We start from the raw sequence: 72,089 nt of genomic DNA, 5'->3' as shown, positions 1-72,089 counted from the left end.
TTTCTTCCTTGTGGGGAAATAGGGTCCTGTGGGATGGATGGAGGTGAAAATATTAAGTTATCCGAGCAGTGTGGTTTATTGGCTGGAGCATGGGCCTGGAAATCAGAAGATCTGGGCTTTAATCCCGGTTCTTCCATGTGTCTGCTGTGTGAATTTGGGCAAGCCACTTCACTTATCAGGTCCCCAGTTACCTCAACTGTGCAATGAAGATTAAATCCTACTCTTTCCTCCTTTGGAGAAGCAGCGTGGCTCAGTGGAAGGAGAACGGGCTTTGGAGGCAGAGGTCATGGGTTCAAATCCCAGCTCCCTCACTTGTCAGCTGTGTGACTTTGAGCAAGTCACTTAACTTCTCTGCGCCTCAGTTACCTCATCGGTAAGACGGGGATTAAGACTGTTAGCCCCCCGTGGGACAACCTGATCACCTTGTAACGTCTCCAGCGCTTATAACAGTGCTTTGCATATAGTAAGTGCTTAATAAATGCTATTATTATTACTATTTGTATTTTCTCCTCTGCTCCCCTCTACCCAGGGCGTGGCATCTACAAATGAAAGACATTCTGTGAATTCTATTGATTGATTGATTGATTGACTATGCTGTCCTGGCAGGGACATATTTGAGAAAAATCCCAGCAACTTTAATTTTTCTCCAAAACGAGGAAAGCTGCAACTACAGCTGAATCCAAGCGCCTCCATTTTCAATACCACCACATACAATAACTATAATAATAATGATGGTATTTGTTAAGGGTTTACTACATGCCAAGCACTGTCCTAAGTATGGCTTAGTGGATAGAGGCCGGGCTTGGGAGCCAAAGGTCATGGGTTCTAATCCCGGTTCTGCCACATGTCAACTGTGTGACTTTGGGCAAGTCACTTCACTTCTCTGTACCTCAGTTCCCTCACTTGTAAAATGGAGATGAAGACTGTGAGCCCAACATGGGACAACCTGATTACCTTGTATCTACCCAAGGGCCTAGAATAGTGCTGGGCACATAGCAAGAGCTTAACAAATACCATCATCATCATTAAAAAAGCCTCTCCATTCTCGGTCCTTGCTTCAGACCAGAACATCTCTCCCCAGACTCGTCATCCCCTGTCCTGTAAACAGTACCCTGATCTTGGTCTAATAGAAAGAGCATAATCCTTTCTCTGCCACTTGCCCTGACCTTGGGCAAGCCACTTTGATTCTCTGCATCTCAATTTCCTTAGCTGTAATACCCCAATTATTAAAATCAGGAAAATCAAGCTCACCTTCCTCACTGGTCTTAGAATTAGGTCTGGAATGAAATGAGCGACCTTACCTTGCTTTGTCTAGACAGTCAGCTCGTTGTGGACAGGGAATGTGTCTACCGACTCTGTTATGGAGTACTCTTCCAGTTGCTTAATTCAGTGTTCTTCACACAAGTGTTCAATAAATACCACTTATTGATTGACTAACTTCTGCCTCCCCATGTACAGTGTAAGCTCACTAGGGCAGGGATCATGCCCACCAACTCTGTTATATTCTATTCTTCCAATTGCTCATTCAGTGCTCTGCACACAGTGAGCACTGGATAATACCACTGATTGTTTGACTAACGTCTGCCTCTAATTCTAGACTGTAGGCTCATTCATTCATTCATTCAATCATATTTATTGAGCACTTACAGTGTCTAGAGCACTGTACTAAGTGCTTGGAAAGTACAATTCGGCAATTGGACAATCCATATCCAACAATGGGCTCACAGTCTAGAAGGGGGAGACAGACAACAAAATAAAACAAGTAGACAGGCAAAAACAAAACATGTAGACAGGCAGTGTGCAGTGAACTTGTCTACCCACTCTGTGATAGTGTACTCTCCCAAGTACTTAGTGCAATGCTCTGCATCCAGTAAGCACACATGGATTGATGGATTCTCTCCTTAACTCTCACAATTACCCGGGTCTCAGCCACTGCGCTCATGATCGCCTGAAAGTGCTCTAGACCGCTGATGGTCTTTCATTCAATCGTCTTCATTGAGCGCTTACTGTGTGCAGAGCACGGTACTAAGCGCTTAGTCTTCCCATCGGAGCCCAGAACTGGTCACGAATACTCTCAAAACAATCTACCGCAAAAACAGAGGAGCCGGTTTTATGAAGTCCTGAAAAATGTACGACTCTCAACTTCTCCCATCCCCTGGTGATCCTACCTGCTCAAAGAGGTTAGGATTCCCAGTGGGACGTTATGTTTAACCTCTAGAAGCAGAAAAATCGCAAAACCCATGGGAGGGATTGGTTCACCTAGATTTACAATAATTGTTAATTTTATCATCATTGCTGATGCATTTGTTAAGCACTCACTATACTATTATGGCATTTGTTAAGCAACTCACTATATTGTTATTATGTCATTTATTATGCATTCACTAAATTATTATTATGGCATTTGTTAAGCACTCATTATATTATTATTATGGCATTTGTTAAGTACAGTGCTCTGCACATAGTAAGCGCTCAATAAATACGATTGATTGATTGATTTGTTAAGCACTCACTACATCATTATTATCATATTTGTTAAGCACTTACTATATTCTTATTATGGTATGTGTTAAGCAATAACTTTAATATTTTTATGGCATTTGTTAGCATTTACAAAATTCTTATTATGGTATTTGTTAGGTACTCACTATATCATTACTACAACATTTGTTAAGCACTTACTATATTATTATGGTATTTGTTAAGCACTCACTATATCATTATTATGGCATTTGTTAAGGAGTTATTATATTATTATTATTGTGGTATTTGTTTTAAGTACTATCTTCTTATTATGGGATTTAATATAACAATGATAATAGTAGTATATGTTAAGTGCTTACTATGTGTCACTAGGCACTGTTCTAAGTGCTGGGGCACTGTTCATTCACTACATTATTATTATAGCACTTGTTAAGCACTCACTATGTTAATATTATAGGATTTGTTAGGTACTTACTCCGTTATTATTATGGAATTTGTTACACACTCACTATATTATTATTATGGTATTTGTTAAGCACTCACAATATTATTATGCCGTTTGTTAAGCAGTGACTATACTATTGTTATGGTAGTTGTTAAGCACTCACTATGTTATTATTATGGCATTTGTTAAGCACTCACTATATTATTAAGGCATTTGTTAAGCAATTATTATATTATTATTATTATTATTATATTTGTTAAGCACTCACTAAATCATTATTATGACATTTGTTAAGCACTTACTATACTCTTATTATTGATGAGGAATCTTCTTCGGGGATGAAGGACAACTATCAATCAATCAATGATATCTACTAAGGAACTAAGTGCTTAGTACTGTGCTCTGCACATTGTAGGCACTTAATAAATACCATTGATGATGATGACGATGCAGAGCACTGTACTAAGTACTTGGGAGCATTCGATACAACAGAGTTGGTAGATGTGATTCCTGCCGACTTTCAGATTGTAATATGCATGAGGGACCGGGACTGTGTTTAATCCTCCACCCGCATATACTTTCTCCTATCATTTGTTATTCATTCAGTCGTATTAATTGAGCTCTTACTATGTGCAGAGCACTGCACCAAGGGCTTAGTTCAGTGCTGTGCACACGAGTAAGCATTTAATGAATACAATTACAATACAAACTCCACCTTCTAGACTGTGATCCCATTTTTGGGTAGGGCCCGTCTCTATATTTTGCCAACTTGTACTTCCCAAGCGCTTAGTACAGTGCTCTGCACACGGTAAGCGCTCAATAAATACGATTGAATGAATGAATTACGACTTCTACTATGTACCTGAACCACTGAATTCCTGGACCACTGGTTAAGTGGATTGTCCAAACAGTGCTTAGAATAGCGTTTGATACATAGTAAGTACATAATAAATGTCATAAACACAAACAAACGAAAAAACTCGAGGTGGGCCAGGAGATTAGCAAGGGCCTGGCAGGAAGTGCAATGTCTCAGGTGGTTTCACTCTGTCTCTGAGCTCCTTGGCTCTCCCTGGACTAGTATCCCAACTAGGAAAAGTGGTGGTGGTGGGGACGCAGTGATACAATGATGCTCCACAACACCTCCCAACCGGAGAGGGATAAAACAACTCACCCTCTCAATGGCTAAGCTTGTTCCAGCCTCTCGTCATACACAGAGGAGGTGAAAATCAGAGATTTGTTCTTGGGGTTCCAAAGTTTGGAGAAGAGGAGGTGGGCGAGATTAGCCGACTCAATCCCTACCATCTCAGTTGGTGACCGGTATGTGAGAACGCTATGTACTATTTTATCAGTTGTCAGGTTGTCAGGAAAAGTGTTGGATGGGGGGTTTAGTGGCCACAGTCGAGAAGCAGTGTGGCTTAGTGGAAAGAGCCCGGGCCTGGGAGTCAGAAGGACCTGGGTTCTAATCTCGGCTCTAATGCTTGTCTTCTGTGTGCCTTGGACAGGTCAATTGGCTTCTCTGTGCCTCAACTGTAAAATGGAAATTAAGATTAAGCCCCAGGTGGGACAGGGACTGTGTCCAACTTGATTAGCTTGAATCTACACCAGTGCTTAGTATAGTGCCTGGCACATATACCATAAACCGCGTACCATAAAAAAATATATTTTTCCTGAAAAGATCCTGACAGTCTCCATGCATCTCTAGACTGCATGTTCGTCAATTCATTTTTATGTGTTAATTATTTATTAAGCGCTCCCCATGTGTCAAACACTGTTCTAAGCACTAGGGTAGATAAACGTTAATCTGTTTGGACACAGTACCGGTCCCACATAGTATTCACAGTGTAAGTAGGAGGGTAGACAAGCTCGGTGTGGTCAGGAAATGTGCCTATCACCTCTGTTGTATGCTCCCAAGTGCTTAATATAGCACACAGTAAGCGCTTAATTAATACCAGTGGTGGATCGGTCAATAAATACCACTGGTTGATCGATATTGATGTGGGGGTAAAGGGTGTATACTAGTGGAAAGAGTGGAGGGCTGGAAGTCAGAGGGCTGGGAGTCTCTTGTCTGCAGTGTGATCTTGGACAAATCACTTAAATTCTCTATGACTCAGTTTCCTCATCTGTAAAATGGGCATTAAAATATCTGTTTTCTTTCCTCTTAGACTATGGGCCCCGTGTCGTACAGGAATTATGTCTGATCTGATTGGACTTTATCCATTCCAGTGCTTGGAACATAGTATGTGCTCAACGAATATACCACATGACATTCAAATCTGGTGAATCTAACATATTATTATTATTATGGTATTTACAGTCTAATAAAAAATGCGTAACTGCAAACTGGCTGTGTGTCATCAATCAATCAATCAATCAATGGTATTTATTGAGTGTTATCAATATTAATCAATATTATATTTATTGATTCCTTACTACGTGCAGAGCACTATACTAAGCACTAGGGAGAATATAGTACAACACAGTTGGTTGACATGTTCTTTGTCCACAAGGAGTTTATAGTCTAGAAGGGGAAGCAACCATTGATTAATCAAGCCATCAATCAACGGCATGTATTAAGCACTGACCATGTGCAGAGAACTGTACTAAGCACTTGGGCGAGTCAAATATGTGTCACCATGATCTTGCCCATTAGAAGAAAGTACGAATAGTAGTAAAAGTATTTACAGAGAGCTTGCTGTTTGATGATTTGACACATTTGTAATGGTTAAAAATGGTTTTCTCCTACAGAGCTAGGACATCTTATCTTGGAAGGAAATGGCCAATCTCAAGGCTGTGATAGGATTTCTCCTGCTGGGATTCTCGGAGATCTGGGAGCTGCAGGTGGTCTAAGCTGCACTATTCCTCCTGGTCTACCTAGTGCCCTTGAACGGTGCCTCCACACCCCCATGTACTTTTTCCTCAGGAACCTGTCCGTCCTCGACCTCTGCTACATCTCCATCACCGTCCCCAAATCCATCCACAACTCCCTGACCAACCGTGGAGAAATCTCCTTCCTGGGCTGCGTCTTTCAATTGTTTTTCCTCCTGCTGTTTGCCTTTTCTGAGCTGTACTTCCTGACGGCCATGTCCTATGACTGCTACTCCGCCATCTGTCATCCCCTGCGCTACGAAGTCATCATGGACCAAGGGGCCTGAGGGAAGATGGCCGCCATCTCCTGGCTGGGTGGTACAGTGAGCGCCGCCATGCACATGGCCGCCACCTTCTCCGTCAGCTTTGGCGGGTCCAACGTGATCCTCCATTTCTTCTGTGACAATCCCCAAATTATGGAACTTTCAGGCCCCAGTGGGAACCTCCAGGAAATTGGAGTCACAGTCTTCTCCGCCATTCTGAACATTTCATGTCTCCTCTTCATTGTCGTCTCATACGTGCACACCTTCAAGGCCATGCTGAGGATGCCAGTCTCTGAGGGTCGGGCCAAAGCCTTCTCCACCTGCCTGCCACACCTCGTCCTGGTGATTCTATTCATCTCTACAGAAACTGTCGCCCACCGCAAGCCGCCCTCCTTGATGCTGAACCTGCTGGTGTCAGTGTTCTACTCTGTGATGCCCCCCTCCCGAACCCCCTCATCTACAGCCTGAGGAACTGGGATATAAAGGCAGCTCTGAGGAGAGTGCTGGGAGTGAGAGGATGGCACTGAGAAACAGGGACACATGAAGGTCCTCCTGGAGACAGGTATCTTTGGGGGGAAAATCCTGTAAGAATCACGTCACCTTCTTCTAGGGAAGGTTCAGGCAATCAATCACCCAATTAAGCTATCAAATTTTTAACAGTAGTTGTTTAGCCCTTACTCTGTGCCAGGTACTGAAATGGTGCTGGGGTAGAAACAAACTAATCAGGTTGGACACAGTCCCTGTCCCACAAGGCAATCACTCCCAATTCAGTTCAGTAAACTCCAAAGCAAACTCCGTTTAACGGTATCAATGGAATTTAGTAAGCACATACTCTGCAGAGAACTGTAGTAAGCACTAGGGACAATACAACACTGTTGGAAGAAACGTTCCCTGCCCACATCGAGCTCACAAACTATGTAAGCAGGAAACCCTGAACTAAATCACCCAGACCTGTAATTCTAGAGCAAAACATACAAGCCTGAGTAGCAGTGTGAAGAGTGGAAAGTGCACAGGGCATGGTGTCAGAAGGCTCTGCGTTCTAATCCCGGCTCCACCACTTGCCTGCTGTGTGACCTTGGGCAAGTCACTTCACTTCCCTGTGCCTCAGTTACCTCATCTGAAAAATGGGTATTAAGACTGTGAACCCAATGTGGGATAGGGGCTATGTCCAACCTGATTATTTTGCAATGGCCCCAGCCCTTAGTACAGTGTCTGGCCCATAGGAAGTACTTGATAACAATAATAACAAGCAGGAGAAAGAATCAGAAGCAGTCAAGTGTTTTTCTGTAAATGGACTGGCCTTAGTCTCAGCAGAAACTAAAGTTATGAATGAAAATGAGAGACTGAACTCTTTGCATTTCACCTAGAGCAACAACAACAAGCAGGAGAAAGAATCAGAAACACTCAAGAGTGTGTCTGTAAACAGACTGACCTTTGTTTCAACAAATATTAATGTCATAAATGGAAAATGAGAGACTTGAACGCTACACATCCAGCACAGTTCTTCCAATTCCAGGTGAGACAAGAGCAAAGGAAGGAAAGGGAGCCTGCAACCATAAGAATTGGGATCAGGTGGGAGCAAGGGGTGGGGACAATTCAGAAAGATGGTGGTCCAGCTGTTCTCTGGATCTTGCAAGAAGATCCAAGTGAAGAATCTCCATGCTTCCCCCCTCCTCGCCTTCAGCACTTGTGTATATGGCACTGAGAAGTTCAGTGAGTTGCCTAAGGTCACACTACCTGTAAGTGGCAGAGCCAGGATTAGAACCCAGGTCATCTGACTCACAGGCCCATGCTCTGTCCACTAGGCCAAGCTGCTTCTCTAAAATATCCCCGGGGGCACACATCCAAGGAATCCTAAGCTTTGTACCCTGAATTACACTCAGAGATGTGTGTATCCATTGATGAGAGACTCTATGCTACAGAATGTGTGTTAATCAACTTTCCCACCTTCACTAGGATTAATGCCTGATTCCCCATCTAGACTGAAAGTTCCCTGTGGGCAGGAAATGTGTCCGTTATATTGTATTCTCCCAAGTGCTTAGTACATTGCTTTGCATGCAGTAATCATTCAATAAATAACATTGATGGATAAATTAATGTCTGTCTCCCCCTTTGGACTGTGAACTCGTTGCAGGCAGCGACACAGTTCTGCCAGTTCTGTTTCACTGTACTCTCTCAAGTGTTTAGTACAGTTATCTGCAGGCAGAAAAAGCTCAATAAATACAATTATGTGACTGATTGATACTGATCCCAGCCCCTCAGTACTTACTGTAAATATTCTTAATTCTCTACTATTTCCCCTTTCCACAGTCTATTTTTACGTCTGTCTTCCTCTGAAGATTCTTAGCTCGCTGTGGGCAAGGAACGTGTCTACCATCTCTGTTGTACTTTCCTAAATGCTTAGTACAGTGCTCGCCTCACAATAAGTGCTCAATAAATATAATTGATCATGGATTGATTACAGTAAGTAAGCCCGGATATGCCATAATTTGGTTAAAATGTAGCTATTGAGGTGAATATCCTGGAAATACCCACTAGGGCCCTCAATGAAAGGGGTAGAAAAAACCAAAACAGAGAATAGTAGGAATTCTGTTCCACTGGACTTTCCCAAGTAATTATTACAGTGCTTTGCACACAGAAAGTGCTCAATAAATACCATTGATTGATTGTTTGGTTGATGCTGTTGCCTAATGGCCATGAGATTCAGGAGACCCTTGTTCAAGTCTCTGGTCTACTGTGTGACCTTGGGCAAGTCAATTTACTTTATTGGGCCACAGTTTCCTCATCTGCAAAATGGGGTTAAGACAGATTTTGTGAATCCTTTGTGAGCTAGGGACTGTGTCCAATCTCATAACCTTGTATCTACCCCAGAGCTTAGCATATATTAAGTGCCAGATAATATTTTTAATGGTGCTTGTTAAGCACTTACTATGTGTCAACCACTGCCCTAAGCACTGGTAAGCAGTAAATATTACTATTCTTATTATTAATGATGATGATAATAATAATATCGTTCATAAGGCCAACCTGTTTCGTTGTTTTATGTGCATTATTTACAGGTGATTTGATTAATAGGATTTACATTTCAATGACAGAGAGATAGCAGTTCATTTGCACATTTATTCATTCATTCAATCGTATTTATTGAGCACTTACTGTGTCCAGAGCACTGTACTAAGCGTTTGGGAAGTCCAAGTTGGCAACATATAGAGACGGTCCCTACCCAACAGCGGGCTCACAGTCTAGAAGGGGGAGACAGACAACAAAACAAAACATAAACCAAATAAAATAAATAGAATAAATATGGACAAGTAAAATAAATCACAGCTAGACTCAGCTTGGTGTACTGTCTAGAGCCCGGGCCTGGGAGCCAGAAGGACCTGGGTTCTAATCCTGCCTTCTCCACTTGTCTGCTGGGTGACTTTGGGCAAGTCACTTCCCTTCTCCATGCCTCAGTTCCCTCATCTGTAAAACGGAGGTTGAGACTGATAGTCCCTTGTGGTACAAGGACTGTGTCCAACCCGACTGGCTTGGATCCACCCCAGCGCTTAGTACAGTGCTCAGCATATAGTAAGTGCTTAACAAGCACCATTATTATTATTATTTTCTGTCTCAGTTCTTTCATCTGCAAAACGGGGGTTGAGACCGTGAGCCCCACGTGGGACAGGGACTATGTCCAGCCCGATTGGCTTGTATCTGCCCTAGCGCTTAGCACAGTGCCTGGCACATAGTAAGCGCTTAACAAGCGCAGTCATTAACATCATCATCATCATTATTATTCCCTGGCCCTCATTTCCCTCATCTGTCAAATGGGTATGAAGACTGTGAGCCCCACGTGGGACAACCTCATCACCCTGTATCCCCCCAGCACTTAGAACAGTGAGCGCTTAGTAAGTGCTTAGTACAGTGCTCTGCACACAGTAAGCATTCAATAAATACGATTGAATGAATGGACTGTTCTCGGCACATAGTAAGCGCTTAACAGACACAATCAATATCATTATTATTATTCTCTGGGCCTCAGCTCCCTTATCTGTAAAATGGGTGTTTAGACTGTGAGTCCCACGTAGGTTAGGGACTGGGTCCAACCCGATTGGCTTGGATACACCCAGCGCTCAGCACAGTGCCTGGCACATAGTAATCACTCAACAAACACCATCATTATCATCATTTTTATTATTATTCTTGTTTAACAAACACAATCATTATCATTATTATTCCCTGGGCCAAGTGGGTCCAACCCGATTGGCTTGGATTCCCCACCAGCGCTTAGCACAGTGCCTGACACATAGTAATCGCTTAACAAACACCAACATTATGATCATCATTATTATTATTCCCGTTTAACACAATCATTATCATTATTATTCCCTGGGCCTCAGTTCCCTCATCCGCAAAATGGGGATGAAGAGTGTGAGCCCCACATGGGTCCAACCCGATTGGCTTGGATTCCCCCTCAGCGCTTAGCACAGTGCCTGGCACATAGTAAGCGCCTAACAAACACCATTATTATTATCATCATTATTCCCTGGGCCTCGGTTCCCTCATCTGCAAAATGGGGATGAAAAGTGTGAGCCCCACGTGAGGTCAGGGACTGGGTCCAACCAGACTGGCTTGGATTTCCCCTCAGCGTTTAGCACAGTGCCTGACACATAGTAAGCGCTTAACAAACACCATTATTATTATCATTATCATGATGATGATTGTTCCCTGGGCCTCAGTTCCCTCATGGGTAAAAGGCAGGTTGAGGGGGGGGTCCCGTGGTGGGGTCGGGCCCCGCGCCATGATGTGTCCCCTCAGTCAGTCAGCCAGTCAGTCAGTCATTCAATCGTATAATAAATAATAATAAGCGCTCAATAAGAGCACTTACTGTGTGCAGAGCAGTGTACTAAGCACTTGGGAAGTCCAAGCCAGCAACATCTAGAGACGGCCCCTACCCAACAGCGGGCTCACAGTCTAAAAGAGGGAGACAGACCACAAAACAAAACATATTAACAAAATGAAATAAATAGAATAAATATGTACAGTCAGTCAGTCCGTCAATCGTATTTATTGAGCGCTTACTGTGTGCAGAGCACTGCACTAAGCGCTTGGGAAGTCAAAGTTGGCAACATATAGAGACGGTCCCTACCCAACAGCGGGCTCACAGTCTAGAAGGGGGAGACAGAGAACAAAACAAAACATATTAACAAAATAAAATAAATAGAATAAATCTGTACAGTCAGTCAGTCATTCAATCATATATATTGAGTGCTTACTGTGTGCAGAGCACTGTACTAAGCGCTTGGGAAGTCCAAGTTGGCAACAGCTAGAGACGGTCCCTACCCAACAGCGGGCTCACAGTCTAGAATCTGCTATCTGCTCAATATATTCTCAATCTACTCAATCTGCTCACAATCCTGAAACCTGAAAACAATTGAAATTTAACTCAGTGCGTTTTTTTGAAATAAATCTGTGAGTGGCTAGAAATGTTTCCTAATAGGTGCACCCAAATGACTCGTGTCAATGGGGATTTGATAGTCATTGAGTTTCATGAGGTTTTTCCATGAGAAGTAGTGTGGCCTAGTGGAACAAGTCCGGTCCTGGGAGACAGAAGACCTGGGTTCTCATCCCAGCTCTGCCACTTGTCTGCTGTGTGATCCTGGGCAAGTAACTTCACTTCCCTGTTCTTCATTTCTCCCATTATCCCGCATATGTAGACTGTGAGCCCCATGTGGGATAGAGGTTGTGTCCAACCTAACTGACTCTTATCTATCCAAGCTCTAAAAAGAGTGTTTTACACACAGCAAGCCCTTAATAGATAATATTTTAAAAATCCCAGACCCTTTCCCCCAACAACCCGTGACCCAGGGGTGGAATGTGAGAGGAGAACAAAAGGTTAATGAGTATGGGTCATAATAATAATAATTATGGCATTTGTTTAGCGCTTACTATGTGTCAAGCACTGTACTAAATGCTGGGCTGGATACAAACAAATTGGGTTAGACACAGTCCCTATCCCGTGTGGGGCTCAGGATCTTAATCCTCACTTTACCAATGAAGTGACAGAGATACAGAGAAGTGAAGTGACTTGCCAAAGGTAACACAACAGACAGGTGGCAGAGCAGGAATTAGAACCCATGACCATCTGACTCCTAGGCGTGGGCTCTATCCACTATGCCATGCTGCTACTGGGTCATGAAGATAGGTAAGCAACAGATTAAGGGAACAAGGGTTTTGGTTTCAGGAAAGACAATAAATGTGTTTGTTGTTTGTAAGTGCTTAACAACACTTACTCTGAGCCAGGCACTGTGCTGAGCATTGGGGTAGATACCCGGTAATCAGGTCACACACCATCCCTCTCCCCCTACAGGAAGCTCACAGTATAAGGGGAAGGGAGGAGAGGTATTGAATCCCTGGCCACAAGTGAGGAAATAGAGACACAGTGAAGTTAAGTGACTTCCCCAAGACCACTCAGCAGACAAGTGGTGGAGCCAGAATTAGGACCCAGGTCTGGCAGGGAATGTGTCTGTTTGCTGTTATGTTGTACTCTCCCAAGCACTTAGTACAGTGCTCTGCACACAGTAAGCACTCAATAAATCCGACTGTCTGATTCAGACTCCCAGGCCTATGTTCTTTCCACTAGGCTCTTGTTTGTGGAAAGGAAACTTTTCTATCAACTCTGTCATGCTGTACTCTTCCAAGTGCTTAGTTAAATGCAGTAAGTGCTCAATAAACATATTGATTAATAGATTGCTGCTTTTCCAGCCGATGAAAAAATCATCTCCCTTCCTGGTTCCCTCTGAAGCCTGCAGACATGCAAGACTGCACTTCTTCCCACAGTATTGGAATTTCCACCTCTCGTCGGAACTCACAAAGCCACCAGAAAACAGAGAAGACATTTCAGCGTCTGTTCCCTAATTATTTAGAGTGCAAAAAGGACTTTTAACGTGCAATAGATTTTTTAAGGGTATCTGTAAGCTCTTACTATGTGCCAGGCAAGGTACTAAGTGCTGTGATAAATATAAGACGGTTTGTTTTGGACACAGTCCATGTCCCATGTGGGGCTTACTGTTTTTATTCACATTTTGCAGATGGGGTAACTGAGACATGGAGAAGTGCAGTGACGTATCCAAGGTTCATCAAGTTTCCCTAGCAATCTACTGGTGTGAGCCCGTTGTTGGGTAGGGATTGTCTCTCTATATTGCTGAATTGTACTTTCGAAGCACTTGGTGCAGTGTTCTGCATAGTACAGTGTTCTGCGCACAGTAAATGCTCAATGAATACGATTGAATGAATGAATTTCATGAGAAACAGAGAGGCTTAGTGGAAAGAATACGGGCTTGGGAGTCAGAGGACGTGGGTTCTAATCCTTATTCCACCACTTGTCTACTGTGTGACCTTGAGCAAGTCATGTAACTTCTCTGTGCCTTAGGTACCTCATCTGTAAAATGAGGATTAAGGCTGTGAGCCCCTCGAGGGACAACCTGATTACATTGTATCTACCCCAGCGCTTAGGACAGTGCTTGGCACTCAGTAAGCACTTAATAAGTATCATAATTATTAATTATTATTATTTTTATTTCAGGGCATCCGCCGTTGACAGCACGCCTGCTCCCTAGGAGCTGACAATCTAAAGGAAAGCTCCCTGGGGCAGCTTCTGCCCTAAAAGATTTTCCATCGAGGCCTTCACATCCCGGTTCCTCAGGCTGTAGATGAGGGGGTTCAGGGTCGGGGGCACCACAGAGTAGAACACGGACAGCGTCAGCTCTAGCACCGAGGGGGAGTCGGATATCGGCTTCAAGTAGGCAGAGGAGCCAGAAGTGATGAAAAGGGTGACGACAGAAAGGTGAGGCAGGCAGGTGGAGAAGGCTTTGGCCCGGGTTTCGGCTTCCGGCATCCTCAGCACAGCCCGAAAGATGCGCACGTATGACATGACGATGAGGACAAAGCAGAAGAAGGGTGAACCGACAGTCGTGGCTAAACTCAGATTTTCGGCGCCTTGGTTAGAGGAGCAGGCGAGCCTCAGCAACTGGGGGCCGTCGCAGAAGAACTGGTGGACGACGTTGGGGCCACAGAAGGACAGGGAGAAGATGCTGGTTGTGTAGAGGGAGGCGTTCAGACCACTGCTGAGCCAAGAGGTGGCTAGCATGGAGACACAGGCCCTCTGGTGCATGATGGTGTCATAGCGCAGGGGCCGGCAGATGGCCACGAAGTGGTCGTGGGACATGATGGTCAGCAGGGCCATCTCCGAACCCGCCAAGAAAATCACGAGAAAGACCTGGGCAACACAAGCAGGCAGGGAGATGGAGCTGACGTTCGAGAGGGAGTTGAGGATGGATTTCGGGATGGAGACGGAGATGCAGCAGAGGTCGATAAGGGCCAGGTGTCTGAGGAAGAAGTACATGGGGATGTGGAGGCGCAGGTCAAGGATGGTGACAGCGACGATTAGGAGATTCCCCGTCAGAGCCGCCAGTTAGATCGGGAGGAACAGCGTGGCCTGGACCAGCTGCAGCTCTCGGACCTCTGAGAATCCCAGCAGCAGCAATCCCATCACCACCGTGTGGTTGGCTATGTCGTCTGACATCTGCTAGGAATCCCATGCTGAGAACATTACCCCAAGGACGGCACTGTCAGAAAGATGAAATTTTTGGGTTGGATGGAACACTTCAGATTCCTTCTCTCTCTACCTCCGGGCCTGTATGGGATTCGGTCACCATGAAGACATGGACTATGGCTGGGAGAGTCAGGGAGATTCCTGTGGACAGATGGAGACTCGTCAGTACAAAGAGTGCACAGCCCAAGCTAAGCTCCTTGAGGAAAGGGAGCCCATCTTCCGACTCTGTTACACTGAACTCTCCCAAGCACTCAGTTCATTACTTTGCATCCAGTAAGCGCTCAATAAAAAAAGTTGATTGACCCATCATTTCTATGTGCCTACTATTAATAATAGTGTAATAATGATAGCATTTTTTAAGCGCTTACTATGTGCCAAACACTGTTCTAAGCACTGGATTTGTTAAATACTTAATAATAATAATAATAATAATAATAATAATAATAATAATAATAATAATAATAATAGTATTTATTAAGCGCTTACCATGTGGAAAGCACTGTTAATATGCTTACTTGAAGAGCAGAGTGGCTTAATTCTCTCTCTAGACTGTAAGCACTCTGTGGGCAGGGACTATGTCTGTTATACTGTTGTAATCATAATAATGATGGTATTTGTTAAAAGCTCACTATGTGATAAGCACTGTTCTAAGCACTGCCTTAGATCCAAGGCAATCAGGTTGTCCTACGTGGGGCTCATAGTCTTAATCACCATTTTACAGATGAGGTAGCTGAGGTGCAAAGAAGTTAAGTGACTTGCCCAAAGTCACACAGCTGTTAAGTGGCAGAGCTGGGAATAGAAAGAACCCGGGCTTTGGAGTCAGAGGTCATGGGTTCAATCAATCAATCAATCAATCAATCAATCGTATTTATTGAGCACTTACTGTGTACAGAACACTGTACTAAACGCTTGGGAAGTGCAAGTGGGCAACAGGTTCAAATCTCTGCTCCGCCAATTGTCGCTGTGTGACTTTGGGCAAGTCCCTTCACTTCTCTGGGCCTCAGTTACCTCATCTGTAAAATGGGGATTAAGACTGTGAGCCCCACACGGGGCAACCTGATTACCTTGTAACATCCCAAGCGCTTAGAACAGAGCTTTGCACGTAGTAAGCGCTTAATAAATGCCATTATTATTATTATTATTAGAACCCACGACCTGTGACTCGTTAGCCCAGGCTCTTTCCACTAAGCCATGCTGCTCCCGTATAGAGTATTATACTCTCACTGGCATCTAGTACAGTGCTCTGCACACAGTAAGCACTCAATAAATATGACTGACAGGTGGAAAGAGCCCAGGCCTGGGTGTCAGAGGACTTGGGTTTTAATCCAGGCTCCCCCGCTTGTCTGCTGTGTGACCTTGGGCAAGTCACTTAAATTCTCTTTGCCTCAGTTCCCTCATCTGTAAAATGAGGATTAAGTCTGTGAGCCCCATGTCGACAGGGACTGTGTCCAACATGTGTCTACCTCAGCGCTTAGTACAGTTTCTGGAACATAGTAAGCGCTTAACAATTGCAATTATGTGTCACACAGTGTTGTAAGCGCTGGGGTAGATACAGGTTTTACAGATTGGATGCATTCCCTGTCCCACTTTGGGCTCACAGTAGAATTCCTCATCTACCACCCCAATCCCACCTCTCTTGGCTCCAAACTCCTCGACTTGGATATCCAGCAACCTTCGACATGACTTTTTTAGAGGTATTTGTTAAACGTTTACTATGTGTCAGATGCTGTTCTAAACGCTGGGATAGACACAAATTAATTAGGTTGAACACAGTCTTTGTCCCACAAGGGGCCCAAAGTCTAAATAGGAGGGACAACAGGAGAAATAATAATAACAATAATAATAATAATAATAGCATTTGTTAAGTGCTTTCTATGTGCAAAGCACTGTTCTAAGCGCTGGGGAGGTTGCAAGTTAATCAGCTTGTCCCACGGGGGCGCACAGTCTTCATCTCCATTTTACAAATGAGGCAACTGAGGCAGAGAAATTAAGTGACTTGCCCAAAGTCACACAGCTGAAAATTGGCAGAGCCAAGATTTGAACCCATGATCTTTGACTCCAAAGCCCATGCTCTTTCCACTGAGCCACGCTTCTTCTCTAAGGCACAGAGAAGTGAACTGACTTGTCCAAGGCCACAAAGTCAGCAATTGGAAGATTCGGGTTAAGACGCCTCGTCCTCTGACACCCAGGCCTGGGCTCTTTCCACTAGGCCACACTTCTTCTTGTTTAAAATCAAGCTACTCATCTTCCACCCTAAGCCCGTCCCTGTATCTAACTTTCCCATCTCTGAGAATGACACCGGTTCTCTCTGTCCCAAAAACCTGGGGTTCTCCTCTACTCTACATTCAGGATGGAAACTGAAAGACAATTTCCTGATATATCTTGCCTATTCTTTCTCTTCAACATTTCCCAGAATCTCTCCTTCACCAAAGAATTACCACCCTGATCCAATTGTAATTATATAGCCACTACACTATTGTATCATTCATTCATTTAATCGTATTTATTGAACACTTACTGTGTTCAGAGCACTATACTAAATGCTTGGAAAGTACAAGTTGGCAACAAGTCGGTATCAGCCCTCACCACATTGTCTCTAGACTGTGAGTTCTTTGTGGACAGGGAACGTGTCATTTATTGTTGTAGTGTACTCTCCCAAGTGTTAAATACAGTACTTTGTACATGGTAAGCGCTCAATAAATACAATTGAATGAATTGCCTCTGTCCTCATCCTTCTCCATTGTTTTATAGATCAGTTTTTTTGAAATGTCCAACCCAATTAGGATGGTCAGGTCCTAGGTATCAGAGAACCTAGGCTCTAATCCTGGCTCCGCCGCTTGTTTGCTGTACTACCTTGAACAACTCACTTAAGTTCTCTGTACCTCAGTTTCCTCATTTGTAAAATGGCTATCAGTACCTGTTTTCCGTCCCTTTGGGGCTCTTGGCTCCATCTCGCATGGAGTCTGTCTGATCTGACCTTCCTATATATACTATAGTGCTTGGTACACAGTAACCACTTAATAAAATATCACAATTATTATTACATATTCATTCATTCATTCATTCAATGGTATTTATTGAGCTGTTACTGTGTGCAGAGCACTGCACTAAGCGCTTGGGAAGTACAAATCCGCAACATATAGAGACGGACCCTACCCAACAGTGGGCTCACAGTCTATAAGGGGGAGGCAGACAACAAAACAAAACAAGTAGACAGGTGTTAATACCATCAAAATAAATACAATTATAAATATATACACATCATTAATAATATCAACAGAGTAATAAATCTGTACAAATATATACAAGTGCTGTGGGGAGGAGAAGGGGGAAGGGCAGAGGGAGGGAGTGGGGGATGGGGAGGGGAGAAGGAGGAGGAGGAGAGGAAAAAGGGGGGCTCAGTATGGGAAGGCCTCCTGGAGATGAGCTCTCAGTAGGGCTTTGAAGGGAGGAAGAGAGCTAGTTTGGCAGATGTGTGGAGGGAGGGCATTCCAGGCCAGAGGTAGGACATGGGCCAGGGGTCGATGGTGGGACAGGTGAGAAAGAGGCACAGTGAGGAGGTTAGCGGCAGAGGAGCAGAATGTGTGGGCTAGGCTAGAGAGGGGAGTTGAGGAAGGAGGGGGCGAGATGATGGAGAGCTTTGAAGCCACGAGTGCGGAGTTTTTTCTTGATTCGAAATATAGGCTTCAAAGAAGGGGAAGGAAAGGGAAGGGGGAGAAGGGATAATGCGAAAGCAACACTGGGGTGTGAGAAGGAAGCCGACACCTCCTCCTTTCCCGGTGAGTCTGGGGGAGTGGGAGAAGAATAGACCCCGTTGTTGAGTAGGGAACGTCTCTATATATTGCCGATTTGTACTTCCCAAGCGCTTAGTACAGTGTTCTGTATGCAGTAAGCGCTAATTAAATACATTTACATGAATGAATGAATGAATGAATGTGAGAGCTGCAGAAAAGACCGTGTCATCCGGGTTGAGCCAGGTTTCGGGAAGGGCGAGGAGGAGGAGAGAGCGGGAAAGGAACAGGTTAAGGATGAATGGGAGCTTACCTATAATGGAGCGGGGGTTCCATAGACCACACCTGGCAGCAGCTGTAGAGGGAGGGGAGGGAGGGGAGGGAGGGGGAAGGGTGCGAGAGGTGGGGAGGGTTTGGATGGGAATAAATTGGTGGGAGCCTGGGCAGGGAGAGGGGGATGAGGGGTGGCGATGAGAAAGGGGAACTGGGATGGGGCCGGGGCGTGGAGGAGGGGAGAGAAGGGGTTGGAAGGGAGGGGTTGAGGTTTGGCGCTAGTACAGAGAGATTCTGGGGAGGCGGGGGTTGCGGGGCCGGGGAAAGGAAGGGAAAGAGCTGGGTGAGAGAGGGGAAGGGGGAGGCGAGGACTGGGAAGGGCAGATGGGAGCAGGGGAATTGATAGTTCATGGTGGGGTCAGCGAGGTAAATGACAGCACAGTAAGCAGCTAACAATTAATATGCAATAGCAACAATAAAATAGGCGAATGGTGCCCACAGCAGTAGGTTGAATTGTCCATGGGTCAGTCAAATCAAAAGGTCTAATGGCTAGCAGAGTCCAAGGGCTCTTGGCAGAATTGTCTCTGAGGTGGTGGAGGAAGGAGTCCTGTGGATGGCAGTTCTGGAGAAGGGTGGAACTGTTCATGGGAGAGGAAACGTCTGCGAAGAGGAGTACACAGCCAAATAACATGGGTGGGCTGAGTAGGTGCAAATGCAGGTTGTTGCTAAAGTAAGACGGTTGTGAACAAGGGCCTTGATCCCCGGGGAGGGTGGCGGGAGGGGGGAATCAGTCACGTCCGGTCCTGTCCTAACACAGGGAACCTGCCGGTCTCACCTCCACAAAATCGCCAAGATCCACCCTCTCCTCTCCATCCAAACTGCTACCTTTCTGGTTCAATCTCTCATCCTATCCCGACTGGATTACTGCATCAGCATCTGATCTCCCATCCTCCCGTCTCTCCCCACTTCAGTCTATACTTCACTCTGCTGCCCGGATTATCTTTGTGCAGAAACGTTCTGAGCTCATTACTCCCCTCCTCAAAAATCCCCAGTGGCAGCCTGTCAACCTATGAATCAAGCAAAAACTTGTACTTCCTTACAATATCCCCAAACCGCTTTGCCAGAAGAGGGAACCGAGGCACAGAAAAGTGAAGTGACGTGACTTGCCCAAGGTCCCACAGCAGATAAGTGGTGGAGGAAGGATTAGAATCCAAGTCTCCCAACTTCCAGACCTGAGCTCTTTCCACTAGGCCAGGCTGCTTGAATAACCACCCAATACGATACATATCATAAACATAACCAACTCATCAACCTCTCATCCTCTAAATTGTAAATTTGTTGTGGGCAGGGATTGTGCCTACCAACTCCGTTTCATTGTACTCTCACAGGTGTTGCGTACAGTACTCTGCACACACTATGCAATCAATAAATACCATCGACGATGGGTAATCTCACTTACCTGCTGTAGTTTGGAGTCTTCTGGCCTCCGCTGCTTTCTCCTTTTCCTCGCTGATCCGTTGGTCTTAGGTCCATCAATTCTGGCTCTCTGAGGTGGAGGACCGGAAAATTACTCGGTTTTAACCACGGCAGACTCTCCCCCAGGGGCAGTATTGTTCTCTGACTGGACCAGTCTTGCCCACAGAACAGCCTCGGGGGTAAGAGTGCCCCACAAATAGGGCCAGTCCTAAATCTGCCCCAGGGAGCCTCATTAAGTCTTCATATATCTGGCCCTGGGTCAACTGGGCTACCTGCCTGTTTCAGGCCAGGGTCCTCCCCAAAAGGGGAGGGAGCAGCGTTTCCTAGTGGTTAGAGCCCACACCAGTGAATCAGAAAGACCTAGATTCTAATCCTGGCTCCGTCACTTCTCTGCTGTGTAACCTTAGGCTAGTCGCTTTACTTATCTGGGCCTCTATTTACCTCATCTGTAAAATGGGGATTAGCACTATGAGTCCCATGTGGGATGTAAACTGTGTCCAACCAGCTTGTTTCTACCTCAGGGCTTACTACAGTGCCTGACGCCTAGTAACAGCTTAACAGATACCACATGTAGTAAGGCCTGTGACATTTCTGAAACGTGCAGGCTGCTCTTCCAATGTTGCCATGTCTTGCCAAAGGCATTTTCTAACAATAATAATTATCGTTCCACGTGGGGCTCACAGTTTTCATCTCCATTTTATGGATGAGTTAACTGAGGCCCAGAGAGGTTAAGTGACTTGCCCAAGGTCACCCAGCAGACACGTGGCGGAGCCAGGATTAGAACCCACATCCTCTGACTCCTAGCCCATGCTCTTAGCGTGGCCTAGTGGATAGAGCCCGGGCCTGGGAGTCAGAAGGACCTTGGTTCTAATCCTGATTCCACTACTTGTCTTCTGTGTGACCTTAGGCAACTCATTTCCCTTCTCTGTACCTCATCTGTAAAATGGGGATTAACACTGTGAACCCCATGTGGGACGTGGACTGTGTCCAATCTGTTTAGCGTGTATCTACCCCAGTGCTTAGTATAGTGCCGGGCACGTAGTAAGCAGTTAACAAATACCACAGTTATCATCTCTGATGGGTTGACGATGAGTAGATAATGGCAGGGAGGATTCTGGATTCATTTTGTCCCGGACTTAGGTGTCATCAGGGAAGGGAGAGTGGGTACAACTGACAGGGTGAATTAATTATGCTCACATACACCATACACACCACACACACACACACACAAACACACACACACACTCACACACAGAGTCACTAATCAGTCCCCGAGAGTAGAGAGCAGTGAAAATAGCTGCCTCAGCTTCGATATGTCAACGTCTGCTGGCCATTGGCCCTTCAAGCCAGCATGAGGTGGGTGAGTAGGATAGAGCCGTCTTTCAGTCAGTGGCTTCTCGAGGCTTTCTGTAACTTTGATCGCATTTATTCAGTGCTTACTGTGTGCAGGGCATGGCACTAAATGCTTGGGACGGTCCAATATAGCAACTTCCAACTGTGATGGGGACCAACGCTGTTCACCTTTTCCCTTCACCCAGGACTCCAAGGATCTTAGAAGAAGGGGCCCCTCCGAGGTTTTGGAAAAGAGTCCACTTTAATCTTGTTATCTAAAAGGGAAAATGTTGCTCTCTAGATAATAGTGATGGTGGTATTTGCTAAGCACTTGCTATGTGCCAAGCACTGTACCAAGCACTGTGGTCCCACATGGGGTTCTCTAAGTAGGAGCGAGAACAGGTATTGAAACCCCATTTTGCAAATGAGGGAACTGAAGGCACAGGGAGGTGAAGTGACTTGACTAAGGTTGCTGAGCAGACAAGTGGCAGAGTGACTTCAGAAAGTCTCCCAGATGTCAGCAAGATGGTTATTGGCTGATGTCAGCAAGGTGGTGATTGGATGGGAGGATTGGTAAAGAGAGAGCCCCCGCCCCTTCCAAACCAGACCACATTATCCTATGCCCCCATTTTTGATCTCCACTTCAGTCCTGGTGACCATGTTGTGGGTGAAGGCAGTGAGCAGCAGAGTAACAAAGGCAAATAACAGAAAGGAAGAGGGAGGGCAGCAGAGTAACAAGGGTAAATAACAGAAAGAAAGAGGGAGGGCAAGAAAGTTGGAGGGGAATTGTAATAAAAATAATAATAATTAAAAAATATTTGTTAAGAGCTTCTATGTGTCGGGCACTCTTCTGAACGTTGGGGTAGATATAAAATAATCTCGTTGGATATCGTCCCTGTTCCACATAGTGCTCACGGTCTTAATCCCCATTTTCCAGATGGGGGAACTGAGGGAACTGAGGTTCAGAGAAGCACAGTGATTTGCCCAAGGTTACACAGTCCTTCTGACTCCCAGGCCCAGGCCCTATCTAATAGGTCATGGTTTGTCTCTACTATTTAATCAATCACAATCATATTTATAGATTGTTTACTGTGTGCAGAGCACTGTACTAAGTGCTTGGAGAGTACAATGGAACAGAGTTGGTAGACAACCTCCCTGCCCACAACGAGTTTACAGTCTAGAGGGAGAGACTGACATTAAAATAAATTACAGATATGTATATGAGTGCTTAGGGGTGAAGTTGGGGTGAATATCAAATGTTTAAAGAGTACAGATCCAAATGTAGGGTGACAGTATGGAGAGGGAGTTGGGGAAATGAGAATTTAGTCAGGGAAGGCCTCTTGGAGGAAGTGTGATTTTAATAAAGCTTGAAAATGGGGAGAGCGTTGGTGTGTTAGATATGAAAGGGGAGGGAGTTGCAGGCCAGAGGCAGGACGTAGGTGTGGAGTTGCTGGTGAGATAGATGAGATGGAGTACAGTGAGTAGGTTGGCATTAGAGGAGTGAAGTGTGCGGGTTGGGCTATAGTAGGAAATCAGTGAGGTAAGGTAGGATGGGGTAAGGTGGTTGAAAGCCAATGGCAAGAAGTTTCTGTTTGATGCGGAGGTGGATGGGAAAACACTGGAGTTTTTTGAGGGGTAAGGATACATGTGCTGAAGGGTTTTGTAGAAAAATGATCCGGGCAGCAGAGTGAAGTATGGACTCGAGTGGGGAGAGACAGGAGGCTGTAGGACGTCAGCAAGGAGCCTGATGCGGTAGTCAAGGCGGGATAGGATAAGTGCTTGGATCGGCATAATAGCTGTTTGGAAGGGGAAAATATTGTTATTTATTTATTTTCATTATTTGCTAAATGAGATGCTAAATACTATTACCAGAGCACAAGCAGCTTGAGTAGAGAGGAGTGGGTAGAATCTGAGAAATGGGCAGAAAGAACCACCAGTGTTTAGCAAAGTGAGAGTCAATGGTGAGGATTCAAGGTTGACAATGACGTGGAGGGCTGGTGGTCAAGGGAGGGTGATGTGTCATCAAGTAATCAATCATATTTATTGAGCGCTTACCGTGTGCAGGACACTGTACTAAGTGCTTGGGAGAGAATGACACAACCACATAGCAGACATATTCTTTACCCACAACAAGTTTACAGTCTAGGGGAGAAGGAAACAAACAAAAAAAATAAATGGCAGATATGGACATACGTCCTGTGGGGTTGGGAGGGGATGAATTAAGGGAGCAAGTCAGGGAGAGGCAGAAGGGAGTGGGAGAAGAAGAAATGAAGGCTTAGTCATGGAAGGCCTCTTGGAGTAGATGTGCCTTTAATAAGGCTTTGAAGGCTGGGGGAGAGTGATGGTTTGTCATCTCCAGAAATGACAAACATAGATGGAAGAGCGGGTTTAAGAGGGAAGGTCAGAAATTTGATTTTAGATGTTCTAAATGTGAGGTTTTGGTGGGACAGCCAAGTGGGGATTACCTTGGAGACAAGAGGAGTTGGGGAACTGTAGGTTGGATGAGAACTCAGGGCTGAATGGGAAGTTTTGAGAGTCCTCTGTAAAGAGGTACTTGCCCAGTTCCCCCTGCCCCTAATTTATTTTTAAAGGCACTTGTTGTTTTTTTTTTTAATGGTACTTGTTAAGCGCCAGGCACAGTCCTGAACGCTGGGCTAAATACAAGATTATCAGGTTGGACATAGTCCATGCCCCACTTGGGGCTCACAGTCTTAGTTCCCATTATGCAGATGAGGAAACTGAGGCACAGAGAAGTGAAGTGGTTTGCCCAAGTCACACAGCAGCTGATATTAGAACCCAGGTCTTCTGACTCCCATGTCCATGCTATTTATACTAGGCCAAATTGCTCTGTGAACTTGCACATGTCCCCTAACTTCTCTGTGCCTGTTTCCTCAACAGCAAAATGGGAATTGAATGACTATCTTCCCTCCTATTTAGAGTGTGAACCCCTTATGGGACTGGGATCGTGCCCCACCTGATTAATATAGATCTACGCCAGCGCCTAGAGCTGTGCTTGGCTTATGGTCAGTACTTAAAAAATACCACAGTCATCAAGTGAACGTCCAGACATTAGCTGGAGGAATTGAACACAATCAGGGAGTTGTGGCAGATTCAATGGCACTGGCCAGTGGTCATTTTCATCTTCTAGATCTTCCAAGGGGCACAGCACAGAGAGATCGCACCACAGTCGATCAATCAATCCATCAGTTGTATTTATTGAGTGCTTACTGTGTGCAGAGCACTGTATTAAGCACTTGGGAGAGTATATGACTACAGAGTTGATAGACACGCTCCCTGCCCACAACAATCTCACAGACTAGAGGAGGAGACAGATATTAATATAAATAAATGAATTACAAAACAGATTAAGCTGTAGATTTCCTGTCTCACCTTCTTCTCTCCTTCATCCCAAATTTCTTTGCAGGAGACTTCTTCCGGCTTTGAGGAAAAATGAAAGATAATGGATAGCATTTCCATGTCCTTCGGGACTGTGATGCTGTTTCAGATCACCACCGGGACCTTGGTGAATGTACTTCTCCTGGTGTTTTATATCTACATGGTGTCCGTCAGCCCCAAGTTCATCTCCTTGGATCTGATTTTCAGCCACCTGACTTTGGCCAACACCATGATTCTTCTCACCCTCGGAATCCTGGAGACCCTGTCAGCCTGGGGATGGAGAAATTTCCTGAGTTACATCGGATGTAAATTCCTCATGTAGGGTTCTCAAGTGGGCCAGGGGCTGGCCATCTGCACCACCTGTATCCTGAGCGTCTTCCAGGGCGTCACCATCAGCCCTGGGTCCCCCCACTCCCACCCTCCGTTTGGCCCGGATCAAAGCCAGATTACCCAGAGGTGTCGTCCTCTCCTGTCTCCAGTCCTAAGGCCTCAGTCTGCTCATAGATTTAAGTATGTCAGTGCACATGACAGGTCCCAGGAACAGCAGCAGTATTAAACTCATCCTGGAACTCAAATATTGCGTTAAAGTCAGTGTCAGCACGGAAACCACGTTGCTCATCATCATCATTTTCTCCCTCCATGACTTGTTCTTCATGGGGCTCATGAGTGTGGCCAGTGGCTACTTAGTGTTTGTCCTGTACAGACACCACCGGTGGGTCCGGCACCTCTATGGCACTGGATGTTCCCCCGAGGTGATGCCCGAGGTCAGAGTCCAAGGGGGTGGTGGCCCTGGTGGCCCTCTATATCTTCCTCTATGGGCGGCAGTCCATCATGCTGAGTGTGATACTCAACATGAAAGAAAAATCTCCTCTGTTGGTGATCTGCCAAATGGTGTTAGGGTTCACCTTTATGGTCGTCTGCAGGTTTTTGATCATTCACTGCCACTGGAGGATAAGTACAATCTGGAAAAGGGAATCACTTGGCTCCAATATAGATTTTCCATAGATTCCAAAGGAAACTGCCTATTCTCCACTCCAGTTAAGTGCCGCTTGGGTAAAGAGAACAGGTATCTTTATCCCAGCAGCAGCAAGCCAGGAGAAACAGTGTGGCCTAGTGGAGAGAGTACAAAAGGACCTGGGTTCTAATCGTGGCTCCACCACTTGTCGGCTATGTGACCTTGGGTAAGTCACTTCACTTCTCTGGGTCTCAGTTACCTCATCTGTAAAATGGAGATTAAGACTGGAAGTCCTATGAGGGACAGGGACTGTGTCCAACCTGGTTAGCTTGTACGTACTTGAGTGCTTAGAATGGTCCCTGGAAAATAGTAAATACTTACCACATACCATTATGAAAAAAATAATCAGGGAAGGGCCCGTGGAATTAATAGAGTTTCAGGAAGGAGATTTGAAGATGGTAAGCCCTGTTGTCTGGTGGATATTAAGGGAGAGTGAATTCCACGCGGGGGAACGGTGGTGAGGTAGGGGTCTGGGTTGGGGGAGTTCGGAACGAGGCACAGTGAGATGGTGGGTTTGGGAGGAATGTAAAATGCAGATAGGAATTCAGTAGGGGAAAATAATGCATATCAATCGATCGATCATATTTATTGAGCACTTACTCTGTGAACACCTTGGTACCAAGCACTTGGGAGAGTACGATATAACAATAGAACAGGGGTGGTAGCCACATTCCCTGACCATGATGAGTTTACAGTCTAGAGGGTAATGTCTAAATTGGATTACTGCAGATTAGAGAAGCAGCGTGGCTCAGTGGAAAGAGCGCGGACTTTGGTTTGAATCACGGCTCCGCCACTTGTCAGCTGTGTGCCTTGGGCAAGTCACTTAAGTTCTGTGGGCCTCAGTTACCTCATCTGGAAAATGGGGATTAAGACTGTGAGCCCCCCGTGGGACAACCTAATTACCTTATATCCCCCCAGCGAGAGCTTAGAACCTTGCTCGGCACATAGTAAGTACTTAATAAATGCCATTATTATTATTGTTTCAGATGGTCCCAAGCCCTGGCATGGGATGAAGCTCCAAACCTCAGAGCTTAACCAGAACGCTATCGTTAAACTATTTATTTTATTAATGATGTGTACTTATCTGTATACCCTCCAACTGTCAGCTGTATGACCTTGGGCAAGTCACTTAACTTCTTTGTGCCTCAGTTACCTCATCTGTAAAATGGGGATTGACTGTGAGCCCCACGTGGGACAACCTGATCAACTTGTATCCTCCCCAGCGCTTATAACAGTGTTTTGCACATAATAAGCGTTTAACAAATGCCATTATTATTATTATTGTTATTGTTATTATTATCTATAATTCTATTTATATAGTTTGATGGTATTGACGTCTGTCTACTTGTTTTGTTTTGTTGTCTGTCTCCCCCTTCTAGATTGTGAGCCCGAAGTTGGGTAGGGATTGTCTCTATCTGTTGCATAATTGTACTTTCCAAGTATTTAGTCCCTTGCTGTGCTCACAGTAAGCGCTCAATACATACGATTAAATTAATGAATGAAAGAATCACAGAAAGCGAATGATAATTAGTCTGTTGGTGTTGTCATAGGAAGGAGTCCCAGAGTGGAAACCACATGGGAGTGAACAGTCATTTAGGTTGTGTTGGCCGGGACAACAGGGCTCCCACGATTCCGGCCTTCCGAGATCCCCAGACAGTCAGCAGTCTCATCGTATCCCAGAGTCTGTGCTTCCAAGGGGAATCCCCCAGGAAGTAATCCAGCCATCATCTGAGGGACGGCGCAGGCAGCTGGAGAACCGAGAGGGGAGGGAGGATCCTGAGAGCTCGCACCCCTCTCCCAGACCTTCTTGTCACTGCCACCAGCGTCCAAGACAGACGAGATGGAGTGAGCCGCTCTCTCAGCAGAGGTAGGTGCTCCCCAGCCCAGGACAGGCACGGTGACTGCGGAGAGGAGCAGGGGAAAGGTGAGGGAAATTTCAATAGGGAACTGGGATGACCAGAGTCAGAGTCACAATTTCGCTAAACTTAAAGCAGTGTTGCTTAGTGGAAAGAACATGGGCCCGGGAGTCAAGAGGACCTGGATGTCAATTTTAACAATTATCTAGTGTGTAACATTGAGCACTTCTCTTCTTTGTATCTCAGTTACCTCATCCACCAAACGGGGACTAAGACTGTGAGCCCCGTGTGGGAGAGGGACTGTGTCCAACCCGATTTGCTTGTATCCCCCGCAGTGCTTAGTACAGTGCCCAGCACATAGTAAACCCTTAACAGAAACCATAAAAAAATCCTGAGAATAAGAGCTTGTTGATAGACTCAATTTTGCTATAATCCTTGTTTATGCGGGAATGTGTCTTGCCTAGGAAGCTATCTGAGAATTTGCAAACTTTCGTTCTACGCTGGGAGCCTGTTTGGATAATAATGATAATAATAATAATAATTTATTATGTGCTTACTATGTGCAAAGCACTGTTCTAGGCGCTGGGGAGGTTGCAAGGTGATCAAGGTGTCCCACGAGGGGCTCACAGTCTTCATCCCCATTTTCGAGATGAGGGAACTGAGGCCCAGAGAAGTTAAGTGACTTGCCCAAAGTCACACAGCTGACAATTGGCAGAGCCGGGATTTGAACCCATGACCTCTGACTCCGAAGCCCGGGTTCTTTCCATTGAGCCACAGTATGCTGTGTTTCAGGAAGAACTGGCTTGTGCAGGTAGTGTCTAACAAAGTGAATTGCACAGCATCAGCCTTCCTTAAACACATAGTCTTGTGATTACACAACCCCTGCGTTCTAGATTTTTATAATCCCTGATGATGATGATGATGATGATGTTGGCATTTGTTGAGCGCTTACTAATGTGCCAAACTCTGGGGTATTCTAAGCGCTGGGGTAGATAGAGGGTAATCAGATTGTCCCACGTGGGGCTCACAGTCATCATCCCCATTTTACAGATGAGGGAACTGCGGCATAGAGAAGTTAAGTGACTTGCCCAAGGTCACACAGCTGACAAGTGGCAGAGCCTGGATTAGAACCCAAGACCTCTGACTTCCAAGCCTGTACTCTTTCCACTAAGCCAAAGAACGTATTGAGCACTTACATTGTGCAGAACACTGGACACAATCTCTCCTGATGTTTTAGAATAAAATAGACATCATCAACGTGGAAAGTCTTCCGTTTTGTCCTGAAATAAGACAGGAGGCAGGACAGGTTGACCAGGTGAGGTTCCCCTTCTAGACAGAAGGTTGTGGGCAGGTAACGTGTCTGCCAACTCTGTTGTAGTGGACTATCCCAAGTGTTTAGTACAGTGCTCTGCACACAGTAAGCACTCAATAAGTATCATTGATTGATTAATGGATTGATTGAGGTTCATCCCCGGACAAGGGCATTATCTTGCTGGGTGATTTTCTCCAAGAATATTTTTAATCCCTGCCTGAAATCAGGTCCTACGATTATGCCCAAGGACATCTTGCAGGACATGCCCAACGTCTCCAATGTGAAGGAATTCCTTCTGCTGGGATTCTTAGAGATCCAGGAGCTGCAGCTAGTCCATGCAACGCTGTTCCTCCTGGTCTACCTGGCGGCCCTGAAGGGGAATCTCCTCATCGTCGCCGTCACCGCCCTCGACCGGCGCCTCCACACCCCCATGTACTTCTTCCTTAGGAACCTGTCCCTCATCGACTTCTGCTACATGTCCGGCACCATCTCCAAATCCATCTATATAACTCCCTGACCGACCATAGATCCATCTCCATCCAGGGCTGTGTCACACAAGTCTTCTTGGTGGTTTTCTTTGCAGCTGTAGAATATTTTGTCTTCACGGTGAGGTTCTATGACCGCTACTCCGCCATCTGCCTCCCCCTGCGGTATGAGGTCGTAATGAACAGAGTGGCCTGTGGGAAGATGGCGGTTGCCTCGTGGCTCAATGGGGGCTTGTTTGGAGTCTTGTTATCAACTTCGACATTCTCCCTGTACTTCTGCGGGTCCAACATCTTCCAGCAGTTTTTCTGTGACATCCCCTCCCTGTTGAAGATCACCTGCTCCGAAGGCCACGTTGCCATCGACGTGAGCGTCACCGCCGCATTAACGTTAGGTGTCGTCTGCTTCATTCTCATCGTTATCTCATACGTGCGCATCTTCTGGGATGTGCTGAGGATGCAGGCCGCCGAAGGCCGGGCCAAAGCCTTCTCCACCTGCCTGCCTCACCTCGCCGTCGTCACTCTTTTTGTCATGTCTTATTCCTGTGCTTACTTGAAGCCACCCTCAGATTCCCCCTCAGTACTGGACCTGCTGGTGTCCATGTTCTACACTGTGGTGCCCCCCTCCCTGAACATCTCATCTACAGCCTGAGGAACCGAGACATGAAGGCCTTCATGGGCAGGATCCTAAAAGGATCACTCACCCAGTCTCTGCTCTGGGACAAAATTTCTCCTTCCTTGTGCAAATAATCTTACACCACCACTTAACCAGGAAATTGCACTCGAACCTAGCCATATTCTTAGCTGTCCTTCTGGGTTCATAAAAAATGCTGGACTTTGATGTATTGTCAAAATCTGGGAGGGAGTGGACTAAGATTGAAGTATGATTGACAATCCAGTTTTGGAGAGGCATCATGGCCTAAAGGAAGGGGAGTTCCTGTAGACTGTAAGCTTATTGTGGGCATGGAATGTGTTTAACAACTCTGTTAAAGTGAAATCTCCCTAGTGTTACAGTAAATCATGCTTTGGGGTGGTTCTAATCCCTGCTCTGCCATTTGTCTTCTGTGTGACCTTGGGTGAGCCACATAATTTCTCCATGCTTCAATTACCTCAATGGGGATTAAAATGGGGATTAAGACTGTGAACCCCACATGGAACAACCCGATTACTTTGTATCTACCCCAGTGCTTAGAACGGTGCTGGGCACATTGCAAATGCTTAATAGATACCATAATTTTGTTTTTAATTTTATCGTGGCCTAAAGGAACGGGAATCTCTCTAGACTGTAAACTCATTGTGGGCAGGGAACGTGTCTACCAACTCTGTTATACCGAACTTTTCCAAGTGCTTAGTACAATGCTGGGCCCAGAGTAAGTGCTCAATAATTATGGTTGATTGATTGAGACGAGTTCTGATGCCAGTTCTGCTACTGGCTTGCTTTGTGACCTAGGGGTAGTGACTTAACATAACTAGGAGAAGCAGCGTGGCTCAGTGGAAAGAGCATGGCTTTGGAGTCAGAGGTCATGGGTTCAAATCCCGACTCTGCTACCTGTCAGCTGGGTGACTTTGGGCAAGTTACTTAACTTCTCTGTGCCTCAGTTACCTCATCTGTAAAATGGGGATTAAAATTGTGAGTTCCCCCGTGGGACAACCTGATCACCCTGTAACCTCCCCAGCTCTTAGAACAGTGCTTTGCACATAGTAAGCGTTTAATAAGTGCCATCATTATTATAACTAGGATCTTTCTTCCTCTTACTCTCTGAACCCCTGTTGGACAGGAATTGTGTCTGAACTGATTCTTTCGTTTGTACTCCAGCAAGTGGAACAATTTAGGCATACAACCGTTTAATAAATATGACAATGATATCAGTATTAGTAATGACTATGGAAATATAATGATACGCTCTTTAGTATGACTCTGGGGGTGGGAATGAAAATTGGAAAATGGGAAGAGGCATGGGAGAAGGGAAGAAAGGATAACTGCAGCTTCATCTGTCTTGTCAAATCCATCCTCTCTCATCAATCCATCATTCATTTCTTCCATCCATCCATCCTTACAACCATTCATCCATCCATCCATCCATCCAACCATCCATCCATCCATCCATCCATCCAGAGCACAGGCTTGGGAGTCAGAAGTCACAGGTTCTAATCCTGGTTCCGCTATTTGTCTGTTATGTGACCTTGGGCAAATGACTTCACATCTCTGTGCCTCAGTTACCTCATCTGTAAAATGGGGACTGTGATCCCCACGTGCGACAAGGACTGTGTCCAAACCTGATTGCCTTGTATTTACTCCAGTGCTGAGAACACTGCTTAGCACATAGGAAGTGCTTAACAAAGACTATAAGTATTACTCTTATTGTTATCAATGATATTTATTGACCACATACTGTGTGCAAAGCACTGTAGTAAGCTTTCAAGAGAGTTGAAAACAGATACAATTGGATTGTTCCTACTCTCCGGGAGATTATGATCTAATGGGGGAGATAGACACAGAATAAAGTACGTAGAGGAGGAAGGAGAGAAGGGGAAGATGAGAAAGTGGATGCACATTTGATTCAAGAGTAGAGTTTATGCAATCAGTATGAACTGAGCTTCAACGGATTTGCAATTCGGATAACTCAGAAGAAGTGGCATTGTCTAGTGGGTAGAGTGCGGGCCTTGTATTCAAATGCACATGGTTTCTTATCCCGGTTCCACCACATATCTTCTGTGTGACCTTGGGTAGGGTCGCTTAACTTCTCCATGCCTCAATTCCCTCATCTGAAAAATGAGGAATTAGATGTGAGCCCCACAGGGGATATGGACTCTGTCCAATCAGATTAGCTTTTATCTGCGCCAGCACTTAGTATAGTGCTTGATATATAGTAAGCGCTTCACAAAGGCCATAAGAAAGTTACAATTGGCTGATTGACCGACAGGTTGAGTGTCCCAAGTTGTGAATTAGACAAAGGTGAAACCATTCACAATGGCTAAAGACTGTCTTTGGAAACAGGAACTGTTGTGAAGCTGGGATGTATATGTCACTGTTTTCATGGGAATCCTGAGGGCCGGCACCATCGCTGATGTTGCAGAGACCGGGCCCTTGTCTCCCAGAAGCCTCACGAAACACGTGACCAGAGGGTGTTTGGCTTGTCAGGCTACGAGGTCACTCGGCAGGGCCCCGAGCTCCTCCAGGGATTCCCCTCGGAGGAGCCTCTGCTTTATCTACAGGGATGGCGGTTGTCTGGATAGTTTCTTGGGGTCTGAGGGAGAGCCGAGAGGGACCGAGGGCTCCTCTTTGTTCCTTCCTGCCTGACCGAACACATGAGTCTGAGGGGAAAAAGGGGACCAGCCCAGTCCTGCAGAGGTCAGTGACCCCCAGCCCCATGTTGTCCCGGTGAGAGTGACTGAGGGTATGTAGAATGGAGAGGCAGGGGGGAACGAGAATGAAGATGAAAGAGATGGAGTCAGTCTGGGGCCTACGCTGGGGTTGAGACCAGGGCCACAGCCCCCAGCGGGGCAGTGATGCTAGCTGGAGGGGAGGTGCTTTCCAGTTCAGTAACCCCCAACTATCACACACGTCTCTTCCTTCCTCCTCAAACCTCGCTACTATGCCAACTACCCGCCAGAATACGGTGCTCCAGTACAGTGTCAGCACTGAGGACAGTCCATCAGTGGGTCCAAGAATCCCTTGCAGAGGGTAAATGACAGGCAGGGCTGAGAGAGTGTGACCAGCTTTGGACAGCCACTGGCACTATTAGCAATTTCTCCCTGTAAGAGTTCTTCCTAAATGTTGCAAGAAGACAAATAGTGGGAAAGGTTGTAATCTCTGCCCTCATGGGCTTTCCAGCCTACTGGGCTAGGTTGACACAGTCTAATTTACTGTTAATCTATTAATATTGAATCATATTTATTGAGTGTTTATTGTCTGCACTAAGCATTTGTAGGGTAATAATAATGATAGTAGTACTTGGTAAGCTTTAAATATGTCCCAAGCACTGTCCTATAGCTGTAGTAGATACAAGTTAAACAGGTTGGATAAACTCCTTGGATACACATGGGGCTCACAGTCGTAACCCCCATTTTACAGAGGAGGTAACTGAATCTCAGAGAAGTTAAATGACTTGCCCATGGTCACGCAGTAGACATGAGGCAGGGTCGAATTAGAAGCCAGTTCCTTCTGACTCTTGAACCTGACCCCCCTTACTGGCCCACCCTACTCCAGCACTTAATAGTTTGTATCTGCTCTCTGTGACATCATTATCTGCCAATTTTATTGTTGCCATAGCATATTGATTGTTTAACTACACCCTGTGATGCCATCGCCTACTTTTGTCATTGCTACTGTTTTATTGCTTCTGCATCTCAATTGTTAACCTCCCGCTGTACTGTCACTCGCCCTGCTGACCTCACCATGAACTTTCAGTTCCCTAGCTCCCAACTGCCATTCCCATTCCTCACCTTCCTCTTCCCCTCTCCCACCCAGCTTTTTCCCTCCTTCTCCCCCACCAAGACCACTCCCCCTCACCTCCTACCAAGAATTCCTCTGTACCAGCGCAGGTCCTCCGCTCCTCCCTCCCGGCCCCCTCCCTCTCCTTCTCCCCGCCCCCACCGCATCCCAGTTCTCCTTTCCTATCGCCACCCCCCTTCCCACTCTCCCCGCCCAGGCCCCTGCCAACTCATCCCAATCCAAAACCTCCCCACTCCTCGCACCTTCCCCCTCCCTCCCCACCCTCGACAGCTGCTGCCAAGTGTGGCCTCTGGAACCCCCGCTCCGTTTTAAGTAAGATCCCTTTCATCCTGGACCTTTTCCTTTCCAGTTCTCTATTCCTCCTCGCCCTAACTGGAACATGGCTGTCTCCGGACGACACGGTCTCTTCTGCTGCTCTCTGCAGTGCAGGCCTCTTCTTCTCCCACTCCCCCAGACTCACCGGAAAAGGAGGAGGTGTCGGTTTCCTTCTCGCCCCCCCAATGTCGCTTTCACACTATCCCTCCTCCCCCTTCCCTTTCCTTCCCTTCCTTTGAAGCCCACATTATTCGCCTCTACCACCCCCTCCTGATTCTTGTAGCCGTCATCTACCGCCCTCCCGGCTCCACTTCCAACTTCTTTAACGACTTTGACCCCTTCCTCACCTTCCTTCTCTCCTTCTCCATGCCCACTCTGATCCTCGGAGACTTCAATAACCACATGGATATCCCTAACGACTCCTCTGCCGCCCGCCTTCTATCTCTCCTTGACGCTGCCAACCTCTTCCTCCACCCCACCTCACCCACTCACCAACTTGGTCATACCCTCGACCTCATCATCTCCTACCGCTGCACTGTGTCCACCCTCACCAACTCTGTAACCCCTCTCACTGATCATAATCTTCTCACCTGCCTCCTCACTCACTCTCCTTTCCCCTGTAAATCCGTATTACTCCCTCACAGAGATCTCCGCCCTCTGGACCCCACCCATCTGTCAGAGCGCCTCACACCCCACCTCGCCGCCCTCTCCTCTCTACCCAGTCTTGATGATCAGATTACTGCTCTCAACTCTACCCTTTCTACTCAGCTAGACTCACTCGCTCCCCTTCTCCTTCGCCGCTCTCGAACCACTAACCCACAACCCTGGATCACTGCCACTGTCCGCCTCCTTCGCTCTTATGCTCGAGCTGCCGAACGCTGCTGGCGAAAGTCTAAGCACCATGCCAACCTCGTTCACTTCAAGTTTATCCTTTCCTGCCTTAACTCAGCCCTCTCTTCTGCCAGACAAAACTATTTCTCCTTCCTTATTGACACCCATGCCCAGCACCCCCGCCAGCTCTTCCATACATTCAACTCCCTTCTCAGGCCCCCGGTTCCTCCCCCTCCTCCTTCCCTCACCCTCAACGATCTGGCCTCCTACTTCATTAACAAAATTAAATCCATCAGGTTCGACCTCCCCAAAGTCTCTTCCCCCCTTTCTCCAACCCCCCGGCTCTCAACACTCTCTGCTACTCTCCCATCCTTCCCAGCGGTATCCTCAGAGGAACTCTCCTCCCTCCTCTCAAGTGCTAGTCCGGCCACCTGTGCTTCTGACCCCATTCCCTCTCATCTCATGAAATCTCTCGCTCCATCCCTTCTCCCCTCCTTAACTTCCATCTTCAATCAATCACTCTCCACTGGTTCCTTCCCCTCTGCCTTCAAACATGCCCATGTCTCTCCCATCCTAAAAAAACCCTCTCTTGACCCCACCTCACCTTCTAGTTATCGTCCCATATCCCTCCTACCATTCCTTTCCAAACTCCTTGAACGAGTTGTCTACACGCGCTGCCTAGAATTCCTCAACAACAACTCTCTCCTCGACCCCCTCCAGTCCGGCTTCCGTCCCCTTCATTCCACGGAAACTGCCCTCTCAAAGTTCACCAATGACCTCCTGCTTGCCAAATCCAACGGCTCATACTCTGTCCTAATCCTCCTCGACCTCTCAGCTGCCTTTGACACTGTGGACCACCCACTTCTCCTCAACACGCTATCTGACCTTGGCTTCATAGACTCTGTCCTCTCCTGGTTCTCCTCTTATCTCTCCGGTCGTTCTTTCTCAGTCTCTTTTGCAGGCTCCTCCTCCCCCTCCCATCATCTTACTGTGGGGGTTCCCCAAGGTTCAGTGCTTGGTCTCCTTCTGTTCTCAATCTACACGCACTCCCTTGGTGACCTCATTCGCTCCCACGGCTTCAGCTATCATCTCTACGCTGATGACACCCAGATCTACATCTCTGCCCCTACTCTCTCCCCCTCTCTCCAGGCTCGCATCTCCTCCTGCCTTCAGGACATCTCCATCTGGATGTCTGCCCGCCACCTAAAACTCAACATGTCGAAGACTGAACTCCTTGTCTTCCCTCCCAAACCTTGTCCTCTCCCTGACTTTCTCATCTCTGTTGACGGCACTACCATCCTTCCCATCTCACAAGCCCATAACCTTGGTGTCATCCTTGACTCCGCTCTCTCATTCACCCCTCACATCCAAGCCATCACCAAAACCTGCCGGTCTCAGCTCCGCAACATTGCCAAGATCCGCCCTTTCCTCTCCATCCAAACTGCTACCCTGCTCATTCAAGCTCTCATCCTATCCCGTCTGGACTACTGCATCAGCCTTCTCTCTGATCTCCCATCCTCGTGTCTCTCTCCACTTCTATCCATACTTCATGCTGCTGCCCGGATTATCTTTGTCCAGAAACGCTCTGGGCATATTACTCCCGTCCTCAAAAATCTCCAGTGGCTACCAATCAATCCGCGCATCAGGCAGAAACTCCTCACCCTGGGCTTCAAGGCTCTCCATCACCTCGCCCCCTCCTACCTCACCTCCCTTCTCTCCTTCTACAGCCCAGCCCGCACCCTCCGCTCCTCCACCGCTAATTTCCTCACCGTACCTCGTTCTCACCTGTCCTGCCATCTACCCCCGGCCCACGTCATCCCCCGGGCCTGGAATGCCCCCCCTCTGCCCATCAGCCAAGCTAGCTCTCTTCCTCCCTTCAAGGCCCTGCTGAGAGCTCACCTCCTCCAGGAGGCCTTCCCAGACTGAGCCCCTTCCTTCCTCTCCCCCTCGTCCCCCTCTCCATCCCCCCATCTTACCTCCTTCCCTTCCCCACAGCACCTGTATATATGTATATATGTTTGTACATATTTATTACTCTATTTATTTATTTATTTTACTTGTACATATCTATCCTATTTATTTTATTTTGTTAGTATGTTTGGTTTTGTTCTCTGTCTCCCCCTTTTAGACTGTGAGCCCACTGTTGGGTAGGGACTGTCTCTATATGTTGCCAATTTGTACTTCCCAAGCGCTTAGTACAGTGCTCTGCACATAGTAAGCGCTCAATAAATACGATTGATGATGATGATGATTATGATGATGATGATGATGACTCCTAGGCCCGTACTCTATCCACTTTATAACACCATAACAGACACATTCCCTGCCCCTACTAGAAGGAAATAAAGAATGGAAAGATGACTATGCAATTATTGTATGCCAGTTTACAGATGAGGAAACTGAACCCCAGAGAAGTGAAGGAAGTTGCTCAAGGTGTCACAACAGCAAAAGGACAGAGGTACGATTAGAGCCCAAGTCCTTTGACTCTCATTAAGCTATGCTTGGGAGACTACAATAGAACAGAGCTAGTAGATGCGTAAGCTGCCCTCAAAGATCTCTCAGAAAAGAAGAGAACTCCTGGGCCCATGCTTTTTCCACTAGGTGAAGTGGGTGTAGAGGGCTGGGAAATGAATCGGAGTAGCTGGTTGGAAGAGGGGAGGATTTTAGCTGTGCTCAGAATTTGGAAAGAACTGTGTGCTCTCTGATTTTTAATGGATAAGAGAGGGAGTTCCAGGCAAGGATGGAAATGGGAAAGTCGATCGTGAGTAACAACTAGAAAGTTGCTGTGAGAGCAGAGTAGCCGTGTTGAACAATGGAAAGGGGGTGAAGTGCAGTGATAGGGCTGAAAGCCTTCAAGCCGATTATGAGTTTTTGTTACTTGCAAAAAGACACAACTTGTCATGAGACGAGATTGAGGAGAGGAGAGATGTAGGCTGAGCGATGCTTTAGGAAAGGACTAGATGAATGATGAGGCATGCTTGTGTTTGGTGAATCCATGTGTGAATACAGATATGTCGGCAAATGGAATCAGGTTGGAGTATACTTTTTGTGGTTGTTGTTTGCTTGTTTGTTTTATGGTATCATTAAGTGCTTATTATGTGCCAGGTACTGTAGTAAGCACAGGGGTGGATACAAGCCAACCAGGTTGGACATAGTCCATGCCCCATAGGGTGCTCACAGTTGTAATCCCCGTTTTTCAGATGAGGTTACCAAGGCACAGAGAAGGTAAGTGACTGGCCCCAGGACACACAGCAGACAAGGAGAGGAGACAGGATTAGGACCCAGGTCCTTCTGTCTACCAGGCTCATTTTATCTCCACTGAATGGATAAAGTTATGTAAAAAGACACTTTTTGGTTTACTCTAAAGCCACGGAAAAAAATTTATGAGTCATGTTCATATCTCTATGTTCTCTGACCTCTCCTATCCACTTTTCATTTTAGTTTCATTCTCCTCAACCAAAAACAATACTCTTGATATTTATTACGTGCTTACTATGTTCCATCCGAAGTATTAAATGCTGGGGGAGATTTAGGACAACCTGGTAGAACACAGTCCATGTCCCACAAGGGATTCACAGACTAAGAGGGAAAACAGGTATCGAATCCTCATTTTGCTATTGAGAAAACTGAGGCATAGAGAAATTGAGTCACTTTCCTACGGCTATGCAGCCGAAGAGTTGTAGTGTTGGCATTAGAACCCAGGTCCTCTGACTCCCAGGCCTGTGTTCTTCCCAGTAGCACCCTGCTTCTAAACAGTTCGAAGGCTAGGTGCTTCCAATAGAATGGACTCTCCTTGGGGGCAGTGATTACATGTACTAATACTGTGTCCTCTGTAGGTACTCAATAAATAGAATTGATTGACTTAGTTCTATTCCTTCACCCACAACATTAATGTCTCTAAACTGATGTCTCCTCTTCCTCTTCCTGTGCACCGAGTTGACATCATCCCCCAGAAATGTTCAATGTCTCCACGGTGAACTCAAAGATCATTTTGAATTCAATAACTCTCTCCTCTCCATAGAGAATCAGGAGCAAGTGTCCAGTCAATTCCTTCACTCATCCCATCAATTGAATCTAACTTTGGCTCTTCCTTTGCCTCATCGTCCCTGTCACCGCACTAGACCGGTTTCTCCACAGCCCCATGTACTTCTTCCTCAGGAATCTGCCTGTCCTCGACCTCTGCCTCATTTCCATCACCGTTCCTCAGTCCATCTACAACTCCATGTCCGACCGTAGATCCATTTCCTTCCTGGGCTGTGCAACCCAGGTCATCTCAGTGGTTCGGTTTGCCGGTTCAGAGGTGTTCCTCTTCAAGGCTATGTCCTATGACCGCTATGCAACCATCTGCCTCCCACTGCACTACGAGGACCTCATGGACCAAGGGGCTTGTGGGAAGATGGCCGTGACTTCATGGCTCGGCGGGGGGTTGTTTACAGTGATGTCATCCTCTGGGACATTCTCCCTGTCCTTCTTCGGGTCCTTCCTGATCCGACAGTTCTTCTGTGATATCGCCCCTGTGGTCCGACTCTCCTGCTCCGAAATGCACCACATCATCGATGTGATCATAGTCACCAGGGCCCTTTTGGGTGTCTTCTGCTTGGCCTCCATCATCGTGTTATATGTGTGCATCTTCCGGTCCATGCTGAGGATGCCGGCCACTGAGGGCTGGGCCAAAGCCTTCTCCACCTGCCTGCCTCAACTTGCCGTCATGACCGTGTTTTTCACCACAGCTGCGTTGGGTAACTTACATCCACCTTAAGACTCCTCCTCAGGGCTCGACGTTTTGGTATCCGTGTTCTACTCTGTGGTGCCTCCCGCCCTGAACCCTCTCATCTACAGCCTGAGGAACAGAGACGAGAAGATGGAGCTGGGGAGGGTCCTGGTTAGGTAATCTTTTCTCCAGAGATAAAAAATTTCACTTCACACTCTGAACCTGTTGTTTCTCTACCCAAGGACTGATTCTAGACAGACTTGAGCGGCCTGCAAAGATCTGAGATATTTGTCGTTAGAAACCTTTCCTGGTTACACCCTGCCTATTATCAATGGCTTTGACTAGTTTTGTAGAGGAGTTTTTATCCATCTGTTTCTGACTGGTATTTAAATCTAGTTCCCATGCCTGGGCATGGATCCCTGCACTTAGATTCATTCCCTTTATTCGCCACCAGCAGAAGGTAGATCACGGGCCTGGGAATCAGAAAGACCTGGGTCCTAATCATGGCTCTGCCACGTATCTGTTGTGTAACCTTGGGCAAGTCATTTCACTTCTCTGGGCCTCGGTTCCCTCATCTGTCAAATGGGGATGAATACTGTGGGCCCCGTGTGGGACATGGGCTGTGCCCAACCTGATTACCTTGTATCTACCCCAGTGGTTAATACAGTGCCTGGTACATAGTAAGTGCTTAACAAATACCTTTAAAGAAAGTTGAAGATGTAGCTGCAGAAGGGTGTTTCTGACTTAATTTTGATCCCCAAATCTGCCCCAGAAGCTAGGAGCACGGGAGCAGGTTGAATCTTTCTAACCACTTAATGCTCTCAGTTGACATTAAATAAAAACCATTATGATTTCTCCTCCTACTCTTTCTGTTGCTACTATTATTATTCATTGTGTAATACGTTTCAATAATTAAGTATTAATTCAATCAATCAATCAATCAAATCGAGTACAACAAAGACCAAATTACATTCCTTGCACACAAGGAGCTTATACTTTTCAAAAATGTTATAGGTGCCTGTGACACACAGCCATTCAGAGTCAGAACTGGAATGAAATCTTGGGGTCCTTTTCTTTCTTTTTTTTTTTGCCAAGTCAATGTAAATATTGGATTCAACCATGACTAACCAAATGGGCTAGGGGGCCTAATCTCTCTACCATGTTATATCTCCAATCCCCAGAGATGAAACAGAAAGCTATTATTAATCATGGAAAAAGAACAATGAGTCCATTGAAGTTTTTCTAGGAAGGGTCCCAGAGTGGGAACCACGTGAGACTGGGCAATTACTTAGGTTGTGGGGGCCGAGACCACAGAGAGCCCACGATCCCAGCCTTCTGAAATTCCCGTACTATCAGCCATTTCAGTGGGGCCCTAGGCCTGTCCTCCCCCAGGGAATCCCCCAGGAAATACTCAGCCATCGTCTGAAGTGATGGCACTGTCAGCCAGAGAGCTGAGAGGGAAGGGAGGATCCTTAAATTTACTACCCCCTCCCAGACCTTCCTGTCACCTCCACCAGTGTCCAGGACCAACAAGAAAGAGTGAGCCTCTACCTCAGCAGAGGTCGGTTCACCCCAGCCCAGGACAGGCCTGGTGACTCTGGAGAGGAGCAGAGGAAATGTGAGGGGCAAGGAAGGAAAATTTCCATGTAAGCCCAGAATAAAAGGATCCAAGTTAGAATTTCTCCTTTCTTACATGTTACTACCCTGAGAAAAGATGAACCACTGCAGCTAGTAGCCCCTTCAGGGCCAGAAGATGGGGTTTGGATCTTTGTGAGTGAGGGGAACCTAGCCACTAATCAGTTGTCAGTGGAAAGATCCAGGTTCTGGGACTCAGAAGAACCCCATCTCTGTGACTGACCTGCTGTGTGACCTTGGGAATGATGCTTAGTCTCTGTGTGCTCCAGTTTCCTTATTTGCCAAGTGCTTGTTTCAGTGACTAGTACCCAGTAAGTCCTCATCAGATATCGTTGATTGATCAATCAATCTGTAGCTTTCATTCAAGCATCGTAGTTTTCAGCAAACATTGTGGCCTAGTGGATAGAGCACGGGCCTGGGAGTCAGAAGCACCTGGCTTCTAATATTGGCTCTGCCACGAGTCTGCTGTGTGACCTTGGGCAAATCACTTGAACTCTCTGAGCCTTTGGTATCTCATTTGTAAAATGGAGATTGAGTGCGTGCTCCATATTGGACAGGGTCTGTGTCCGACCTGATTAACTTGCATACGCCCCAGAACATAGATCAGTGGTTGGCCCATAGTGAGTGCTTAACAAGTATCGTTAATACTATTTTGTTATTATTATTCCCTGTGTATTAAATCATAAGTTGCCTGGAACCTTGGTTTCTTTCATATACTGTGGGTAGAGATCCAACAATCCACTATATTGTAAATTCCTCAAAGGCAAGGATTTAATTTTTGTTCTCCCTCTCTCTTAGACTGTAAGCCTCAGGCAGACCAGAGACTGTGTCCAACGTACCTATCCCAGTGCTTGTCAGACAGTAGAAGCAAAATGGAGATTCAACATCAGTTCTCCCTCATACTGAAACTGGGGGCCCTAAAATGGAGCTGATTATCTTCTATCTACTCCAGGACTTAATATAATGCTTGATGCATAGTACGTGCTTAACAAATGCCACAATTATTGTTATTATATTATCTATGTCATATATTAATATATATATTCTTATTATAGTACTTTTAAAATGCTCTAGGTACCTTACTGATGTGCAAATTGTAAAGTAAGGAAAAGGGGCAGGTTTGAGCCTAGGGTGAGCGTTAAAAATAAGTTAAACTGGCCTCTAGACTGAGAGCTCATTGTGGGCAGGGAAAGCATCTACCAATTCTGTTGCATTGTCCTCTCCCAAGCGCTTAGTACAGTGCTCTGCACACAGTAAGCTCTCAATAAATACTATCGATTGATTGTGAGCAGGGAACATGTCTACCAACTCCGTTGTATTCTCCCAGCCATTTTAGTTCTTTCAACTGTATTTATTGAGCACTTACTGTGTGCAGAGCACTGTACTAAGCACTTAGAAAGTACAATTCAGCAACTAATAGAGACAATCCCTGCCCACAATAGACTCACAGTCTAGAAGGGGGGAGACAGATATCAAAACAAATAAACAGTTCAGTGCTCTGCACAAAATAAGAGCTCAATAAATACCATTGATCTATTGTTTGATTGTGGCAAGAAATTTGTCTGCCAACCATGTTGTATTGTATTCTCCCAAGGGCTTAGTACAGTGTTGTGAATTGATTAACAATTGATCTGATTTGACACGGGTTTAGGGATAAGGAGGAAGGCATAATTAAGGGTTGGCCTAGGGGAAGCATAAGACCAGTAAGGACACATTTCCTGCCAACAAAGAGCTTAGACTCTGATCAGTCCATCAATCAATGGTATTTATTGAGTACTGACTGGGTGCAGAACACTGTTCTAAGAGCTTGGGAGAAGGCAATTCAGCAGGGCTGGTAGGCATGTTCCCAGCTCATAAGCTTACAGTCAAAGCGGGGGGCGATAAGACATTAATAATAATAAAGGAAAGGGGAGTGTGGGGAGATGCCCCCACCCCCCAAGTCAGCTGGGATTGCCAGGCAGAGGGCGGCTCCGGGTTCTTTAGATTGGGCGATGATGAGCCAAAGATCAGACATCGAGCCACAGTGATCTCTTCTGCCTTTTATTGGGTGTACTCACATAGCTGTAGCGCAGCAAGCAAACGAAGGAGGGGGTCCGAGTCCTAATCAGCTGGGCAGGCTCTGCACGACTCAGTCTAAACGCCTACAACTAAAATAGCAGCAATTTCTCTTATATTCGAAGCCTCCTCATACCAGTTAGCCCTCCCCATATTCCCAGGATGTCTATCTGATTGGGACAGTTCCCGTTTGGCAACCTTGTAATACAGCAGTTCTATGTCCTTGCTGTGGGCTGCTCAGGTGGAAGGAGGGGTTGAATTCACAGATAGGGTACTCTTCCCACACTCCACCCCTTCACCCATTCCGCACGCCTAGAGCAACCTGGAGCTGGGGACCACAACAGTCTTGGTGGAGGGCCTGTGTGAGTTAACAGCATCCTGGCACCAAAGCTGCGCAGGGCACGACGCACCCTAGCACAATCCACGGGGAACAATGTCCCGTTGTCACACTCCCGCACCCTTATAGCCATGAGAACCACCCACAGTCTGTCACCATTTTTTGGTTGTGTTCGCTTCCGCAGTCTGGCTTTGGTTAAGTGGAGCTTGGTGCTCTTCCTGTCCTGTTGTGGGTGAGCCAGGGCTTGTCGTATCACTTTCGTGGCCTCCTCCGCTTGCTCCAGCCAAGTTACTGAGTCCACTAGATCCGTCAGAACGTTCCAGAAGAGGGTGTGTTGTTCATGCCGCTCCCATCTGGAGAGGTCAATACGATTGCCAACGCGCAACCCTACTAAAGACGTATTACTACAAACAAGCCTTAAATTAGCACAGGCAACACTAACATTATAATTAAAAGTGATCATGGTTGTTTATATGTTCTCTGCCCGTCCAACAGAATTTCCCATTACCAAAATACCAGTAGTCTCACTTCCACCCCGGTGATGGAAATCGGCCAACTGTCCTGTACACTCTCACACCCCCTGGGTCATTTGAGCAGAACCAATCCCTCTTTAACTTAAGCGCTTAGTACAGTGCTCAAGCGTTTAGTACAGTGCTCTGCACACAGTAAGCGCTCAATACATACGATTGATTGATTGATTACCTGGGTATAGCCAGAAGGGGAGAAGGGCTCCCATTGATTCCCAGACCCATTCCACCATCTCCACCTCTTTCCCAGAGGGACCAGCCGCTTGCCATCCTGCACTATCCCTAATCCCACAAGGGCCGTGGCTCGCAGGGGCGGGTTGCCCATGGGGTGGCATACCCTCATTTCACAGTTTACAGTTTACACCCGCGGTATAGTACCTGAATGGCCGGACATGAGACAGAGGCTTGATATAGGCGAGCCAGACTGAGGGGACACTGTGCTCGGCTTACTTCTTTCTTTAGGGTGGTGAGATATGGTAGCAGTCCTAACTGAGTCTGGATTCAGGCATCCAACCAGGCGATATTTCGGGCACAACGGGCCATTTCTCCTGTGAGGATGCCCACCCATGTTTTCAGAGCTCCAGCTGACAGTGCCATTCTTCTCCACCCCCCGGAGTCCAGAGACATTCCAGTGCTAATTAGCTGCCGGATCTGGCTTTCGTTTTAGACGTTTCAGTTTCAGACATCCCACAGGTCTTGTATGTTCGCTTGGTTCCATACTCCCAATGCGCTGCCGACCCACCCAGTGATGTCTCTCTTCCGTCGTCTGAGGGCCCTTGCCTACGGCCCGTTCCCTACCCACCAGGTCCACTGTCGCTGGAGCTGGGCCAAGGCAATGGAGCAGTTTCTGTGAAGGGTCGGTTCCAACGACCGGGAGATTGCCTCGATAATCCATCGAGTGTGGGTGAACAGGCGAGTCCCTTCCAGGGTGGCTTCCCATAGGTATGTGGCCGTGGTCCCTTGGTATCCATTGTTCATGTTGTTACTTTGACAACCAGCAGGGGCATGCCCGAGTTCCAGGAACCATCTGTGGAGTTTTCCCAGATCAGGGCAGGGGCGTTTAGCCAATAATCATACTTATGCCATGGAGGGGTTATCCGGGAGGGTCATCTCCCAGGCAGCATGATGAGTGCTGCTAATGCTCCCTGATCCTCATATCTGGACGGTTTCTCAGTTAACGGGTTGAGGTGCAGCCAGTCCATTTTCGTGCCCATGTTATCGGTGATCTACCACGACATGGTGACCTCTGCGGTGACATTGGTGATATTTGTCTTTGACATCGTAAACACTCACACTCCAATCATGAGAAGTATCCGGCATGTTGCAGGACACCTGCACAGTCGTGTTGAATACCGTCACAGTCTGCCACGTCCCATTGTATTCTCTGACAGCGATTACAGTGGCAGGCAACCGTCATCCTTTAGGGGCGGCGTCCCACCACACGCCGTTTCCGCCGATCAACGGTGCTGAAGTGGTGGTGTCACTTTCCAGCCAGGTAAGGGCCAAAGACTATCAAGTTGCTTAGCCCACTCCTTGACCTAATGTCCCATAAAGTGAGTCCCCGATTAGAATCCATGTAGGCCAGCAAGCCGTATCCAATCCCCATCACCTGAAGCCCTTGTATAGTAGCAACCTGCATAGCTGCTGCCACCGTGTAGTCGAACGCCACTCCCGTAGGAGTACCCACCACGTTGAGCACGTATCTGTTTCCTTGGCTTAAGGGCAGGGACCCTATGTTGGCCATAGGTGTCCGCGAATTCTTTTGCGCACAATGTTAACAATCTTGCAAAAATTCACGTACCTTCTTGCGGGTTCCTTCCCACCCTGGTCCCCGGAGGGCTCGATGCATGGCATCCACTCCGCTATGAGCTAGTGCCTCGTGCACCCCTGGATGGCGATGGTGAACCGTGCCTCCCGCAATTGTGTGAGTGCGTCTGCTTCCTCATTCCTGGGGATTCCCCGGTGAGCTGGCACATGGTATACGGTGGGGGGGGAAGGGGGCTCCCGGGCTCTGAATAGTCGGGCGATGTCATGCCAAATCTCTTTTCCCAAACCTCGCCTCGTGCTACCATCCACCCCTTGGCTTCCCACACCCCCGCCTATGGGGCTAGGCTGCTGTATACGGTCCATGAGTTGGCTGCCAAGGAAACTACATCAGTGTGCACGGATAGGAGCATCCATATCACCCTGAGGTAAGCCCATTGGCTAGACTGACTGACCCCATCTTCCCAGAGGATGGTATCCGGGGGCGGGGGGTGGAGTGCAACCGCAGCCCACGTACTGGGGTTCCCTTTGGATGACCCATCTGTGTACCATGTGCCAGCTGGCGGTGCCCCTCCCCCTTCTCCACCTGCCAGTTCTCATACATTTGTACCGAGGGGATCGAGGGAGGGGTCTTGGGTCCTCAAATGTCTCCACTCCCAATATATACTCGGATACCGCCGTGATGAGTACCTGATGGGTGGAAGGGGCCATCCGGCCCACACCCAATCGGCAGGTGGTTCTCACAGCAGAAGTGCTGTGCCCCCCAAAGCCTTCGATCCACATACAGGGGCCCGTGAATTTACTGATGTCCCCGTGTACAGGGGTGACTTCTGCACCCGTGTCTACCAAAGCGAGGGTGGACTGCATATTCCGGGGACCCCGGTAAATGGTCAGGGTAACATATCACCTCCCATTGACCAGACCCAAAGGGAGAGGTCTTGGCCACTTCCCTACAGCTGGTCTCTCAATTCTCTCAGGTCCAGGTACAGCGATGCAGAAGGCACCACCCAGGGCTGAGTGGACTGGCCCCCTTTTTTGTGCCCGTTGACATCTTCGGGTGCTTTATCAGTGGGTAATCAATAAATACGATTGATGATGATGATGATGATGGGTCTGCCTTCCCCTGTAGGATACCTCTGATCCTTGGGTAATTTTTTACACAGGGCGAACAGCACGGTGTTTGGCTGTTTGTCTATCTTGTCTCGTTTGGTCCTGGCTGCTATTAAATCCCTCCACATTTGGGATCGGGATACGTTCCGTGGTAATAGTTTTGGCAGGGGCCACCCCTCGAACCCCGTTAGGCTTTACAGTTGGCACCTTCAGGGCGACCCCTTCTCGACTACTTCGGAGGTCTTATTTGCCATTTGTGGGAGACCCACATAAACCTCTTTCAACTCCAGGTTCTCCAAAGCCACCGTTTCTGCTTTGCGGACCTTACTTTCACTTTCCAGCTGTATATTCGTTTCATGTTGAAATGCCGCCAGCAGCAGCCACCCTACGTTCACTACAGCTTTCCTCTCTGATTTCGACATCTTATGGATGTCAAGGACTCATAAAGCGTCCTCTATGCCCTTCGAGGTCTCCACTAGAGCACCCCATTCCCGGCGGTGTGGGGCAGACATATCAAGCACTGCAGCTACACCCGTCCACACCCCCGACTTCCACCCTGGCTTCTGAGATCTAGGGTGTCCCGCCTCCTTTTTACCCATGTCCGGGGTTTGGGGTGTCGCCACCCAATCGTGCCAACTACGCCAGTAGTGAGGAGATGCTCTACAAGGCATCTGGGGTTGCTGACAAGAGGGAGGCTCTGGCTTCTTTATATTGGGCGATGATGAGCCAATGACCAGACACTGAGCCAGAGTAATCAGCTCTGCCTTTTTATTGGGTGTACACGCATAGCTGTAGCTCAGCAAGGAAGCCAAGGAGGAAGTCCAAGTCTAATAAGCAGGACAGGCTCTGCAGAGCTCAGTCTAAATGCCTACAACTAATGATTACAGCAATGCCTCTTATATACCCTACTTATCTTGCATTTGTGTGTGAAGCCCCCTCGTACGGTTTAGCCCTTCCCGTGTTCCCAGGATATCTATCTGATTGGGATAGTTCCGGTTCTGCAACCTTGTAGTGTAGCCGTTCCGTGTCCTTGCTGTGGGTTGCTCAGGCGGAGGGAGGGGATGAATTCACAGAGGGGGCACTCTTCCCAAAGTCACCTTCCCCAAGCTGTGGTCCACAGTAAGGCCAGGAGTTTCTCACTTACATATGGCTTTGGGCCACCACCAGTCTAGTGTTTCTGTCACCCTCAACAAGCAGCAGCCACCACTAGTTCAAAGGTTCTTTCACTTTCACCGGACCTTGGGCCAGCACCAGTCATGGGGTTCTGTAACACTCACCAGACTGATCCACCACCATTCCAGGGGTTATGTCACCTTCACTAGGCTATGGACCCCCACAAGGCCAGGGATTCAATCACTTTCACCAGGCTGTGGACCAACATCAGGTTTGTGGTTCTAACTCCTTCAAGAGTCTACAGACTAGCACCAGTTAATTAATCAGTCAATCATATTTACTGAGCACTTATTGTATACAGAGCAGTTAATTAAATACAATTCAACAGAATTGGCAGATACTTTCCATGCCCACAAGGAGCTAGAAATCTTGGGGGAGACAGACATTAATCTAAATAAATACATTACAGATATGGACATAGGTGCTTTATGGCTGATGGAGGGGTGAATAAAGTGTGCATATCCAAGTGCCAAGGTGATGCAGAAGGGAGTGGGAAAACAGGAAATGAGGGCTTATTCAGGGAAAGCCACTTGCATGAGATGCCCTTTTAATAAGACTTTGAAAGTCAAGAAAGAGATCATCTGTTGGATATGTAGACAGGGTTTTCCAGGCTATAGGCAGGATGTGGGCAAGAAGTCATCAGTTGGGCAGAAGACACTGAGGCATAGTGAGTAGGTTGGCAAAAGAGAAGCAAAGTGTGCAGGCTGGGTTGTAGTAGGAGAGCAGTCCTGTAGTTCTGTTACCCTCACTAGGCTCTGAGCTACCACTAGTTTAGGGTTTCTGTCACTTACACCTTCACCAGGTTGTGTGCCACCACCAGTCCAGTGGTTCTTTCCTATAAAGCAGGAGAGTTTAACGTGGCAGGAGAGATTGCATAAGTTAATGAAGCTTAGAGCTGTGCCAATGAGAGATACTCTATCGTCAGGATCACCCATAATGGAGAAAGCTACTACTCCCGGTGAGGTGTAGTGTAGAGAAGACAAACACCACAGTTTACTCCAAGTCAGGCAACTCTAAACCCACTCCCTCCCGAGCGAGCTCATCACACGACCGCCAGTCCAGACACAGGGAGAACTGAACTGCAGACTGAGCGGTCTACACACTGATTGCAGGGCACTTACATGGGTGGGATTTTAAAACATCCTTTCGTTTGCATAAGCCCGATCCAGCTTATGTACGCAGATCCCCTTGACCCTCCCGATGATGCTTCCACAGGAGTGAACAGTCATTGGTCCCAGTTCCATCCATCAGGTTCCGGGGCTTCTTACTGGCAGTTGAGCATGACGTTAGCATCCCTTGTTCTCCAGGGGTCCCCGTTCATCGCCCTTAGTCACCCTCCTATGGTCCGCTGATCTCTGCCTCATGGTCGATCCGCCATCTTAAAACCATGTGGCCTGGGGTGGGGGTGGGGGCATCCCCAAAACATTAAGATATGGGGGAGGCATCTCCCTGTGCTGCGGGGCCACCTTGTACCACATGGGGCAACAAGGCAGTTTGAATTTCCCTTCCCACACTGAATCGGAGCTCAACTCAGGCCGCAGCTTGGAGCCAGGGAAGGGAAGAAACTATGAAGGAAAACCGCCTTTGGGTAGGCCCTGTATTAGAAGCAAACCTGGGATACCTCGAGGCGACAAAGGCTCAATGCATGGGGCTCTGGGTTAGAGACCAGGCGCAGGTCACCTCTCTGCCACAGACCATAAGCCTGAGAAGGGGAAGGGTAACAGACAGGTCTAAACTGAAGCATCAAAGAGAAGCAGCGTGGCACAGTGGAAAGAGCTCGGGCTTTGGAGTCAGCGGCTATGGATTCAAATCCCGGCTCCACCAATTGTCAGCTGTGTAACTTTGGGCAAGTCATTTCACTTCTCTGGGCCTCAGTTACCACATCTGTAAAATGGGGATTAAGACTGTGAGCCCCCCTCCCCCACCATGGGACAACCTGATTACCTTGTAACATCCCAAGCCCTTAGTACAGTGCTTCGCACATAGTAAGCGCTTAATAAATGCCATTATTATTATTATTATTATTATTATTGAAACTGATTCACCTGTGCTGGGCAGCAGAGGAAAGATGTGGATGATCCAGTGATCAAAATGTTGATCAAAGACAATGGCAGAAACTTAAGTTTTGATTGCGCAGAAGAAGGCAATGGTACACTACTTGTGCATTTTTTAAAAAGAAAACTCTATGGAAGAAGTTCCGTAGAGTCGCTATGAATCAGAAACAATTCACCAACATCTAAGACAATGACATCTAACTCCTCACCCTCGGCTTCAAGGCTCTCCATCACCTCGCCCCCTGCTACCTCACCTCCCTTCTCTCCTACTACAGCTCAGCCTGCACCCTCTGCTCCTCTGCCGCTAATCTCCTCACCGTGCCTTGTTCTCTCCTGTCCCGCCGTCGACCCCCGACCCATGTCATCCCCCTGGCCTGGAATGCCCTCCCTCCGCACATCCGCCAAGCTAGCTCCCTTCCTCCCTTCCAAGCCCTACTGAGAGCTCACCTCCTTCAGGAGACCTTCCCAGACTGAGCCCCCTCCTTCCTCTCCCCCTCCTCCCCGTCCCCATCCTCCTGCCTTACCTCCTTCCCCTCCCCACAGCACCTGTATATATGTGTATATGTTTATTCGTATTTATTACTTCATTTATTTTATTTGTACAAATTTATTCTATTTATTTTATTTTGTTAATATGTTTTGTTTTGTTCTCTGTCTCCCCTTTCTAGACTGTGAGGCCACTGTTGGGTAGGGACTGTCTCTATATGTTGCCAACTTGTACTTCCCAAGCGCTTAGTACAGTGCTCTGCACACAGTAAGCGCTCAATAAATACGATTGAATGAATGAATGAATGGATAAGAAGAAGGGCCACCACCCGTCCAGGGATTCTGCCACCCTTACCAGGCTGGGGGCCACCACCTGTCCAGGCATTCTATTACTTTCACCAGGATGTGGGCCACCACCCATTCAGTGGTTCTTTCACCTTAAGCTGGCTGTGGGCCACCACCAGTCCAGGTATTCCTTCACCCATACCAAGCAATGGGCAAGTACCAGTCCGTGGGTTCTATCACCCTCATCATGCTGTGAGCCACTACCTGATGAGAGGTCCTGTAATCCTCACCAGACTGTGAGCCACCACCAGTGCAGGAGTTCAGTCATTCTCAAAAGGCTGTGGGCCACCACCAGTCCACGGTTACTGTCACCATCACCAAGCTGTCGGCTCCCAACAGAGGAGGGATGCTTTCACATTCACCAGGCTATGGGCTCTCATCAGTCGTGGGGTACTGTCACCTTCACAAGGCTGTGAGCCACCACAAATCCAGTGGTTCTTTCAGCTAAAGCAGGATGTGGATCATAACCAGTTCAGGTGTTCTGTCTACCTTGTCAAGCTGCAGGCCACAACTGGTCCGTAGATTCTATCGCCTGCTCTGGACTTTGGGCTACCACCAAACCATGGATTCTGTCACCTTCACCAGGCTGTGGACAACCACCAGTCCAAGGGTTCTGTCTCTCTCACTGGGCTATGGGCCAACAAGGGTTCAGGAGCTCTTTTACCCTCAAAGGGCTGTGGGACACCATCATGCCAGGAATACTATCACCTCAACTGACTGTGGACACAAACCAGACTAGGGTTTCTGAACCCTTCAGCAAACTACGGACCACCTTGATTCCAGGGATTTTATCATCATCACCAGTCCAGGGATTCTGTCATCTTCCCCTGGTGATTTTCCACCAACGACTATGGGTTTTCTAACGCTCGTCAATACTTAAGACTATCACTAGTCCTGGTTTTCTGTCACTCTGACAAGACTGTGGGCCACCAGCATCCCAGGGGTTCTCTCTTGCTAACCTGGCTGTGGGCCATCACAAGGTCAGGGGCCCTGTAACCCTCACCTGGCTAGGGAACACCACCATTCATTGAATCAATCGAATTCCAATCAATCATATTTATTGAGCACTTACCGTGTGCAGAACACTATACTAAGCACTTGGGAGAGTACAACACAGAAATATAACACACATTCCCTGCCCACAACCAGCTTTTAGTCTGGAAGGGGAGACAGATATTCATATGAATAAATAAAATACAGATATATACACAGGTGCTGGGTGTAGAGTGGTGAGTAATGGCAGCAAGGCAGGGTGACACAGAAGTCTAGGGATTCCTTCATCCTCGCCAGGCTGTTGGCCACCACCTTTACAGGCGTTCAGTCACCTTTTTCCATGCTGTGGGGCCAGACCAGTCCCGGGGATCTTTCATTTTCACCAGGATATGGGACTCCAACAGTCCATGTGTTTTGTCACCCTCACCGGACTCTGAGCCACCATGAGTCTAGGATTTCTGTCACATTGACCTGGATTTGGGCAACCACCTGTCCAGGGATTCTGCCACCTTCACCAGACTGTGGGTCACCAACAGTCCAGGTGTTCTGTCATCTGAACGAGGCTGTGGGCAGTCCAGTGGTTCTTTCACCTTAAAGAGGCTATGGGCCACCACCCCTCTGGTTGTTTTATCACACTTACAAGTCTGTGGACCGGCAGCAGTAGAGGGGTTCTGTCCCACTATCCAGGCTGTGGGTCTTCACTAGTTCAGGGATTATGCCACCTTTATCAAGCCCTGGTCTGTAGCCCTCACCAAGCCATTGGCCAAAACCAGTACAGACATTCTGTCACCCTGACCATGCTGTGGGCCAGAACCGGTTCAGTGAAAGAACTGGTCTTTCACTTTCACCAGCTATGAGCCACCACCAGTCCAGGGGTTCTGTCACATTCACCAGGTTGTGTGGGAAGGCCAATCCAGGTGTTCTTTCACCTGACCAGGAGGTTGGCTACCAGCAGTTCAAGAGCTCTTCCACTTTCACCATGCTCTGGATGACCACCAGTCCAAGGATTCTGTCACATTCAACAGGCAGTGAACCAGCGCCTCTCCAGGGATTCAGTCACCTTCATTAGGCCGTCATCCTCTACGAACTTGGGAGTTTTATTACCTTCACTAGGCTTTAGGACAACACTAGTTCAGAAGTTCTTTCATAGTCACCAGTATGTAGCCCACCACCATTCCGGGGGTTGTCTCACCTTCAGCAGGCAGTGGGCCAACACCAGTTAAGGGTTTGTGTCACCTTAACCAAGCTGTGAGCATCAATCTCTCCAGATACTCTGTCACCCTCACAGACTGTGAGCCACCAAGAGTACAGGGGTTCTGTCATCCCTCACCAGTCGTTGATCCTCCACCAGTGTAGGGGTGTTTTCCACAGTCACCAGACTGGGGGGCCTCCACCGGGTCCAGGGGTTCTGCCTCTGTCACTAGACTGTGGGCCACCTCCAATGATTGGAGTCCTGTCACTCTTCCCAAGATGTGGGTCATTATTACTCTAGGGTTTCTGTCACCCTCAAGAGACTGTGTACCACCACTAGCCCAAGTCCACCAGGCAGCTGGCCACCACCCCGTTCAAGCATTCTTTCACTTTCAACACTTTGTGAACCACCACCACCAGTCCAAAGGTTCTGCAATCTTCACCAGGTTGTAGGCTAGCACCAGTCCTGGGGTTCTCTCATCCTCACCAGATAGTGATGCACCTACCTTGCAGCATGGCATAGTGTATAGAGCATGGGCCTGGGAGTCAGAAGGTCATGGGTTCTAATCTCGGCTCTGCCACCTGTCCTGCTGTATGGCCGTGGGCAAGTCACCTCATTTCTCTGTACTCATCTGTAGAAGGGAAATTGAGACTGTGAGCCTCATGTGGGACAGGGACTGTGTCTAACCCAATTAGCTGGTATCCACCCCAGTACAGTGCTTGGCACATAGTAAGTGCTTAACAAATACAACAATGATTAGAGAAGCAGCGTGGCTTAGTGGAAAGAGCACGGGCTTGGGAGTCAGAAATCATGGACTCTAATCCCGGCTTCATCACTTGTCACCTGTGTGACTTTGGGCAAATCACTTAACTTCTCTGAGCCTCAGTTACTTCATCTGTAAAATGGGGATTGACTGAGCTCCCCGTAGGACAATCTGATCATCGTGCACCCCCTCCAGAGCTCAGAACAGTGCTTCACACATAATAAGTACTTAAATTCCATTATTATCATTATTATGATTATCATAACCAGGCTGTGGTCCATGTCAAGGCCAGGAGTTCTATCACCTCACAAGTACTGGTTGTGGGACAGCACTAGTCTTTCACAATCACGACGCTTCGGATAACCAAGAGTCCAGGGCTTCTGTTACCAAGCGTGGCACAGTGGCAAGAGCTCGGGCTTTGGAGTCAGAGGTCATGGGTTCAGATCCCGGCTCTGCCAATTGTCAGCTGTGTGAATTTGGGCAAGTCACTTCACTTCTCTGGGCCTCAGTTACCGCATCTGTAAAATGGGGATTAAGACTGTGAGCCCCCTCCCCCCCCATGGGGGGCAACCTGATCACCTTGTAACCTCCCCAGCGCTTAGTACAGTGCATTGCACGTGGTGGTAAGCGCTTAATAAATGCCATCGTATTATTATCATCACCAGGTAGTGGGTCTTCACCAGTCAAGAGGTTGGGGTCACGCCTCACCAGGAGGTGAGCCCACGTCCATTCTAGGGTTAACTCAACCTCACCTGTCTGTGAGCAACCACCAGTCTGGGTGTTCTGTCACCTGCATTTATTCATTCATTCAATTGTATTTATTGCGTGACAAAGCACTGCACTAAGTGCTTGGAAGTACAATGCAGCAATAAAGGAAAGACAATCCCTGTCCTCAACAGGGCTTACAGTCTAGTGGAGGGAGGTCAGACATCAAAACAAGTAAACTGGCATTAATATAAATAAGTAGAATTGTATGATAAATACATATATGCATAAGTGTTGTGTAGCGGTGAGAAGGGGAGAAGAGCAAAGGGAGTGAGACGAATTGACACAGAAAGGAGGGGGAACTGACGAAAAGGGAGCCTACTCTGGGAAAGCCTCCTGGAGCTTTGAAACAGAGCTTTGAAAGGGGTGGGAAGTGCGATTGTTCGGCGGATTTGAGGATCGAGAGCATTCCAGGCCGGAGGTAGGATGTGGGCCGGAGTCGATGGCGGGATAGGTAGGAACGAGGCACAGTGAGAAGGTTAGCACCAGAGGAGCAGAGTGTGTGGGCTGGGATGTAGAAGGAGAGAAGGGAGGTTAGATAAGAAGGGCAAGGTAATGAAGAGTTTTAAAGCCAATGGTGAGAAGTTTTTGTTTGATACGGAGGTTGATAGGCAACCACTGGAGATTTTTGAGGAAGTGGTTGACATGCCCTGAACGTTTCTGTAGAAAGACAATCCGGACAGCAGGAGTGAAGAATGGACTGAAGTGGGGAAAGGCAGGGGGTTGGGGCGGTCAGAAAGGATGCTGATGCAATAATCCAGTTGGGATAGGATAAGTGATTTTACTAATGTGGTAGCTGGTTGGATGGAGAGGAAAGTGTGGATCTTAACGATGTTGTGAAGGTGAGACCAGCAGGATTTGGTGACAGATTGGATATGTGGGGTGAATGAGAGAGTGGAGTCAAAGATGCCACCAAGGTTGCAGGCTTCTGAGACAGAAAGAATGGTTGTGCCATCGACAGTGATGGGAAAGTTCGGGGGAGGACAGGGTTTGGGAGGGAAGATAAGGAGTTCTGTCTTGGACATGTTGAGTTGTAGGTAGTGGGAGAACATCCAAAAGAAGATGTCCTGAAGATAGAAGGCAAGCCTGAAGGGAGGGAGAGAGAACAAGGGAGGAGATGGAGATTTGGGTGTCATCTGCATAGAAATGATATTTGAAGTCGTGGGAACGAATGAGTTCTCCAAGGGAGTGAGTGTAGATGGAGGATAGAACGGAACCAAGAACTGAACCTTGAAGGACTCCTACAGTTAGAGGATGGGAGAAGGAGGAGGAGGAGCCCGTGAAGGAGATGAAAATGAATGGCCAGAGAGATGAGAACCAGGAGAGGATGGAGTCAGTGGAGCCCAGGTTGGATAACGTATTGAGGAAAAGGGTATGGTCCACAGTGTCAAAGGCAGCTGAGAGGTCGAGAAGGGTTAGGATGGAGTAGAAGCTGTTGGATGTGGCACGAAGGAGGTCACTGGTAACCTTTGAGAAGGAATTTCGGTGGCATGAAGGGGGCAGAAGCCAGATTGGAGGGGGTCCAGGAGAGAGTTGGAGGAGGCAGTGTGTGTAGATGACTCTCTCAAGACTGTGAGCCACTTGTGGGACACGGACTACGTCCAACTTAATTAACTTGTATCTACCCCAGCACTTATTACAGAACCGGGCATACATTAATTGCTTAACAAATTCATTAAAACAAACTAAGCTTCAAAAACCCAAAAGAGGGTAAATGTGAAATTTTATTGATTTCACTCCCATTCCTCAGTCACTTGGCACATGCATAACTAGTTTCTTATACCTGGTTCATATAGGGATGGGTAATCGTGCTTTAATACTAAAATAAAAAAAGTTCTGACCTTAATTAAACACAAATGCAAACTACTAATCCATGACTTTTAAGATGCTTTCCTTTCTCAGAGGTGAAATATGACCATCCTTGAACATTGGCTGCTACTTTTGCTCTCTGCTAACTACACATATAATATCTACTTGAGGAGTTTCTATGAGTGACAACAAAATGATTGAGAACGTTATTATAATTAATAGTAAGTGCTGTCTAGTCACTTCCAATTCATAGCGACTCCATGGATATAATTTCTCCAGAATTTCTTGTCCTATGTCATAATCTGCAACCTTTCTAATGGTTCTTCCGTAATTGTTGTTATGGTCTCTATCCATCTAGTTGCCAGTCTGCTCTTCCACATTTTCCCTGGACATTTCCTGGCATTAGTGTCTTCTCCAGAGAATTAGTCCTCCTGATTATGTGTCCAAAACATGCTAATCTAAGTCGAGTCATTTGGCCTTCAAAAGACCACTTTGGTTTAATTTGCTCCAAAATCCATTTGTTTGTGTTTTGGGAAGTCCATGGTATTCGTAAAAGCCTTTTCCAACACCACATTTCAAAAGAATTGATGTTCTTCTATCCTGTTTTTTCACTGTCCAGCTTTTGGGTCCTACACTGTCACTGGAAACACCGTGGAGTTGACAATTTGTATTTTCGAGGCAATTGTTTACATCAGTATATTTCATGAGTTTTTCAGGCTCTTCATAGTCTTCCTAACGTTTAATGTTTGATGTATTTCTTGGCTACTGGTTCCTTTATTATTGATTATTGATCCCCAGGAGGAGATAAAACTATCAACTATTTCAGTCTTCTCTCCATCCACTAAAAAATGTGGTTAAAAACGTACAGTTGGTCATGACCTTTGTTTTCTTGAAATTCAAATATAGGTCCATCATTTTGCTCTTGTTCCTTAACGTTTAATAATAAAGTCCTCAAGTCGTCTTCAGTTCCTGCTAGTAGAGTTTGTAACATCAACATAACAAAGGTTTGTTATATATCTTTCCTCACAATCTTTATTCATAACCCCAGTGTAATGGGAAAAGCATTTGGGCCCCCATCACGTCCAGGGATTCTGAGACTCTCCAGTGCTGTCAGCCACCATCATTCCAGGGGTTCTGCTTCATTCACCAGGCTAAAAGCAAGCAACAGTCCAAGGGTTCTGTTACTATTACCAGGCTGTGGGTCACCACCAGTACAGATATTCTGACACACCTTCACCATGCTGTGGGCCAGAACCAGTCTAGGGGATCTTTCACCTTTCACCAAGCTGTGAACTACCACTAATAAAGGAATATTTTCACAGTCATCAGGCTGGAGGCCGACACCAGTCCAGGGGTTTCTGAACCCCATCTCCAGGCTGTGGAACATTACCAGTCTAGGGGTTCTGACATTCATTCATTCAATCATATTTACTATTTAACATTTCACAGTGTGCAGAACACTGCATTAAGCTCTTGGGAGGAGTACAATGCAACAATGAACAGACACATTACCGAGGGCACTACAACTAGCTTAGGGTCTAGAGGTTGAGGAGACACACAACAATGCACATATAATAAATTACACATATATACATAAGTGTTGCGGGTTGGGAGGGGGAGAACAAAGGGAGGAGGTCAGGGTGATGCAGAAGGGGAGATGAGGGAAAGCGGCGCTTATTCTGGGAAAGTCTGTTGAGAGAAGATGTGCCTTCAATAAGGCTTTGAAGGTGAAAAGATAATTATCTGTCGGATTTGATGAGGGAGGCCATTTCTTTCAACCTCACCAAGCTGTTGGGCCACCACCAGTACATGTGTTCTGTCATTTTTACCCATACTGTGGGCCCGAACTAGTTCAGTGGATCTTTCACCTCACCAGGCTGTGGAACCACCACCAGTACAGGAATATTTTCAGTAGTCACCAGTCTGGGATCCTCCATCAATCCTAGGTTCTGTAACCATATGCTAGCTGTGGGTCACCTCTAGTCTAGGTGTTTTGCAACCTTCAACTGGCTGTTGGCCACTGCAAGTACAGTTATATTGTCACCTTCACCAAGCTGTGGGCCAGGACAAGTCCAAGGGGTCTTTCAACTTTACCAGTCTGTGGATCACCACCAGTACATAATATTTTCACAGTCACCAATCTGGAGACTTGCCAACAATCTTGGCTTTCTGTCCACCATATAAGAAGCAGCTTGGCCTAATGGATAGATCATGGATCTGGGAGTCAGAGGTACCTAGGTATTAATAACAATTCCAACACCTGTCTGCTATGTGACTTTGGGCAAGTCACTTCCCTTCACTTCTCCCAGACCGAGGCCCTTCCTTCCTCTCCCCTCTCGTCCCCCCTCTCCATGCCCCCACATCTTACCTCCTTCCCCTTCCCCACAGCACCTGTATATATGAAATATTTGTTTGTACATATTTATTACTCTATTTATTTATTTATTTTTATTTGTACATATCTATTCTATTTTATTTTGTTAGTATGTTTGGTTTTGTTCTAGTCTCCCCCTTTAGACTGTGAGGCCCACATGTTGGGTAGGGACTGTCTCTATAAGTTGCCCAACTGTACTTCCCAAGCGCTTAGTACAGCGCTCTGCTCACAGTAAGCATTCAATAAATACGATTGATTGATTGATTGATTCTCTGGACCTCGGCTATCTTATCTGTAAAATGAGGATAGAAATTGTGAGGCCCCCAAGTGGGACAGTGACCTGTGCACAATACGATTAGTCTGATATCTACCCCAGTGCTTAGAATAGTGTTTTGACAGATAGTAAGATCTGGGACTGGGAGCTCATTGTGAACAGGGAATGTGGTCTGTTTAATTGTTTTATTTATTGTTTTTTGGGGAGAGCCACAGTGCTTAGTACAGTAGAGCTCAATAAATGCGATTGAATTGAATTGAAGCATTTCACAAATGAACTTCACCAGGATGTGGGCCACCACCAGTCCAGAGTTTATGTCACTTTTACCATACTGTGAGCCACCACCACCAATCCAGGGTTTCTGTGATTTTCACATGGCTGTGGGCAACCAGCGGCCCAGGGTTTCTGTCACCCTCTCCATGCTGTTGGCCAAAACAGTTCCATCTTTGTCTATAGCACCAACATCCTCCCTGTCCCAGAGGCTTTCAGCCCTAGTGTCATCCTTGATTCCTCACTGCCTTTCAACTCTCATATTCAATCAACCAATCAATCAATGGTATTTATTGCACACTTATTGTATGCAGAACACTCATATACAAACTTTGGAGAATACAATGTAACAGAGTTGCTAAGTATTTTCCGTACCCGCGGTGAGCTTACACTATAGTGTGGGAGACAGACATTAATATAAATAAATAAACTACAGCTATCTAGATGGATAGAAACCATAACAACGATATTGGAAGAACCGTTAGAAAGGTTACAGATTATGGCAGAATAGAGGATGTTCTGGAGAAAATACATCCTTAGAGTCACTATGAATCAGAAACGACTTCCCAGCATGTGGTAATAGTAACATGTACATATGTGCTGTGGGGCTGGGGGAAGGGTAAATAAAGGGTGAAATCCAAAGTACAAAGCGACAACACAGAAGGGAGAGGAAGACACGAGAAAATAGTATGCCTAGTCAGGGGAAGGGTCTCTGAGAGGAGATTTGCCTTCAATAAGGCTCTGAAGGTGGCCTGCTGCAAATACGAAGGGGGCAGACATTCCAGGCCAGAGGCAGGTACATGGGCAAGAGGGTCAGTGGTGAGATAGATGAGATCAAGGTATTGGTGAGTAGGTTGGCAGTAGAGGAGCAAAATGTTTGAGCTGGGTTGTAGTAGGAAAATCAGGGGAGGTAGGGTAGGAGGGGCAGGGTGTGGTTATTGGAAGTGGGGAAGCATGAGCTGAATGTTTATGTAGAATAATGACCTCGAGCAGCAGAGTGAAATATGGGACTAGGGTGGGGAGAGAAAGGATGGCAGAGAGGGTCATCAGGAGGCTGATGAGTCAAGGTGAGATAGGATAAGTTGTTGGAGTAACATGGTAGCTGTTTGGATGATGAGGAAAGGGTGGATTTTAGCAATGTTGTGAGAATTTGATTGGCCCGAATCAGGTGACAGATTGATTGAGGGTGTTGAATAAATAAGTAGCCAAGTCCTCTCAGTTTGGTCTTACAACAATTCCTAGATCTGCCCCTTCCACTTCTCACCAAAACTTCTACCCCTCTGGTACAAACTAGACAATGACATCTTCAGTGGTCTCCCTGCCTCCAGCATCTACCCCCATCTAAACTACACTGCATTGTCGCTGTACCAATATTCTACTTGAAGTATTGCTTGACCCTCATCTCCCATATCTTTAAAATCCTTCGACTGGATAGCTGTGTCCTCTTTGCATTAAGCAGAAATTCCTCACAATCAACTTCAAGGCTCTCTACTAACTTACCACACTGCTCTTATTCATTTGCTTTCTCACAACTCATTCTCTTCATTCTTCTTAAACCAAGCCAACTGTACCCTTGCTCTCACTCTTCCACCCCAATTCTCTCACTTATGCCTTTCTCCTTGCTAGGAACTTATTCCCCAGTTCTACCCTCTTTCAAAGGCCTAGCAAATTTCCAGCTCCTGCTAAATGTCTTCCCGGATTAGTTTCTCACCTCCCTAAATTTTACGATGCCGTCAGCCAACTTTGGTCCTTACAAACTTTTCATATCTATCCTCAGCACTTTTATGTACATAATAATTCAATTATTTATTTTGGCTACTCTTGTTGTGAATGTTTTTATGTTCATCATCCCCCTACAGTGCAAGCTCCTTTAAGGCAGGAAATGTTTCTTTTTTTAATCCTGTACTTCTCAAGGGCCGCTTACAGTGAAATACATCAAGCAGCTAATCGATAAACACTAATATTACTAATACTACTCTTCTAATAGGGAGACACCTTCCACCTTTCTGCTAGTAATTCTTTAACTTTTCCAACATTTCCATAAGGTGTCCATTTGGGTTTGATTTTGTCTGTTTTCTCAGCTTTCAGCCTTACAGCAATTAATTACATATCCATAATTTCATTATTTTCATTAATGTTTGTCTCCTCCTCTATAATGTAAGCTCGTTTGGGCAGGGAACATGTCTACCAACTTTGTTATATAGCAGTCTCCCAAGTGCTTAGTACAATGCTCTGTACACAGTAATCAATAAATATGACTGACTGATAGATTGATTCTCTTTTTCAGTCAGGTAGGACCATTAAATTTGATGCTGTGGTAAACTGAACTGAGTGGGTCTTCCTGATACACTTTCTTCACTACTCAGCATTAAGTCCAGTACCTTTCATTTCTTTATTAGTTGTTATGATGTTAGCTTACATACCCTTCCATTTAAGCACTAACTCATATAACTGGCTATATATTTTTCCCTTCTTATCCTATCTATAAATTAATTCAATACCTGTCTTCTCTGCTATATTGTAACTTTTGAGGGCTGGGATTGTGTTTCCTCACTCTAACGAACTTTTCCAAGCACTTGGTGCAGTTCTTTATGGATCATAAGTGTTTAATAAATGCTAATGATCAATTGATTGTCTTAGAAAACAGACATTTCTCCTCTCTAAAGTCCTTACCTTCCCTTTTTTTTATTTGGATCAGTTATTCAGTCAATCTTGGGGAGAGTAATGGACTCTTCCTCCTACTTCTCCCCCTACCCTTATTTCTACAATGTTTAGGACTGACATGACCTAATAAGGACAGTGTCAGACACGCAGAGTTGTGTGGAAGACAGGAGTTGGGATCTCCACACATCCACCAAACTAACTCTCTTCCTACCTTCAAAGCCCTACTGAGAGCTCACCTCCTCCAGGAGGCCTTCCCAGACTGAGATCCCTTTTTCCTCTCCTCCTCCCCATCCCTCCCGCCCTACCCCCTTCCCCTCCCCACAGCACTTGTATGTATTTGTACAGATTAATTACTCTATTCATTTTACTTGTACACATTTACTACTCCATTTATTTTGTTAATGATGTGCATATAGCTGCAATTCTATTTATTCGGACAGTTTTGACACCTGCCTACATGTTTTGTTCTGTTGTCTGTCTCTCCCTTCTAGACTGTGAGCCAGTTGTTGGGTAGGGACCGTCTCTATATGTTACCGACTTGTACTTCCTAAGCACTTAGTACAGTTCTCTACACACAGTAAGCACTCAATTAATATGATTGAATATCCCTGGGATTTGGAGGATATGACACTGTTGCTTCCATGTCTGGTTACATCTATGATGGGTCAATATAGTATATATCATTCAGTGGAACAAATTGGGCGTCAGGGAAGGGTGTCTGGGTCTTTCAAGAGATGCCCCAATTGTAGTGTCAATGTGAATTAATGCTCAGCAATCCAGTCACTTGCACACACTAATCATCAACCGAGGGAGGGGAATAATGAGGAAATTGGTTTGAAAATGCTGCCACAAGCCTATTTTGTCTGTGTCTGATTACCTTGAAGATGGCCTCCTAACCAGGGAAAGCAATGGAGTTGGGTAAGTAGTACCGACCCATTTATTTCTCTCACTGGGGGTCAAGGTCGGTAGTATGAACATAAAATATTCACGTTGAAGAATGTGCTGAATGCTGGGCTGAAGGTAGTGTTGGTGTTGACTGATGCTGGGGCAATGAGAATAAATGAGTTACTGTTTCAAGATGCTGTTGCAAATTTTACTTTGACTTTAAATGCTGCCTTCTTCTCAATCAATTAATCAATCAATTGTATTTACTGAGCATTGACTGTGCACAGAACACCGTACTAAGTGCTTGGGAGATTATAGTATAGCACCATCACTGAGTTGGTAGGCACGTTCCCTGCCCGTGAGCTTTCTCCTCTACCTATGAATTATTTTCAGTCATTAAAATCCATTTCATTCAGATAATAGTAGATTTCCGGTGTGTCACCACCAGCTGCATTTTTGCTGAATAGGACTTTGAAAATAGCATTTTGCAAATGAAGTTCTATACTTTGATTTGTACACAAAATATCTAATTCAAATTTATTCATGTTTGCATTGCTATTCAAAAAAGTAAGATACTTATAAATAATGATGATGACTATGGTATTTGGTAAGTACTTACTATGTGCCAAGCACTATTCTAAGCGCTGGGGTAGACACAAGGTAATCAGGTTGAGCCCAATCCCTGTCACACATGGGGCTCACAGTCTCAATCCTCTTTTTACAGATGTGGGAACTGAGGCGCAGAGAAATGAAGTGACTTGCCCAGGGTCACACAGGAGACAGGTTGCAGAGCTGGGATTAGGACCCATGTATATTTTTCATCACTGACTTTTAATATGTCTACATTACATTTTTCAAGTCTTTGTATCTTGGGAACTCATTAATGAGGTTTACATGGGAAATTAGTCTTCATTTCTCATTCTTTCAATTCCAACTCCACTTTCATGAAATCAACTAAGAACACTCAATCAATCAATTAATCAGTCATATTTATTGAGGCCCTACTATGTGCCGAGCATTCATCCATTCATTCAATTGTATGGGCAGGAATCGTCTCTCTGCACTTAATGTGTGCAGAGCACTGTACCAAAAATATTCAGTGGTTTCCTATCACCCTTCACATGAAGCATAAACACCTCATTTTTGGCTTCAAAGCTCTCTATAACCTTGTCCCCTCATGTCACCTCCCTTCTGTCCATCTACAACCCAGCAGACACACTCTGCTCCTCTGCTGCTAACCTCCTCACTGTGCCCTTCTCGCCTGTCCCACTGTCGATCCTTAGCCCAAGTTCTACCTGTGGCTTGGAATGCCCTCCCTCCTCACATCTGCCAAACTAGCTCTCTTCCCCCCTTCAAAGCCCTACTAAAAGCTGACCTCGTCCAGGAGGCCTTCCTCCCCTCCCCATTGCCCCTACTCCCTCCCTCTGCTCTAGCCCCCTCCCTGACCCATAGCAGTTGTGTATATATGTAAATATTTATTATTCCATTTATTTTATTAATGATGTATATGCACCTATAATTCTACTTATTTATATTGATGATATTATTGCCTGTCTACTTGTTTTGTTTGGTTCTGTTGTCTGTCTCCCTGCTTCTAGACTGTGAGCCCCTTGTTGGGTAGGGATTGTCTCTATGTGTTGCAGAATTGTACTTTATAAGCATTTATTACAGTGCTCTGCACACAGTAAGTCATCAATAAATACGATTTAATGAATGAATAAGAGAGATGATCCCTGCCCAAAACGAGCTCACAGTCTATGGGGCGGAGGAGACAGACATCGATATGAATAAGCAGATATCATTATAACTAAATGAAATTATAGATATATACATACGTGCTGTGGGGCGGGGAGAGGGGGGAAGAGCAACGGGAGTGAGTCAGGGTACTACAGAAAGGAGTGGGGCATGAGGAAAAGTGGGGGTTAGTCTGGGAAGGCCTCTTGGACATGTCTTCAGTAAAGCTTTAAAGGCAGGGCGAGTAATTTTCTGGCACATTTGAGGAGGGAGGGCGTTCTATGCCAGAAGTAGGACATGGGCCAGGGGTCAGAGGTGAAATAGGTGAGTTGAAGGCCCAGTAAGAACGTTAGCACCAGAGGAGCGAAGTGTGGGTTGGGCTGTAGAAGTAGAGAAGGGAGGTGAGGTGGGAGGGGGCAAGGTGATGGAGAGCTTTAAAGTCAATGTTGAGGAGTTTTTGTTTGATACAGAGGTGGATAGGCAATCACTGGAGATTTTTGAGGAGGGTGGGTAACATGCCTTGAAAGTTTCTGTAGAAAGATAATCTGGGCAGTGGAGTGAAGTATGAACTCAAGTAGAGAGAGGTAGAAGTTTGGGAGGTCAGAAACGAGGCTGATGCAGTTATGTAGTTGGGAAAGGATGAGTGATTATGGTAAGGTGGTGGTGGTTTAGATGGAGAGGAAAGGGGAGATTTTAGCAATGTTGCAAAGGTGAGACCGACAGGATTTGGTGACGGATGTGGGTTGAATGGGAGAGCGGGGTCAAAGATGATGCCAAGGTTACAGACTTGTGAAATGGGAATGATGGTGGTACCGTCTACTGTGATGGAAAAGTTCGGGAGAGGACAGGGTTTGGGAGGAAAGATAAGGAGCTCTGTTTTAGACATGGTAAATTTTAGGTGACGGGAGGACATCTAAGTAGAGATGTTCTGAAGGCAGGAGGAGATGTGAGCCTGGAGAGAGGGACAGAGATCAGGGGAGGATATGTAGATTTGGGAAACATCTGTATAGAAATGGTAGTTGAAACTGTGGGAGTGAATATGTTCTCCAAGGGAATGAGTGTAGAATGAGAATAGAAGGGGCTTGATAACTGGACCTTGAAGGACCCCCACAGAAAGGGGATGGGAGGGAGAGGAGGAAGCCTGAAGGAAACTGAGACTCAACGTCCAGAGAGATGAGGAGAATGGTACTAAGAGCACTGTCTAAATGCGCGGGAAAGTTAACAACAGAGTTAGCACACATGTTCCCTGTCCACAGTGAACTTACAGTCTAGAAAGGGAAACAGACATTAATTAATATGATATATAATTTAATGGTATGTACATAAGTGCTGTGGAGTTGTGGGTGGGATACCCACAGGACACAGATCCGGGCATGTAGATGATGCAGAATGGAGAGCGAGCTGGGGAAAGGTGGCTTAATCAGGGACGGCCTCTCCAGGGAGCAGCAGTATTGACCTGTTTGTCAGTCCAAGGACAGACCGAATGAGGGAGGTAGGAGAGTGAGAGTTAGAGTTATTGTACATTAGTAGCATTGAGATTGACCACTGAAGAGTGCAAAGTATAAGAAATGTAGAAATAGTATTGCCATAATATGAAGCATTAATACTATTCCATTAATATTATTAGTATTTCTACAAAACTATTACTACTAATCTGTGTAGTTTTGAGCATTCCATGAGAGAGCCTAAGCACAAGGCACATTCCAGTAGGAACAATTGAGGAAAAGCCACATAATTGGAAAAAAAGAAAAGTGAGATTCCTTCTGATTTGGCTATAGTTTTCCAAACTGATGGACAAATGTGCTTGGAATAAAGGTGGTTAGAAAGACCAATATGAGATAGATGCATTCTACCACAATGTGTGCACTTAAGGAGGGATGCTTACTGCAGTAATGGGTTTGATCCCTACAGTGATTGCCTGTGTGTTTAAGCTTGTCCCTTGGTATCCCAATCTTGGTAAAGCCTTTACTTAAGAAGAACACTTCCCACAGTTGCTACCCACCTGGCTGATCTGTCTACTCTAGCAGTCTCCCAATAATCCACTGTGTTTTTCCTTTATTGGAGACTGAGCTTCAGTTGCTATTGATTTCATTTATTTTGTCCTCTTCTGCCTTGTTTATGTTTCCTTTCAGTTCCCTTCTCAGCAACTGCTTCCTTAACCTGCTGTTGCCCAGTTTCTTCATGTCGGCACTTCATAAATACTGTTGCTTTGATTGTTCAAACTACAGGGAATGAGTTTAAGTACAAGGTTTTCTCAACCTAGGAACCCCACCAATAATTACAAATTTCTACTTGTAGAGTTTTAGGAAGCTCAGAATGAATATGAGGCCTGATGATGGATATGCATAAGGTCAAAAGTGCTAAAGTTTGCTGATAGATTTGCTTGGTGAGTATGGTGTGAAATTAATGGAGAAAGCTTGTTGGATGCAACAGGATTTTATGAGGGCTTTGAATGTGGGCAGAGCTGGGTCTGTTGGACCCTAATCACCCCTACTCAGTCCTTCCCCCTTCTGGCCCACTATTCAACTCTCCCATCCTTCCCAGCAATATCTCCAGAGGAGAACTCCTGACTCCTCTCAAATGACATCCCCTCCACATGCGCATCGGACCCCATTCTTTCACACCTTATAAAAAGTCTTACCCTCTTCTCTCCCCAACAGTCATCTTCACTGTACACAGTCCAGTGGCTTCTTCTCTACTATTTTCCAACATTCCCATGTCTCCCCTATTCTAACGAACCCTCTCCTGATCCCTTGAAACCCTCCAGTTATCGCCCCATCTCCCTCCTCCTTTTCCTCACCAAAATCCTAGCTCGAGTTGTCTACACCCACTGTCTCAAATTCCTCTCCACCATTTCTCTTCTTGACATCCTCCAATCTGGCTTCCATCCCCTTAACTTCACAGAAACCATCCTCTCAAAGGTTACCAATGATCGCCATATTGTCAAATCCAGTGGTCTCTACACCGACCTAACCCTCCTCAACCTCTCAGCAGCTTTCAATACTGTTGACAACCCTCTTCTGCTGGAAACGTTATCCAACCTTGGCTTCACTGACTGTCTTGTCTTGGTTCTCCTATTATCTCTCTGGCAATTCATTTTCAGTCTCCTTCACAGGCTCATCCTGGGAGTTGCTCAAGGTTCAGTTCTGGGTCCCCTTCTATTCTCCATCTACACCCACACCCTTGGAGAACTCATTTACTCCCATGGCTTCAACTACCACCTCTATGTAGATGATACCCACATCTATATCTCCAGCCCTGATCTCTCTCCCTCTCTTCAGTCTCGCACCGCCTCCTTCCTTCAAGGCATCTCCACTTGAATGTTCTCCCATTAACTCAAACTTAACATGTCCATAACAGAACTCTTTATCTTTCCACCCAAACCCCGGCCTTTCCCTAACTTTCCCATCACTGTAGTTGGCACCACCATCCTTTATTCATTCATTCATTCAATCGTATTTACTGAGCATTTACTGCATACAGAGCACTGTAGTAAGCGCTTGGAAAGTACAATTCAGCAATAAAGGGAGACAATCCCTGCCCACATTAGTCTTACAGTCTAAAAGGGGGAAGATAGATATCAAAACAATTGAACAGTCATCAGTATATATAAATAGAATTATAGATGTATGCACATCCAAACAAGTAAACAGGCGTTAACATTAATGAATAGAATTATAGGTATATAAATTTATACATAAATGCTGAGGGGCAGGGGTGGGGAGGGAGAGCAAAGGGACCTAGTCGAGGTGATGCGGAAAGGAGGGGGAGCTGAGGAAAAGGGGGGCTTAGTCTAGGAAGGTCTCTTGGAGAAGGTGAGCCTTCAGTAACATTTTGAAGTGGGGAAGCGTGATTGTTTGGCAGATTTGAGGAGGGAGGTGTTCCAGGACAGCGCTAGGATGTGGGCCAGGAGTCCACGGTGGGACAGGCGAGAGTAAAGCACAGTGAGAAGATTAGCACCAGATGAGCAGAGTTTGTTGGCTGGATGTAAGAGGAGAGAAGGGAGGTGAGGTAAGAGGGGGCAAGTTGATGGAGAGCTTTGAAGCCAGTAGTGAGGAGTGTTTGTTTCATACGGAGGTTGATAGTTCTCTCTGTTCTCTCTGTTACCTTCTGCTCTCTATCTACCCTAACTCCCTTGGTGAACTCATTTGCTCCCATGGCTTCACCTATCATCTCTACACTGATGAAACCCAAATCTACATCTCCACCCCTGCACTCTCTCCCTCCTTCCAGGGTCGTATCTCCTCCTGCCTTCAGGACATCTCCATCTGGATGAGATCTAAAACCAATATGTTTTAGATTAAAAACATAGATAAACGTAGATCAGATTTTAGATTAAAAACCATCTAAAACTCAATATGTCCAAGAATGACCCCCTTATCTTCCCTCCCAAACTCTGTCCTCTCCCTCACTTTCCCATCACTGTAGACAGCAGTACCATACTTCCCATCTCACAAGCCCTTAACCTTGGCTTCATCCTCGACTCAGCTCTCTCGTTCACCCCACACATCCTATCTGTCAAAACCTGCCGGTCTCACCTCCACAACATCGCCAAGATCCTCCCTTTCCTCTCCATCCTTTGCCACCTTGCTACCTCGCTGGTTCAATCTCTCATCCTAGCCCAACTGGATTACTGCACCAGCCTCTTCTCTGATCTCGCATCCTCCTATCTCTCCCCACTTCAGTCTATACTTTACTCTGCTGCCCATATTATCTTTTGTACAGAAACGCTCTGGGCGGCATGTTACTCGCCTCCTAAAAAATCTCCAGTGGCTGCCTGCCAACCTACGAATCAAGCAAAAACTCCCACTCTTGGCTTCAAGGCTTTCCATCACCTCATCCCCTCCTACTTCACCTCCCTTCTCTCCTTCTTCAGCCCAGCCCGCACCCTCCACTCTTCTGCCGTTAGCCTCTTCACTGTGTCTCGTTCTCGTCTGTCCCACCCTCGACACCTGGCCCACATCCTTTTCCTGGCCTGGAATGCCCTCCATCCACAAATCCATCAAGCTAGCTCTCTTCCGCCCTTCAAAGCCCTACTGAGAGCTCACCTCCTCCGGGATGCATTCCCAGACTGAGCCCCCTTTTTCCTCTCCTCCTCCCCATCCCGCCCCGCCCTACCTCCTTCTCCTCCCAACAGCACTTTTACATATTTGTACAGATTTAGTACTCTATTATTTTACTTGTCCATATTTACTATTCTTTTCATTTTGTTACCGATGTGCATATAGCTATACTTCTATTTGTTCTGACGATTTTGACACCTCTCTACAAGTTTTGTTTTGTTGTCTGTCTCCCCCTTCTAGACTGTGAGCCCGCTGTTGGGTAGGGACCGTCTCTAGATGTTGCCAACTTGGACTTCCCAAGCGCTTAGTATAATGCTCTGCACACAGTAAGCGCTCAATAAATACGATTGAATGAATGAATGAATGTGAGCCCACTGATGGATAGAGACCATACCTATATGTTGCCGACTTGTTTGTGCCAAGCACTTAGTACAGTGCTCTGCACCCAGTAAGCTCTCAATAAATACGATTGAATGAATGAATGATAGGCAATGACTGGAGATCTTTGTGGGGGGCGGTAACATGCTCCGAACATTTCTGTTGAAAGATTATCTGGGCAGCAGAGTTAAGCATGGACTGAAATCGGGAGAGGCACGGGATTGGGAGGTCAGAAAGGAGGAGGCTGATGCAGTAATCCAGTCGGGTTAGGATGAATGATTGTACTAATGTGGTAGCAGTTTGGATGGAGAGAAAGAGTGGTTCTTGGCTATGTTTTGAAGGTGGGACCAGAAGGATTTGGTGATAGATTGGATATGTGGAGTGAATTAGAGAGCGAAGTCAAGGATGACACCAAGGTTACAGAATTGTGAGATAAGAAGGATGTTGGCGCTTGACTCCTCTCTCATATTCAACCCACATAGCCAATCCACTACTACATCCTGTTGGTTCTATCTTCACAACATAGATAAAACCATCCCTTTCTTCTCCATCCACACTACTACCACTGTGATACAATTATTCATCCTATCTTGCCTTAATTACTGTATCAGCCTCTTTGCTGACCTCCCAACTCCTTTACTCTCCCCACTCCTTTGCATACTTCACTTTGCTTTTCATTTTATTTTTTACAAAGATGTTCAGGATATGTCGTCTTGCTTCTCAAAAATCTCCAGTGGCTGCCCATCCACTTCAGCATCAAACAAAAGCTCACCATTGTCTTTAATGCACTCCAACACCTTTCTTCGTCCTACCTCATCCCCCGTACTCTCCTTCTACAACTCATCCTGCACATGTCGCTCCTCTACTGCTAACTTTCTCACTGTGCCTCGATCTTGCCATCTCACCACCAACCCCTAGCCCATATCCTGCCTCTAGCCTGGAATGCCCTCTCTCCTCAAATCTGACAGACAATTAATCTCCCCCTCTTCAAAGTCTTATTGAAGGCACATCTCCTCCAAGATGTCTTCCTAGACTAAGCCCTACTTTCCTCTTCTCCCACTCCTTTCTGCATCACCCTGACTTCCTCCCTTTGCTCTTCCCCCTTCCAGCCCCACAGCACTTATGAAAAAATCTGTAATTTATTTTTATTGATGCTTATCTGCCCCCCTCTACCCTGTAAGCTCACTGTGTGCAGGGAATGTTTCTGTTTATTGTTATAATTCCATTCTCCTAAGCGCCTAGTACAGTGGTCTGTAGACAGTAAGTGCTTAAGTGCTCAACAAATTCGAATGAATGAATGAATTAGAAAATGATATGGGAAGGTAGCGAAGGAGTTCAAGTTAAAGGAAGAGGGAAAGTGACTGTACCTAGGTGGAGAGGTAGAGAGTAAGATACAGCTAGAAGGTTACCTGGAGAGTAATGAAATGAGCAAGGTGGAAAATAGCGGGTGAAGATAATAGTAGGTAAAGTGGGGAGAGTTGGTGGAGAGTCTTGGAGTTGATTGTGAGGTGGTTTTTTTGTTTCAGAGAAACAAAAATGCCAGGGTAGGGTTATGAGGAGAGGAGAATTATGAGTTGGGTGACACCTCAGGAAGATAGAA

At 46.4% G+C, this 72,089-nt stretch overlaps 1 pseudogene; it reads left to right on the top strand.

Annotated features, from left to right (window-relative positions):
- Positions 1–24,925: 24,925 nt before the first annotated feature.
- On the top strand, positions 24,926–41,382 carry LOC119921383 (annotated as a pseudogene).
- The last annotated feature ends 30,707 nt before the right edge of the window (positions 41,383–72,089 follow it).

The sequence above is a fragment of the Tachyglossus aculeatus genome, assembly GCF_015852505.1.
Source record: "Tachyglossus aculeatus isolate mTacAcu1 chromosome 12 unlocalized genomic scaffold, mTacAcu1.pri SUPER_6_unloc_2, whole genome shotgun sequence".
Classification (NCBI taxonomy): Eukaryota; Metazoa; Chordata; class Mammalia; order Monotremata; family Tachyglossidae; genus Tachyglossus; species Tachyglossus aculeatus.
This window is presented reverse-complemented; position numbering and strand designations above follow the sequence as displayed.